Raw genomic sequence first — 60,948 nt, 5'->3', positions numbered from 1 at the left:
CACAGGTGCACACCTATGCTAGAAATAGCAATCCTGTCCTGCAGCATTCAACATCAACAAAAAAGTGTTCGGACTCAAAAGCAATGAAGAAAAATAGCAAAGGCCATGCCGCCCTCTATCACCCCCCTGTGCTAGATCTCAGAGGCATAGAACAGCTAGTGTTGGAAGGTGCCACTGGAGATCATCCAGTCCAAGCTCCCTGCCAAGGCAAGGTAACCCAGCGCAGGTGAACCAGGAACACGTGCAGGTGGGCTTTGAATGTCTCCAGAGACTCCATGACCTCCTTCGGTAGCCTCTTCCAGTGCTCTGCCTGTGTAAAGATGTTCCGTCTCACGTTGAGGGGAACTTGTTGTGATTTAGTTTATGGCCACTGCTCTCTGTCCTGTCGCTGGGCATCGCTGAAAAGAGTCTGGCACCTTGGTCTTGGCACCCGCCTTGGAGATATTTGTAAGCATTAATGAGATCCTCCCAGTCTCCTCCAGACTGAACAGGTCAGGCTCCCGCAGTCTCTCCTTCAGAGATGCCCGGCAACACCGGCAGCATCCGCCCGCCCCGCTCCCTACCTCTGTGGACAGGGGGCTGCGGTCTCCTCAGCGGCCAACAGCAAAGTTGGACTCCTCGGAGCCAGCGCCCCCGCCGCGCCCGCACCCCTCCCCGGCGGCCGGGCCGGGCGGGGAGCACCCGTACCCGCCTGCCGCCAGCACCGCGGCCCCGCGCCTCCCCGGGCGGCCCGAGGGGGACGGACCCAAGGTCAGGCGGCGGCGGCGGCGGCGGCGGGCGGGGGGCCGGGCCGGTAACGGATGTGCCCGCCCGCCCCGCCTCCTGCGCTGACAGAAAGGCGGCGGCGGCGGCTCTCGGTGCGCCAGCGGCTGCCGCGCGCAGGCCGGTGCGGAGCAGCAGCGGCGCCCCCAGAGCCGCTCCACAGCCCGCCCGCGGCAACCGCCGCCCCACCGCCCTCGGGCCGCCCGACACCCCGCCTCGCTCCGCTTCGCTCCGCCGCCGGCTCCTGCACGGGCCGCCGCGCCCCCCGGGGATGGCGGTGCTGGCCCTGGCTTCGGAGGGACTCGCCATCTTCGGGCTCATCCTCTTCGTCGTGCTCTGGCTCATGCACTTCATGTCCATCATCTACACGTAAGCGCCGGGGTGCGGGGGGATGGCGCCGGCGTTGTTCCGTCACCCACCCGCCATCGCGCCCGGAGCGCCCGGGCAGCGGGCCCCGTCCGCCGCACCGCCTCCGCCCCGGGCTGGCGGCTGCTCTGCCCTCGGGTGCCAGCCGGGGACCCGCCTGCCGCCCTCCGCCGTGCTTCCCGCGGACCCTCCGGGACACCCGGGCGTCGGGCTGGCCGTGCTTAGAGCACAGCTGGGTCCCTGCCGTCGGTCTTCGGCTAAAAACCGTCCTCTGGGTTTCTGCCTCCTCCTCTGTGCCGTGATCTTTGCTCGTTTGCCTTTAGTGCTGCTGGGCAAGGCTTGGGGCTCGTGTGCCGGTACACCTGTAAAGTGTAGCTTTCCCGGTGATAGTGGGAGACCAGCGTGCACAGGACTTAGCGATGTGCTGTGTGATGTTTGACTGTGCAACGGCTCTACGGCTGAGCAACTGAAGAGCACAGTACTCTGGCTGCCATAAGCACACTTATTTTTCGTACTGAGAAATAATGATAGTACTCGTGAAAACAAGTGTATATAGTGAGTCAGATCCTTCTAGGATAAGTCCGAGTAAGAATGCCTTCAGAGTTTGTGAGCAATGTTTGCATTTTAGTGACTGACAAAGCAGATAGAACCTGGTAGAGGAATTTTTTGTGGGTATGTGGAGAAAGGATTAAGAATGCGTCTCTGTAGATAGTTGTTTTGATCTCTAAAGTAAAAGGCCGTTCTTGCATCACTGCTAGGATTAGAAAATACCTGATTTTCTGTTTGCTTTCCTTGTGCTTATCTATTCTCCTTTCTTGCTGCTTTACTGCATCTGATAGGTACCTGTGATAAACCTCAGCCCTCGCTGAAAGCAAAGCTCACAGGTTGGAAAGGACCACAGTGGATCACCTGGTCCATCCATCCCTGTTCAACCAGGGTCATCCTAAAGGACATGGCACAGGACTGTGTCCAGACAGTTCTTGAATATCTCCAGACTTCACAACTTCTCTGGGCAGTCTGTTCCAATGCTCAGTCACCTGCACAGTAAAGAAATCTTTCCTCATGTTCAGGTGGAACTTCCTGTGCATCAGTTTCTGCCCATTGCCTCTTGTTCTATTGCTGGGCACCACTGAGAATGGCCTGGATCCATCCTCTTGACACCCTCCCTTCAGATACTCATAGACATTGGTGGGCACCCCTCTCAGTTTTCTCAAGGCTTAGCAGGCCCAGCCCAGCCTTTCCTCATACGAGAGATGCAGTCCCTTAAACCTCTTTGTCACCCTCTGCTGGACCTGCACCAGGAGCTCCATGTCTCTCTTGTGCTGAGGAGCCCAGAACTGGACACAGCATTCCAGGTGAGACCTCACTGGGGTGACTAGAGGGGCAGGATCACCTCCCTTGACCTGCTGGCAATGCTCTTCTGAATGCACTTGAGGATGTCACTGGCGTTCTTGGCCACCAGGGCACACTGCTGGTTCAGGGAGAGGTTGTTGTCCACCAGGATTACCAGGTCCTTTTCTGCAGAGCTGCTTTCCAGCAGGTTAACCCTTGGCCTGTGCTGGTGCCTGGGGTTGTTCCTTCTCAGGTGCAGGACCTGCATTTGCCTCTGCTGAATTTCAGGAGGTTCCTCCCAGCTTTGTGTTGTCAGTGGAATTGCTGAGGAGGCATCTGCCCCTTCATCCAAGTTGTTGACGGATAAGTTAAAGAAGATCAGGCACAGTATTGAACCTTGGGGGATACCACTAGGAACCACCACCAACTAGACCCTGTGCCACTGATTATGGTCCTCTGGGCACTGCTGTGCCCAGTTCTCAATCCACCTCACTCTTCACTCATGCAGTCCATACTTTCTGAATTGAATTCATGGATACCAAAGATTTGCTTCTACTTCCCTTGGTCTTAGTTGGCTTGTGGTTTTTTCTGTTTTGTTTTATTTTGTTTTGGTTTTTTCTTTTTAAATTTGAAATAATTTATAAACTCTAATAGCTTTATTTTTTTCTACTGTAGTTCAGTTACCCTTTGATCTTATACTCACCTGAATAATTAACTTCCTTCTTGAAAACTGCCTGTATGGGTTATCTTGGACACAGATGGTAGAATTTCAGTACTGGGGAGCAGGAAGGGTGCGTAGTGGGGGAAGAAACTACTTTGGGCATGGCTGATTTTGGTCAGCTTTAAAGCTGTTTAAGACAGTCCGTTTCATGCTTAAATCTCAACGTATCAGGTGAGCATGTGTGGTCCTGCTACTCATAAATCTTTAAGAATCAGTGACCACTGTAATGGGCAGGAGACCCAAATGGGGAAGATGTGTGAGAGGATGAACCAGTGGGGGAAGGATGAGGTATGGTAAGAGATGAGAGAAGAAAGAATAGGGAAGAGCTGGATGGAAGAGTACACTTTTGAGGAGTTGATGCCACAGGAGCTACCCCCTCAAAGGGACTGCCTCCTGTGGAGGTGACACACTGGAGCAGGGACACTCCTGAGTGCACTCTGGGCTGCAGGTGAGGTGCTCTGGAAGGGGCTGTAACCTGTGGGCAGCCCATGCTGGGGTAGAGATGCCCTGAGGGGCTGCAGCCCCATGGTTGACTCTCCCCTGAGGAGACTGCAGCCCATGGCAGGCCTGTACTGGGGCAGAGACTCTGCCAAAGGGATTGCAACCTGTACGTAAGTCACTCCTGAGCAGTTACACCATCTGCTAGAGCAGAGTAACAGTTTAAGACGCAGCCGCCAGTGGAGGAAAATGAGTAAGAAGTAAGGCGTGGCAGAAGAACCATTACGTGCTGACCCTTGCCTCCTGTGTTATCTTGCTGATGGCAATAATGGAGGGACTGAGTGTAAGGAGCCATGCAAATGAGCAGTTCAGATTGAAGGGTGAAGGTGAAAATGTCTGTGACCGAAGCAGAGCCTGGGGAAGGAGGACAAAAGGTACTTCCGTGAAAGTTAGTTTTTTTTGTCTTTTTTTCCTCAATACCCAAATTGATAATTAGTTGCCTTATATTGCCAGTAACGTAAATAGAATTGACTGAGTTCAGGCAGTTTTGCCTGTGGCGGGAATTGGTGGGGAGTGCAGGCAGCAGCTGGACCTGGTATGGCCTGGGTCTGGAGTATTTGCAGTAGTGCGAAATCTGGATGGAGCTGTATTTTTTGGCAATGGGAATTTGTGTTAACAGGTTGAAAACTTGCCCATTGTGAAGGGATGAGTAAGAACTGGGGTGACCCGGTCTCAGCCTATGAGGTGCCTGAAGAAAAGTCTGCTTCCAGCAGGGCACTGGAGTTACCATCTCAGCAGGGACAGAGCCAGGAGCTGTCTTTGACAGAGTAATAGGCTGATGGCAACAGGGGTATTTAGTGTTCGGTGCACAATGGTGGCCCATGGTTGGAGGAGAGCAGGCTGGTAGCACTGAGGCAACCAAACAGCAGACTGTTCTGGGTTCACAGGCTGTCATGGAGGAGCTGCCTTGGTTACTGTGATGTGGCAGATCTGAGGAAAAAGGACTGCAGTTCCCTATAGTATGACCACACAGCTGCCCTTCGAAGTGAAAACAAAGAAATGGTGGATACTAAAGCAGCCATCCCAGGGAACTGTCCTTGCAATGACTCTGGTGGTGCTGGGAAACTGTGGCTGATGGGATATAGCTGATGGCTGGAGAAGGCATTGTGCTGGTGAGTTTGGAGCCTGTGCCGCTTGTTAGCATTGCCCTATGCAAGAGAGGAGGGCTGGGGGTTGTCTAATGGAGTTGTATGTGGAGGAATGGCATGGTTCTGCAAGCAAGATACTCCTGTGAAGGGAAGGTGGAGTTGATCAACTGTATTTGCTTTGATTGCTGGAGCATATTTAGGGGGAAAGGGCCCCAGACTCAAGATGATGGTTAGTGCTATGCCTGAAAACTCTGGTGTCTGGACAGTGTTACTGGTGCCCTTCATCTCATAGAGGCTAGTTTTATCCTGGATGGCAGACACCGGTGGTACACTGCACCCTTTCCTAGACTCCTGAGATATGAAAGGGTCTTCACTTACGGACAGAAACTGCTTTTTATGTCAGTGGGAAGATCCAGTATTAGAATAGAATTAGGTGATACTTGGCATCCACTGAATAAGACATTTTACCTGTTACAGGAAGTAAAGAAGAAAGGTGAAACTAATTAGTCATCCTGTTTTCTCTTTTAAGACAGTATTGTTGGTTTAATTTTTTTAAGGTTATTGAGGTACTGCTTGTACTCAATCTGCACTGTATCTAGGTGTGGTGAGGTGGGAGGTCTCATCTGTGCCACTGGGGTACTAAGATAATGTTGTAACATCAGTAAAGCTGTTGTGGACTAGACAGTCATCGTTCTGTGGCTTCCCATTGGTATGTAAGAAGTTCGGTTTAGCAAAACACCTAGAACATGTGTGAATTAAGTAGGTAAATGGAGTTATTCAAGGAAGTACTTTTTTTTGTCTTGAAATGCTGTCAGTGGTTGTCGAGATTAAGGTCAAGACAATACTTTTTTGCATTGATTTATGCTGTAATTGCTTTCAAAATTGTAGGGTTTGGCTATCTAAGATGTGGTACAAATGTTCGGTTGAGGAAGAGTGTCTGTTCCATACTGCATTTGCAAAATCTGGTTCTTGCCACCTCTTTCCTCTACTTTGAATGGGTCTGAAACATAGAAACATGTAGTTTGGAAAAGACCTTCAAGATCATTGCTTCCAACCTTTGATCACTGTCTCATCAATTAAGCCTTAGCACTGAGTGCTCTGTCTAGTCATTTCTTGAACATCCCTGGGAATGGTCACTCCGCAACCTTCCTGGGCAGTCCGTTGCAATGCTTGACAGCCCTTTCTGTGAAGCAATTCTTCCTGATAGCCAACCTGAACTTCCCCTGGCACAGCTTGAAGCCATGTCCACTTGTCCTCTTAGTAGCTGCCTAGAAGAAGACTCTGACCCCCACCTGGCTAGACCTTCCTTTCAGAGAGTTGTAGACCTTACTATTCTCCTCTGAGCCTCCTTTTCTCCAGGCTGAACAACCCCAGCTCCCTCAGCTGCTTCTCACAGGACTTAATCTCTAGACCCTTCTTCATGCTCTGTTGCCCTTCTCTGGACACACTCTAGCACCTCAGTGTCTTCCTTGTGAGGGGCCCAAAATGGAGCACAGGATTCGAGGTGTGGCCTCACCAGTGCTGAGTACAGAGGGACAATCACTGCCCTGCTCCTGCTGACCACACTATTGCTGACACAAGCCAGGATCCCAGTTCGCCTTCTTGGCCTCGTGGACACATGGCTGGCTCGTGTTCAGGCAGGTGTTGATCAGGACCTCCAGATGCTTTTCCACTGTGCAGCTTTCCAGCTACTCTGCCCCCAGCCTGTAGCACTGTTTGGGGTTGTTTTGAACATAAGAACACAACCCAGCAGTTCATGACTTAAACCCAGATGGAAGTTAAGCAGCCACAGCAGCTCACTCACTTTCCCTCCACCACCTCACAATTGGTCCTGGCCTATCCATCCAGATCCCTCCCCAGAGCCTTCCTACCCTCCAGCAAATCAACACTCCTGGCCAGTGTCATGTTATTGTGAATGTACTGTGCACTTAATCCCACTGTCTGGGTTGCCAGAAAAGATATGAAAGGCGTTAGATAATGTTTAGTAACTCTCTTATGCTGTTCATTTGTCTTTTCCTGCTTTATTTATCTGGTCAAAAAATCTGAACTCATGTGAAGTCATGTTCTGGCTTTGAGTCTTCGTTGTTGTTGTCCCAGTTGTCAGTGGCAATTCTAATTATAGCACTTAATGGAAATCACTTTAAGGCAGCCACAATTTGTTGATGTTGAGGTTGCTCACTGTCTTGGTTCCCAGGTGTAAGTGGGAAGGGTAGCGTGTGTCGCTTAATTGATGAACATACTGCTGGTTTTACACAAATTATTTTTAAAATATTTTACGTGCAGTAGTCAATGAAGAAATAATGAATTCTGCATTTATATGGCATTCAGGTGTAACTTGGGCCTTGTCTGCTGAGTGAAAATCAAGACTTTTCAAAAACATATATGTGCAATAAAAAGCCCCAATGTAACTAAAAATAATTAATAGCCTTATTGTAGTGTGTATGGATACAAGGAGGAAATTCAGTTTGCGCAGATGCGTAAAGCTCAAGTTTCCTGAGTTACTTCTGCAACACTGGAGAACTTTCCAAACATGTCTTTCAAACCTAAACAAAACCACTACATGGCTGATGTTTAATTTCTGCTTTTTTTTTTTTTAATGTGAAGTCATTTTGATATTTTGGTTAATAATCTATTATTGCATACTAAACACTTCATTCTTAAGAAAATAGCAATTTTATTTCTCTTGGACCTGTTTGTCTTGTCAACCTTTTTTCTTTTTTTTTTTTTTTTTTCTGTTTGACCCTCTCTTGCTGTTGAGTCTGTAGTTTATGTCTGGGTTTATTCTGCTCTAATCTGTCTGCTTCTCTTTGTCATCTCATTTTTACCTTTTTGCTTGTTGGTGGGAGTGTCTCCTCTTTTTAAGACACTTCCTTATATTTTCCAGTGTCTGGCAGTAGGTTGGGTAAGGTAGCTGTTAAGAGCAGCAGTAGTTACTTAGCTTGCCATCATGAAGTTGCATTTTCTTTGGTTTTTGGAACGGCTTCAGACACATCTTGTTGCAGATGGGAGCCAGGCAGGTTGTAGTGTAAATCTAATTTCAAAAGCAATGTTTAGAGAGCTCTCCAGTTACTATCAAGTATTACCAGGCATAAGTGAACAAACATTTTGATAGACTCTGATGGAGATAATGCAAATACTCCTTTATGAGATGAGAGGTACCTTTGTCTCCTGTTTATGACCAAACTCAGAACTGCAAGGTGTGATTGTACTGGAGCTTCTCCAGGAAGTGGCTGGAAGACCTCTAGCACATGCAGAATGCCCTGTCTTCTTAGGTCTCTGACTGAAGTGAACCTTTATTCAGCTTGAGCAACTTACACTGAAATGTTTCATGCAGATTGTCTACCTCAAGGTGTATAGTGATGACAGGGGTGATGTAAAGTGTTGGTGACTTACAACAGATTGTCTGTGATCTTGTATGTATGGAGCAGGGAATGGAGCAAATTCATCATCTGATTAGCAGTGTCTTTTTGCAAAAATTCTTACAGAGTTAAGAGCAAGTAAAAAACATACTTAGGTGTTGAACCATAAACTGGGACAGTGGAGACACATGAAAAGTTGTGAAGTTGTCTGAGGCTTCTGTTTGATCTGAGGTGACATTTTATCTTTCTGCTTTTTCACTCAGTAACCCTATCTCCTATAATCTGTGCATTTATGATGGACCCTACTTTATGCAGAAACCCCAGGGTGTTTGCTGCAAGTGTTGCATTCATAGAACTTGATGGTTTTTTAGCGAGTGTATGACAATATTGCAGCAGAGGCAAATCTGAAAGAAAACTATGCAAAGATTAGAAGTTAACTACAGTTACTGGGGAGGAACACAGACAAAATGTTAGGGTATGGGAATGCAGAAGTCAGAATAAACAGAATATCTGGAGTTGGAAGGGACCCACAAGGATCATAGAAGTCTAGCTCCTCTCCCTGCAGAGGACAGCCCCAGGAGTCACACCATGTGCCTGAGAGGTTTGTCCAAAAACTTGTGGCAGACTTGATGCTTTGACCACTTCCTTGGGGAACCTGTTTCTAATATCCAGCCTAAACATTCCATGACCTTTAGGTCATTCCTTTGAGTCTTGTCACTGATCACCACAGAGAAGAGTGTCTGCCCCTTGTCTTCCCCTCACGAGGAAGTGGTAACTGCAGTGAGGTCTCTGCTCAGTCTACCTTCCTCCAGGCTGAACAAACCAAGTCACCTCAGCTGCTCCTTGTACAGCTTCTCCTTAAGGCCCTCCATGATCTTGGTTGCCCTCCTTTGGATATAAACCTCTAATAGCTTTATATCTTTCCATTTTTTTTTTTCAATATTGTGGTGCCCAAAACTGCACACAGGACTTGAGGGCACCAGTGACGAGCAGAGTGGGACAATCACCTCTAATAACTTAGAGGCGAAAGTCATATTTTTTCAGCACAGTGAAGGAAATTGGGTTGCTTCAGGCTGCAAATGCCAGTCGAAGGTTAAGTTCCATCCCTTACCTGAAGCTGAAACAAATTTTCACAGTTTGCTGTATGCACTGTGCATTGATATGATAATGATAGCTTGTGATAGAAGATGGAAGATATTTGAAGGAATGCTAAATTTGAGATGCACAAAATCAATAAGTGTCAATGATTGCTGGGGCCAGTAGCGTTTGACATCTTCATTAATGACATGGATTATGTGACATCATCAGCAAGTTTGCTGATGGTACAGAACTGGAAGGAGTGGCTAATAAACTAGATGAGTTTGCTGATGTTCAGAGAGACCCAGACAGGATGAAGAAATGGTCTGACAGGAAGCTAATGAAGCTTAACCAAGGAAAATGCCATGTCCTGCACCTGGCAGCAGTAACTCCATGTATCAGCCCAGGCTGGGGACTAACAAGCTTGAAAGCAGCTTGTCAGAAAAGGACCTGTGTGCTGAATGGTCCCAGTTTGATTATTAACAGCAAGGTGCTTTCGGCAGAGAAAGCCAGCAGTATCCCTGCTTCATTGTTACTAGGTTGAGGAAGGTAATCCTTCTGTTCCACGCAGCACCAGATAGGCTATGTCTGGAGTGCTGAGCACAGTTTTGGTCTCTCCAGTATGAGTCATGGGTATGCTGGAGCCCTCTGGTTTAGGGCTACAGAGATGATGGTGGGACTACAGCATCTGACACACAAGGAGGGGCTGAGAGCTGGAACTCTGCCTGGAGAAGTTTCAGGGGGATCCCATTAATGTGTGTGAATATGTGATTGTTTGGGGACTGAAGGATGTGAGGTCCACAGTTCATCTCAGTGGTGCCTAGTGACGAGATGAAAACCAACAAGGACAAACTCAAATGAAAGTCTGTAATTTTAAGGCAAAGAAGACACCCATAGCTGAACATTGAAACAGGCTTTCTAAAGAGCTTATGGAGGCTCCATCCTTGGAGACAGGAAAAACTGGCTGGTCCTTAGCAACCTAATCGAGTTACCCCTCCTTAGAGCCAAGCATTGGGAGTAGCTGATCTCCAGAGATGCCTTCCAACCTCCGCTGTACTGTGATTTTTCTGTGAAAGATGACACTGAGGCAGCTTTCTGGACCATTACAGAGCAGTAGACTAAGGAGGAGGTTGTGTGGAGGCTGTAAGTTTTTATTTTAAACAAGTTGAAGTTCACCTGACACCATGTACTCAGTAAGGCTTAAATTTAGGTAATCTTTATGGAAAGACATACCTGAAAAAAACAGGAGTTAATTTTTTATATATTAAAATTGTGGTTGAATGAGTTTCTGTATTACAAGCTTGATAAATGGGGAAAGCAAAACAGTGGAGGACCAGAAATCTGAGAGGGGTAACAATGTGGAAGAAAGCCCATGATGTTGAAGGCAGTTAGACCCAGGCTATTTTTTAATAGTGAGTCAGGAGGATAAGACACAGACTGTAAATGTTATGATGTTAGTGGCCCTGGATGATTTACCAGAATGCATAAAACCTAAGCCTAGATTAAAGACTTTCTAGTGTACATTTAAAGGACAGGAATCATGGCAGTCTGGGTGGTGTACTTATATTGAAAAGAAGGAAGATAGATGTGTTTTGATTTTAAAGCCCACTTGTCACATCTCTTGGAATGGTTTGTGTGGAAGGGAGGGATAGAAAGCTTTAACATTTGGAGTATGTAATATGGAAATGAAACGGGTTAGCTTAGTGGAGCTCATATAGGGCAAAAAAAGCATCCAGCTTTGTATGTCAACTGGAGTAGAAGAGGCTGAAAAGGGGGATGAGGAAAAACCATAATATTTCTGTCAGCTTTTGTCAGGATATGAAGATTTCAAAGAAGTTTAAAGAAGTTAAGGCTTTATCTGAACTGTTTCCATAAAAGCATGATTTTTGATTAAAGTTCGTGAGTAGAGTGGTAGATGATAAATGTCTCCAAAAATTGAAATCTAAAATGTCTGTCCTAGCTGCTCCATGACATGCTGAGCATATAACTGGTTTTACTGGTTTACCAGAGCACCCTTCAGTATTTGTGTTCATCACTCCCTGAGAATTGCATAATGCCAAATAGTGGTGTCAGCATTCACTAGGATTTTTACATTGTTTTTTAACTAGGAGTCTGTGGTTTTGACACACTTAATATTGGTTTTACATTTTACTGAAGACTGTGGTTTAAAAGAAATTATTGGTTACTTTATTGTGAGAGATGTTTTCCCATAGACCAAAAAAACAATTTTCATTTTGCTAATTGCAAGGTGAATAGTCTTGCATTTTCTAAAATCCATTATTTTTAATAGCAGTTGCTGAGGACCTAGGTAAGACTGTATCTTCTCATAATTGGCCTGGGTGAATTCATTCCTTGAATAAATTTCAGTTTCAGTATGTATAAAGGAAGTCTTACACTGTCCTTTGGTCAACTTTGATTAAAAAATACTCTTACAAGTGTAAATAAACATAGAAGGCTGAAGTGATGCGTTGTACTAAATGAAAGATTAGGAGATTAGGACTTTCTTGCCAGTGCTGCTTGCAACACTTTGCTTAGGAATGGTTTTATTCTTTAAAGCAGTTTTTTTTACACCCGGTGGGTGCTTCTAGTGGACCAATCTGTTTCCATTAAAGCATCAGGATAATGAACATGGTATCTTTGCCAGTTTGTGCTGGTAATTAGTTTGTTCTGGTTTAGACCACTTGAGTTCCACTCTTCAGAAATACTGCTTGGATTTGTCAACAATACAGTCCATGAGGAGGAATCTGTAAATGAAATCAACCATTCACTTTTCTGTTGTTCGCAACTGTCCTATTCTTACTTAGCACTCAGCTTTATCTTAATACAATTTGCTCGTGTTGTAATGATTTCCCAGGTGACTGCTGCTTTGGTTCGATATTGAGTAGTATGCTACACCTTATTTTATGAAGCAGAAAAATCATTTGTCTGGTCATACACACATACATATTATGAAAATATTCAGGCTGATGAAGATCAGGTATTGGTCAATGTACTGAGCTGTTGTGGAGCAGATATCCCAAGTGCTTTATACTGAAATACTTTGAGTTAAAAATTGACTTAAAATTGGGTTCAGAATTTTTACCACACTTCCTTTTAAGCATTTTTAAAGAGGTGATACGTGTTTTATAGTACCCTTTTCAAGAAGACTCTTTTGTGCAGATTATATGGTGGTGAGGGCGGTACAGTTTTTTGACAGTATGAACCAGATATTGTGGGTTTTTGGAGACATAAGGCAGGTAAAATTTGCTGAGTTAACTTTTCTGGTTCGTATCTGTTGGAAATAAAAAAAATTAAAAATTGCTCTTCTGAAATGCAGTCAAACATGAATGTAGAAGAAGTGTTATTTCAACATCTTCTTTCAAACCTTTTTTTTGGTAGTTTTTATATAATTTGCTTTCTTCAGTTTCTGATGTTTCTTATAGGAGACTTATTCAAGCTTTCCCAAGGCATTTGCAGCATGAGGGCACTTACACTCTCACTGACAGTTGTGTAGACCAGACAAAGCTTAGTGCTTTTTTTATTACCCCAGCTGTGGGTGGTATGGCCCTGGACTGTGTGTTCAGACTTCTGTGAATTGATGTTTGAGTGTCTTTTTCAGCAGTGTGCTGTTTTGTACTCTGGAAACACTTGTTGCTGAGTTAATGAAATAAAAATCAGCCTGTCATACACTGTCACAAAGAAAAATGTTGGCATGGTACCTGCCTTATGGTTTGTTAATATAGTTTCTGGTTAGCCATTAATATGATTCTGTTGCTGCCAGTTAACTGTTTTGAAATTTTAAGGGAAAAGAAACTCGGAAAAGCTGCACAAAAGAAGCAGCCTGGTGTCTGTAGGAAGCACATTATGTAATGTTTGGTGAATTATGTTATCATTTAAGCTTGTGCCTTATGAAATAATTGGGGCTGAGCTAGTTCAGTCTTAACAGATTTTCAAAATAAAAGTCAGAAAACCAAATTGAATAGAGTCTCACAATAAAATTGTTCTAATGCTTTGTGTTTTAGGAGCTCACACACTTAACATTGATGGGCTGATCCTGTGCTAAAAGCTGTGTGCTGTGGTTGGTTTATCTGGCCCAGAGTTACGGCCATCCCCTGGAGATGGTTTCATAAAAAAAACACAAATTGTGTTGGATGCAGCAGTTCTCTGAACTTGCGTGATGTTTGTTGTAAGGAGAATCGATCAAAAGCATTTCTGTTTCAATGCCTTAGTGAATCTTGATTTGATGCCCAAGGGGATAATCCAAATCTCCTCCAACTGCTACACCTTTCTACACATTTCTGCTGTTCTAATCTATCTTTACTGAGCATGTGCCTACGTGGTGACTCAGATCAGCAAGCGAGTTTTTTCTGTGGGGTAGTTCCCTGTTTGATCAGCAGGCTGATCCAATTTATCTTGTGGTGCTGACTGTTTTATAGCCACAAGTGGGCTGAGGGTGTGGGAAAGCAGAAACAGGGAATAAATTGCTATTTTGATGGCAGACTGCAGATAGACTACAAGGAAAAACTGTGTGTTCATTTTAATACTTTGCATGATCCAGTAATGGACGTGTTGTAGGCAGCTTGCCGTGTCTTTAAGCCTTCTTCATTTCAGCTTGCTAACTTGTAAACTAGCTAAGATTTGGCCAGTAAAAGGGTTCCCATTGCTTCAGGTTTAGCCACAGGCTGTTGTACGGGAGCCTGTTTGTTTCTCCTTTCATGCTGTGGAACTGGGAGGGGAGTAGGAGAGGAAGTGTTTGCTCGCTTTAGGTTGAGGTCTCTAGTGTTTGCTCTTTCTTAGTCCTGAAAGATAAGCTCAGGGTTTTTTCTACTTAAAACTGTAAAGTGTATTTGAAAGCATTTTTAATTCCCACTGTTTCCCACCATTGCCCCCACCCCATTTTAGAAAGGACTATCTAGTTGTAGATTGCATCTACTGAATGTCAGATTGTGGTAATACTTGGAAAATGCTGGTTAAATTTTAAATGTGAAATGACAAATAGCACTAAATAGGACTTTTACTTTTCTGCATTGTAAGATTTTTTTTGTCCTTATTCATAGCCACTAATTGAACTCCTACTTTCCAGAACTGAAAAAGCAAGTTGATGTTGGTTTTTTAGAACACTCACATTCTGAAGAGCAGTGATCACAATCTAGGTTCTTTCTTGATCAGTTCCAGTTCAACACCTTTAATTTGACCCTTTATTTTTTTTTGAGGAAAAATTTTGACTCTTGGTGGTTTTGGGCTTGTTTTAAAGTTTTAAGTTATCTCCTTTTTTTTTTTATCCTTTCCCTTTCTCACCACTACCCATTGTGATTCCAATGCATTACACTGTAAGATCCTTTTAATTTTGTCTGTGGAGGTATATGTAGTACAGGAGAAAATATGCATTGAAAGAGATTGAAATGTTTTATTTGCCATGTATGTTCAGTTGACATGTGACAAAGCACAATTGCAGCATGCTTTTCAACATAAACTCCTAGTATGCAAAATGCAGGGTCATAATTTTTTTTTTGTTTTCAGTGGTTTTACAGGCATGCAGAAACCTGTGACTGTTTCTCTGCTGGCAGACAGCCACAAGAAGGCTCTACTACAAAGTACACACCTGAATTGTACCTACCATGTTCTTCTTTCAGACTCATCTACTTGCCTCCATCTCTGGACATTTTATCAAGGCCAAGTGACATTTAAATGTTTTTCATTACATTAGGGTTTCCCCTTGGGTACTTTCCTGTTGTCCTCAATCGTATATTTCTGCTCCTCTCTTTTGTTGTATCTGACAGTTGTGTAACTATTAGGTTGGTGAGGGCTAGATTGACTTGCCATGTGTCCATAAGACTGTTGAATCGGATGTGAGCAGGTGACAAAAGTGGAGAATGGGAAGGACAGCCAGAGAGCAGTGACTGACCGGTGCAATGGTTTGACCCAGTGCTAGTAGCCAAGCATATTTCTACAGGCTGTTGTCTTCCTTTCAGTCAAAAGAGGCAGAAGAGTTGTATGCCTTAAGTATTTACTTCAAGAATCACTTGTGAACACTGGCAGTGTTTTCTATTACTAATTAACTTGAGTTAGCTGTTTCTGGCAGATAAGGAGCAACTTACAAGGGAGTGAATGCTGTGAAGGAAAATCGGTGTTGAGTTGGTTGTGGAATAGTTGTTAGGGGCTTGACCCAAATCTATGGTCAGCTCAGCTCTTCTGGAAGCCCACTGAAGCATGAGAGGGAAGGAGACCCTATTCCTGCACTTCTCCTGTGATCTTGGCAGTGCATTCAGAGCCTTGTTGAACATGCTCTGGAGCTCTGTGTAGCTTTCCGTAAGGTGACTGAACTTTAATTTGGCAGAATACAGTTTGAAGTGGAAGAAAACAAAAGCCAGATTTGGCTTCCAGTGGAGTGAGTGACTTGAAGCAGGATTGTATGGGCATCAGTATTGGCACAGTGTCTTGTTTGGCTGGTATTGATGGCAGCACAGGAGAAGGATTACTGGGGGACCTTTGCTGTCTGTGAAGCTGCATGATCATCTTGCTGCATCCTTTCAAGCTTGCTAGGTTAAACTGATGAAATTCTAATATTACATGTTGAGTAATAGTTGTGTGGTGGTTTGTGTATCTCAGCTGGTCCGCTGTGGGATCAGACAAATGTCAGCACAGGACATCCCAAAAAAAGAGGAGAAAGGAGGAAGGAGGGAGTGCCTCTGAGCAGTAGCCTGCAGTTAAACTGGTTCAGCTACATTATAAAGCTCCTCTCAAGGGGAAGAAGGGTTCAAAACAAGATCAAGGTGTTTAATTCTTGCTTTAAGATTAATTCTCTCAGTTTACTAAGAGACCACAGGTGATACTGGGGTTTTTGTTTGACCTGTCTTTCAGTTTTTAAATATTTCTGACATCTAGGAGGTCCCTAAAAAGGAGTAATAGTGTAGTAGGCCTCCCCAGTAATGGAACAGTAGTATGTCTGTGTGCTTATATCTGGGTAGAGAAGTTATTATCAAGTACTTATATTAAATAAGTACTTGATAATAATGTGTTATTCAGCCTTACTTATATCATTACAGAGTCGTTTAGTGTTTCTCTGCCTCCATGTTTTGCTTCCTGATGGGATTTGCTACAGCTATGACAATGGCTGCTTTTACAGACCCCTTCCTTCCCACCTTCATATGCAAACAAAAACCTGCACATATATTTTTAATATACAAAATGTAATTATATTTATTTACATATTATCTAATATTATCTATAGAAAAGTCTTATTCACATAGGAAACATAGCAAAATATAGAATCACAGAATACTTTAGGTTGGAAAAGCTCTCCAAGATCATCAAGTCCAACTGTTAACTGAACACTGCCATGTCCACCACTAAACCATGGCCTTAAGTACCTTATCTGCGCCTCTTTAAGTGCCTTATCTACACATCTTTTAATTATCTCCAGGTTTGGTGACACCTCCACTTCCTTGGACAGCCCATTCCAATGCTTCCTAAGACTTTTGAGGAAGACATTTTTCCTAATGGTCAACCTAAACCTCCCCTGGTGTTGCAACTTGAGCCCATTCCCTGTCTTGTCACTTGTTACTTGGGACCAGAGACTGACCTTCACCTGCCTACAGCCTCCTTTGAGGGAGTTGTACAGTGTGGTAAGGTCACCCCGAGCTTTCTTTTCTCCAGGATGAGCACCCTCAGCTGCCTCAGTCTCTTCTCATCAGACTTGTGCTCCAGCTCCTTCCCCAGCTCCTTGCTCTTCTCTGGACACACTGCAGCACCTTTGTTCTTCTTGCAGTGAGGGGCCCAAAACTGAGCACAACATTCGAGGCACAGCCTCACCAGTGCTGAGTACGGAGAGACAGTCACTGTCCTGGTCCTGCTGCACACGCTATTGATGATATATGCCAGCATGCCATTGTCCTTCTGGGCCATCTTGGCACACTCTTAGCTTATGCTCAGCTGCTTTCGATCAGCACTCCCAGGTCCTTTACCTCTGGGCTGATTTCCAGCCACTGCTTCCCCAGCCTGCAGCTCTGCACAGGGTTGTTGTGACCCAAGTGCAGGACCAGGCACTTGGGCTTGTTTAACCTCACACAATTGGCCTCAGCCCACCAATCCATCCTGTGCAGATGCTTCTGCAGAGCCTTTCTGCCCTCCAACAGATCAGCTTGATGTCATCTGCAAACTGACTGAGAGTGCACTCGATCCCCTCATCCCAATTACTGATAAAGATATTAAACAGGACTGGACACAATACTGACCCCTGGGGAGCACCACTGCTGACTGGACACTAATTGGATTGAACTCCATTCCCACCATTCTCTGGGCCTGGCCATCCAGCCAGTTCTTAACCCAGCAAGGAGTGCACCTGTCTGAGACATGGGAAGCTAGTTTCTCCAGGACAGTGCTGTGGGAAATGTTGTTAAAGGCTTTACTGAAGTCCAGGTAGACAGCAGCCATAGCTCTTTCCTCATCTACCAAGTGGGTCACCTTGTTGTAGAAGGTGATCAGGTTGGTCAAGCAGGACCTCCCTTTCCCAGACCCATGCTGATGCTCTGGTTGTCCTGTACATGCCATATGATGACATTCAAGATGATCTGCATCATGACCTTCCCCAGCACTGAGGTCAGGCTGACAGGCATGTAATTCCTGAGATCATCTTTCCAAGGAGGAGTTGTTAGCTAGCCTCCAGTAAAGTGGGACTTCAGTCATTAGCCAGGACTGCTGGTAAGTGATGGAAAGAGGCTTGGTGAGCACTTCCATGACCTCACTCAGTAGCCTTGCGTCCATCCCATCCAGCCCCAGACACTTGTGTGTCTTAAGTGGTATAGCAGGTCACAAATTTTGTACCAGATTATGGAACATTCTTCTCCCTTCATTCTGCTCCCTGTTCCTTTCTTCCCACTCAGGGGCCTTGTTACCTGGCGAACAACTGGTCTTATTATTAGAAACTGAAACAAAGAATACAGTATCTCAGCCTTTCCATGTAATTTTTCACTATGCTTCTGCATCCAATAAAGGATGTAGGTTCTCCTTAGCTCTTCTCTTGTTGCTGATGTGTTTATATATACATTTTTGTTGTCTTCTACAGCAGTAGGGACATCAAGTTCTACTTTTGTTTTGGCCCATCTAGTTTTCTCCTGGAGTAACTTAATGACACCAGAGCTGCCTGCCCCTTCTTTCAAGGGTCATAAACTCTCCTTTTCTTCCTTTGTTCCAGCCAAAGCTCTTTCTTCAGCCAGGTTGCTCATCTTTTCTGCCTTGTCTTTGTCACATGGTGATGGCCTGCTGACTGTGCCTTTAGGTTGTCCTTCTTGGAGAATGTCAGGATGTCCTCCCAAGGTACTGTGTCGAACAGTGTCCTAAACAGGCCAAAGTCTGTCCTCTGGAAGTCCTAGGTGCCAGTTCTGCTGACCGTTCTTACTTTTCCAAGAATTGGAGACTGTCATTTTGTGATAACTGAGCCCCAGGCAGCCTTCAACCATCCCATCACTCACCAGTCCTCAGTCCTCAAATCACAAACAAAAGGTCCAGTGAGTGTCCCCCGTAAGCTCACTCAGCTTCCTGACATGTTTGGTATGTTCCATACGCTGCAGGAACCTCCTAAACAGTTTCCTCTCTGCTGTATTGTATTTCCAGCTGACTTCTGTTAAATTTATGTGCCCCATGAGAACAAGGGCTAATGATTATGGGACTTCTCCCAGCTCCTTGCAGAATATTTCACTTGTCTCTTCATCCTGGTTGGGTGGTCCATAAGCAGCTCCCACCAGGCTTTCTGTCTGGTAGGTCTCTTACCCTGATTCCTGTCCATAAACACTTAACCCTATCATAACCATCATTAAACCTTGGACAGCCAAAACAGTACCTGACATAATGGCTACATCATCTCTTTCCTTCCTTATCAACCTTTTGAAGAGTTTATAGCAATCTGTTGTAGCATTTGAGTTGTGCTAGTCATCCCTCCATTCTTTCATAGCTGTGTCATGGTTTTCCAGCTGCATGATGGCTTTCAGCTCCTCCTGTGTGTGCCCTATGCTTCATGTGTCAGTGTGGATGCACTTCAGCTGGACAATTAATCCTGCCACCTTTTTTTGGAGGAACGTTTTCCTGTCTGACAGTTTTCGGACACTTTTGTGGTTTCTAGGACATCAGTAACCCTTGTGTCTTTGCTGCCAGATGTATCTCAATCCCCTGCCTCCTCTGAGTTGGCAGACTGAAGGACCTCACTAGCACACTGTCCCTCAAATACTGACATGTTCCCAGCCTTATCTGTACCGTGCCTGATTTTTATCCCTTCCCCCTTAAATCTAGTTTAAAGCTCTTACAATGAACCCTGCTAACACCTATGCAAAAATCCTTTTCTGCTCATTGGGACAGGTAATACCCTCTCTGCTGCCAGCAGGCCATGGCATCATGTAAACCAACCATGGATCAAGAAACACACAATTCTGCTGGTGACATCAGTTACACAGCCAGGTGTTATATCCTGCTTGGTCTTCTGTGCCGTTCTTTTTCACATCCTTCTTTGCAACTGGAAGGGTAGAGGAGAAACTATTTGTGTTCCTGATCCCTTAACCAGTTGTCCCAAGGGCATTATTATGCATACATTATTTTACATAAAGAAGTGTTATCTCTGTATACAAAGTGTTCATAGTTACTTAATTTTAAAATGATCAGATGACTGTATAAAAGGTTATTGCTGTGAGATACTGAAACTTATTTGTTAGTTATCTGTGCCTTCTTATGTGGAACTATGTTTATACCATTACATCAATGTGGTAAGATTTTTAATCTGATAATACTAGTTTTTGTGAAGCAATGATGCTGTTAATACTTTAATGAATTTAGGGATTGTCTGTAATACTTCTTGAAATCCTCCTGTCTTTATCTTTTTCAATTGTATTTAGTGCACTGACCAGTGTGGTATACCATTAGCACATTCTGGTTTTTTCCTTCTGTGGATAAGGGTACCAACTTTTGGAAGTGTTTATACATACACAGTTAAATATTTAGTTATATATATACCTATATAGGTAGGTATGTTTTGATATATGTATAATATGTAAAGTAAGGCGGATATGAGGAGCTCATCCTTTTTACCTTTCTGTTACCAAAAGGAGAGTAATTTTGCATTATTATGCCTTGTATTCCATAGCAGACCAACGCCACAAAGACCTGTGTAAGATGGTTCAGGCCACTGAAAATTCAAAAATAGAAGCAAGAAAACAAGTCCCCTTCACAAGTAATGACCTGCTACCTTTTCTTGATGGCCTGTGACACCACGGTCTTCAAAGAATGTCATCAGTGTTTTGTGCATTTTGTTTTGCTGTCTTGCAGTATTTAAGTGTCTGTTACAAATTTCTCATCAAGATTTACCTATCTCTCTCTAATAGGATAGTTCTTTAATTAAGTAGCTGCTGGGGGAAGGTTGAAATGAGTGAATAAGCACTGTTGAGGTTTTTTCAGCTGTGTTTTAAAGGTGTATGTCTGAGAGACCCAGCAGCCTGTCTAATGTAGCAAGGTTTTTGGTTTTGCTAGAAGAGAGATGGAGACTGACTTTTTTACAAGGTCATGTAGTGATAAGAGAAGGGGGAGTGGCTTCAGGCTGACGGAGTAGGTTTAGATTAGATATCGGGAAGAAATTGTTTACTGTGAGGGAGGTGAGGCGCTAGAACTGCTTGCTCAGAGAAGCTGTGGATTCCCCATCCCTGGAGATGTTCAAGGCCAGGTTGAACAGGGCTGTGGGTCTCCTTACCTTACCTAGTGGAAGGTGTCCCTGCCCATGACAAGGCAATGGAGCTAGATGATCTCTAAGGTCCCTTCCAACAAAAATTATTCTATGATAATATTCTTCTGCCCTTAATGAGCTGGGGAGAGGAGGAGCAGTCTTGGCCTTTTTTTGTTGCGTAATTTGATACAGATTAACTAGAATTCATCCTGAGCCCTGACAATTTGTCAGGATTTTTTCTCTGGAGACACTTTTTACCTCTGCTGAGAGGAAATGTAGGATATGTAGGTGATAAGCAATAAAGTTAAAGAAAATTATGCAAGTGCTTCTTCCATGAGACCAGATAGTTGAACTACAGCTCTTGACACCATAAACCATACGGCTGCTTTTTCAGTTTTCTTTTCCCATCTGTGTACACCAGTACCAGACAGTACAGTGGAAATTTCAGTTTCACTACATATGGACTGCAGGCTGATTAATTTAATAAATGTGGGTGCAAAAGTGCTTAAATATAACCTGGCTACTTATATTTTCACACACATTGTCTGAAAGTGCCTATAAACAGTGCTCTGCCAGCATCTATTTCAGAGTTCAAAGGTAGTTAGTGGTTCTGACTACTTTGGATTAATTTCAATGCAAAATAATGTGTATTTCACTGTGCATGATACAAACCTTGAGAAAGGATTGCTTAGCTTTATCATTTTGAACTGTACGTTTTATACATGCAGAGAAATGTAGAAATTAAGACCTTTGTTATCACAACATGTGTCTGAGAGAGCTGAAGCAGCATAAGCACAAGGTAGTGCTCAAAAACACCAGCTTCATCTTATCTCTGCTTTGAAGACTTTGGTATATGTACTGTAGCAGATTAACTTAGAGTGTATTTGCATCAACAGTGTCAATGTTGCTTAAATTTAGTCTGTTATTTTGACTTCCATGTTGAATGTTAGCCTTAATTTCAATATTGAAACTTCTTTAGTGGTTGGCCTGTTTCCGTGATAGGTTTTCAATTGCAACTTCAATTCTTTGTCAGAATATGCCACGAATAGTCCTCGGAGTAAAATGATCTGGTTTACTGTTAATTTGCCCTTTGGTACATAGAATCTAACAGAGCACTACAATTACTTTGGTGTCACAATACCTCAGTGCTTTCAGAAGGGCAGGCTGCCACTTGTGTGCAGCGTTATGAATAGCACATGAACTGGAGTCTTACTTAAGATAGAATGTTAGGGACAGTCTTGCTGTTTGCTATCAAAATCTTCGGTGCTTCATAGCTGAATAGATTGTGATAATGCTGCATGCCTTATTTGTGTGTTTTGCAAGGTTTCTCTTGCACAGTCTGTAGACTTCTCTTACTGTAATTCAATCACCTGTGTAATGCTGTGTTGGCATGGTTTGTAATATGATTGCAAGAGTTTGCAGTTTTACCACTTAATGCTTATTAATGTCAGTCCTGCCTTGGACCTGTCTTCACAACTTATTACTGTGACACTTCCTTGTAGTATTTCCTGTTTATAATGGCTTTTGCTGCTGTACAAAGCTCTGTGCATTGCTACACTTCGTTTTTCTTTTTTTTCCCCCTCCCTTGCATTATCTACTTTTTGACCCTCCTGGTCAAAGTTGCATTCTTGAGGCTCTCCCTTTTTATTGTCTTTAAAGGCTTTATTTCCTGTTACATTTGTGAACATTTCTAAGAAGATTTCTCTCTATGGTAGCTATCTGAATTATTCCTTTTCTTTCTTTGGTCTGACAATTTCTTGGCAATTAGATGCTCAGCAAGTCTATTTCAATTTACCTTTGCAGAGCCAAGGCCTGGATTCAAAAATGGCATGAGGACATAATCTGCTTTGTTCTTCTGTCTTTTTTAGTCAACCTCATTGTTTCTTCTCTGTAACATTACGCCCATGGTGTCCAGCTGCTAACCTGCCCAAAAGGAACTGCTGAGAGGGGCTGATTAGGTATCAAATGTCACTGTCCCACTTCAGGGGAGAAAACAATTCTAAAGATCCACTGGATTATCTTCTCTTACTGGAGCTCCTTCATAGTTCAGTAATTTTACTTGGTGAAAATTAAAGTTGAGAATTGATATCATAAGGTACACATTGCGAGAAAATAGTCTTTCAACCTGACTACTCTTCATGGCTGAGAACTGTAGTATGGTATATACACTAAATTGCATATTTTATGTTTCAGCAGATACTTGTCCTTCACTTACTTGTGTATTTGTATTACTTGATTCAAATTTGATTGTATACTGGCCCATCAAGCTTTTGGAATTTAATTTTGTGTTCATTCACACAGGAATGTAGGATTAAACATTCATTTTAGTGAGTTGTGACATTATTCCCAATACATTTTATATATTCAGTGTGGCAGTTAGGGACATGGTTTAGTTGTGGATCTGTTAGTGTGGGGTTAACAGTATGGCTCGATGATCTTAAATGTCTTTCTCAAAACCTAAACAATTCTGGTTTATTGCTGAAATACCAGTAACTGGGATTGTGTGTAGAAGTGTATGGTTCTGACCCAGCCGGCTGTCCAGTTTCTAGGATTTTTATACTACAATTAATTGATCCTGAATCTTTTCTTGGAGTTGTTTGTTAACAAATTGATCAGTAGGATCTACTGTTTCCCCTGCACTTTCAGTTTGCTCCAAATGTTGCATAACTTGATGCGGGGAAAAGCACCTGAGCCTTTTGCTTTTTTGTCTTGTTTACAGTAAATTGTTTTTTATGGTTATCTTGTTATAATGCTATGAATTTTAATCCTGTGGAGGAAGGCCGAAAAATCTTGTCTCTGCTGCAGTTTGAAAAAGGGTCATATTCCTATTGCTCAAAATGCATAGTGAAAAATGCATTAACCTGAAATATCTAATAGGTTAAATAAAGCTGAATGTAACATACATGTCATACTAAGTTTTTTTTAGGCATTGCTTTTAACATCAACTTTGACATCAACTATTAGATTGAAAAACAGCTGTTTTTTCAAGAACTAGAATGATTTCTTTTTGCAGCAGTTTTAACTCCCAAGCTTTCTTAGTTCTGACTGTATTTTGAATGGCTTTCTCTAGCAGAGTTTTAAGTGATGTTTTATGCTATTTCTCATTACAGGCGCCTCCACCTTAATAAGAAAGCCACAGACAAACAGCCATATAGCAAACTTCCTGGTGTTTCACTTCTAAAGCCATTAAAGGGCGTGGATCCTAACCTGATCAACAACCTAGAGACCTTCTTTGAGCTGGATTATCCAAAAGTATGTATATTATTCAGTGTCTTTTTTCTTCCTATGCTTCCTATTTTCTTCCTATGCAAAAAGTCCTGTGAGAAGCTTGGATGAGAATTACGCTACTTGATCGTCTTGGATTGTTCTTACTGCAGAAAATGTACAATTACATATTTTACATGTTGCAAACAAAACTTGTTCGTTTTTCAAAAGCTGTCTATTAAGGAACACATCCAAGGCTTAGGGATGAAACATACTCTACTCTCCACTAAGATTTGCTTAATCCTTATTCCTGGATTGTGGTGTTTATAGATTGAAGGATTTCATACTGCTATAAAAGATCACTTGAGAGGCAAGACATCCTCCTTAGTTGACTACTTCTCTGCAGTAGATCCTCCAAAAGAGACCTGATAGCCTGACACTTAGTGATAGTTCTTACTGATGGCTCATCTAATGAAGAATTGCTCAGTGATGGAGTAATGTACCTCACCAGTTGTTGGTAGATAGGATAGCCTCTAATCCATGTACTGGTGTTGGGAAGCAAATAGTTAATGAAAGCTTACATTTGCTGTTAAACACTGTTTGAATTTGTAATTTAAGTGATAAGCAATATAATTGATAAGTGTGTCAGATGCTGTCCTTGCTCTAAAGAGCTTTAAAAAGTCTGCGTACGTTTGCTGTATCATTCAGTATTTGAAGTATGCTCCTGTAGATAGGAAAAGGAATACATTTTCTACTGTATTTTTATCTACTGAATTTTGAAACTTCAAATTTAGCTTTAATAAAAAAACTGCTCTTTTCTCAATTCTTCTCAAAACCATGTCTGATATTGCGGTTTCAATTGTAAGAGGTCAGAGGCTTGTGTAAGCTTTACAGCAAGTTTCCTTTTTGTATTCTGAGAGCTTTAAACTTATGCCTAAGTAGGCAGGGTAAAAAAAACAAAAGTCCCCAGCATTTGGAGCTAATCAGAAGTTGGAAATCTTTTCTGTAATGAAGCTTTGGACCTTTTGAAAAACTTGAGACATGAACGTATGAATCCTTTCAACTCAACAAAGTGTGATTAAGTGTGGCCAAGCACATCTTATAGACGTGGTGTGTATGCCAGTATTGCAAACAGTGAACCTTCAGCAACATCATAAGCTATTACATGACCTATAATGAACATGAAAACATTATGCAGCTGAAACATTTCTCTACAAATAAAACTTGTTTAAGAATTAAAAAAACATTTGTGCTAGATCTTGTTTTATAAGAGGTAGTCTTGATTCTTAGTTCTGAAAACACATGGGTAACAATCTTAAAATGTTGCTATTCCACACAAATCTGAGTTTCACGTAATAGTAATGGCAACCATATTTTTCCCAAGGAGAATGAAAATGCATATGTGAATGCTGCAGTTTAATGTGGCACAGATTTGTCAGTACCAGCTAGGTCCCCAAACTCTCTGAAAACACTTTTTCTAATTACCGTACAGAAGTACTTTGTTTAAGAGATTGACCACAAAAATTAGAACAACAGTATAGCCTGGTATTCAAAGTTCAGCTGTCCAGTAAAAAATTATAATGAAATATTAGTCTGAAACTTTTTACAGCAAAGCTGAGTTCAACCTGCAGTGATAATGATTCTCTTCTGTGATACCCCATGAGTGAAATATTCTTCTTTTGAATGGAATCAAGTTATGCTGTCTCAAAACTGCAGGAATTAAATATAATATTTTTATCAGTGAACAGTTCTTATCTACTGTGCATGTAATTTTGCAAAAGTTTTTCTATTCATGTTAAGTTCAAGTGAACTTGATGGTAATGTTTGTGTAGATAAGCATCTTTGTATTTGTTCTGCTTTTATACATTTTCTAAATTTTTACTTTGCCTACTGCATACAAAGGCCATTTATTTTGAATTTTTATGTTTTTTAAATATTGAAGTCTGAAACATCTGTTTTACTTCTGGTTGAATTTCTTGGAGAATAGGAATATAGAAGTGTCATTGCTACTGTGGATTGAAGATCAATCATTTAATTACTAGGAACACTAGTTTTATTTTACAAATTTAATTTAATGTGCAGTAAAGAAGTAATTTCTTCAGTTGTTTATTTCTAGGGTGTTCATGCTGTCAAGATTCTATTGTGATGAGAGGAGCTGTCTGCTTAATGAGCTCTTTTACCTTTTAAAATCCATTTTCCATGCTGTAAGATGGTAGAAATCAAACACTGCTTGCTTATTAGCCAAATTTGCTTTGAGTTTGCATTCTGAGAGGTAGAGATATTTGTCTGATGGTTTTTAGTGCTAGAACAAATCTTAAGTCCCATTTAGTGGTTAATGATTTTAAATTTTCACAACATTCTGAATGCAGTTAAAAGTAATTTGGGCTTTTGTGCATGACAGTACCATTTTTTAATTGGAATTATGTATATATTTAACTTAATGTTTTCTGTTGTATGAAATGCTCCTGACTGAACAAGAGCATTAGAAATTGTCATCATAGAGCCAATAGGCAGCTTCCGAAGTTCTGATTATTTTCACTAAACTACTTAAGCAATGAGTAAGTTCAGTGAGGTGATAGAATACTATAAGAGAGAATAAAAACCATTTTGATTGCTAGATGTGACTTATCTACTGCAAACGTGGTCCAAGAAAATTGTTTCTTACTGTGATTGAATTTTTTGTTCTTGGACTGTAAAAATGGCTTCTGGATATCTTGATCGGAAATCTGCATTTTCTGTATTTTAGTCTTTGTACTGGAGCTTTAATAGCTCTAATTTTAACAGGGCATAAAAAGGTTATATCAAGTAAGACATATTTAAGGAGTTTGCTGTTATTGCAGAAATCGAAATACTTTTTTCAAAGCTTGCAAATCTGCCTCAGTGTTGAGTGATTCTTAACGGTGTTTCTTCACCCACTATGACTAGCTTGTGTAAGCATGTAGCAGCTAGAGTTTTCCCTTACCACATTGTTGTGGTAAGGGAACCATTACTCTGTTAATGAGGAAAGTACAGATATGTTACATACCCTGAGCTTCATTGTACAATTAAGTGTACATATCTACATGTACTGGTCTCTGAGGGTTGTCTTCCAATTCTGTTCTGTATATGTATCTACAAAGTAAAGGAATGGAAGATGTAGTTCAGAGGTATGCAGTCGTAGTGTATCATAACCTCATTCTTTAATATTTCAGGTGCTGTCATTTAATCGAATATAATACTGGATTTAAGATTTTTGTGTTTACAAAAATGGAAGTGGAAACAAAAGTTTTACCTTGTACACCGGAACATCTTATTTCATGACTGACAGAAACCCTTCAATAACAGCAGAAGCAATGTTCATCAGTACAAGAGTTTATTGAGATACAGCCTTAGTTCTTTTTTCACAAGTACTTGGCTGTGCATTAGAAAACTAAACTCATTTAGCTGTTCAACAACCCCTTTGTTTTTAATTCTATAATAGCACTCTTTATTTGTGTAGCTAACTACACTATTAAGCTTTATTTCATAGACCGTATGGATATTAGCTGTGTGTATGTAAATATATATGTGAGTGTATACATTTTTGTTTTTACTAGTATGAAGTACTACTCTGTGTACAAGATCATGATGATCCAGCTATTGATGTGTGCAAAAAGCTCCTTGGCAAATACCCAAATGTTGATGCTAGACTGTTTATAGGTAAGCAGTGCAACTTGAAGGTGGGACTCTTGCTTGTAAAATGATAGATCTTCAGCTACATACAGAATACTGTATATGGAGCTGAAGACTCCATATGTATATGAACGTGAAGAAATAAATAGTTGTTTTGTTCAGCCCATGTTGGTTCTGTAGCTTAATCACCAGTTTGTGGTAAAAAGTAAGTTTGTAGTCACAGTCTGTGACACCGGTCCAAGAAAACTTTAGGAAGAATGATTTGGGTTAACCCCTGCAATTTTTCCTCCTAATTTTAAAACAACAGTTTAAATCCTGTCTTTGCACTGAACTAAGTGTGCATGAAGCGACTCAAGAGTTGTGGCTGTATTTGAGCTTGAGGTCCTGCAACAGTCCTTTTTTCATCTGCTTAGACTGTAGGGTTCTTTCTTCACTTTATGTTTGAATTAGTGGAGGAAAGGGGTATTAGAATAAAGTAGTAAGATTTTGATAGTTTTTCTTCTCTGGTATGAAAGAAACTCAACCATGTCTGTCAGCTGGATGTAAAGGATTGTCTCACTTTATTCTGCTCCTTTTTTATTTTTCTGCTGAAATTACTGTAGAGTATAATCTTCATAATCATAGTCTTAAGAAATAAGAGATGAATATTTACCATACAAGAATGTAGTAATAAGCTTTATATTTCTACCACTTCTTTAATTACATTAATCTTGTTACCCTGCCATTTTAAGGAATCATTTGAATATATTTTCCTTTTATTTTTCCAATTACAAATTATAGAATTTAAGGTATACTTAAAATGTAAATCTTTGCATAAAAGTGGACTTTAAGAATTGGTGGGTAAACATTTTCTCTTCTTCAGTTTGTGCATTTAAATACTTTGGGTATTGAAACTGAGTTCCAAAAAAACCCCATACATTAATTGTGTATGATGTTTGTATTTTTTAGGTGGCAAGAAGGTTGGCATCAACCCCAAGATTAACAACTTAATGCCTGGCTATGAAGTTGCCAAATATGATCTCATATGGATTTGTGATAGTGGAATCAGAGGTAGGTGTGTATGTGCTGACTGTTAAACTGTGCTTTCATTGTAAGCCAGCAGATTTTGGAGACTTTTATTTTAACTGAGAATATAAGCAGAAATTAAAATTAACAGTCTGAAAAAAATGTTTTTCTAGTATAAAAATTTAATTAGAAGGAGAAAATACCTTTACAAATACTGTTCAAACTGTTTCCATTTTATTTGTTGTTGATCATAGTAATTGTTAACCACTAGTATTATTTTCCTGGAACTGTTCTTATAAGATACTAGGCCTCAAAGTATATGTACTCTTGATACTGGTAATAAAGTGAGAATTAGTGTCTCTTTGCAGTAGTCTGCTAATGACAGAATTGCTCCATGAAGTGTCTGTTTTTCATTTGTCACTTAGTAACACCAGACACACTGACAGATATGGCAAATCAAATGACTGAAAAAGTGGGATTGGTCCATGGGCTTCCCTATGTTGCAGACAGACAGGGTTTTGCTGCTACCCTTGAACAGGTGAGTGCTGTGTTGTGGGGGGATTTTGTTTCCTTTTTTCCTTGCAAAACCTTGCTGTATGAAAGCTGTGTTGTGCCTCTTGTACTTTGTGAGTGAGGAAATGTTTATTTTCAGCTGCAGTCACACTCCAAACTAAGGGTAACTACAATAACTTCTAAATGCTCCAAAATTCCTCTGTGGTGCTCTTACTGTTGATTCAATATTTAGGTTTATAATACAAATAATAAAGATTACAGGATCAACATCTTGGATTTTGTATTTAAAATTATTAAAAAACTGAAGGACTGAACTGAAAAATGCTTTCTCATGCTTAGTCAGAAAGGACTAATTAATTCTATTTTGTGGTCTGAAAAGGCACACAAAAATGACTTGACAAGTCAAAACTAAGTCCAGCTCACACAGTATATGATTTCCAGCAGGATTTACAAGCAGAGCCTTTGAGGAAAATGGAAAAAAAGCAAGGCCTATATCCTGTTTGGCTGTAATACTGCCTCAACGTTTTGTAATTTTCAGCTGAGAGATTTCCTGAGCAGGAAGCTGACCTGTATATTTATTAATCCTCACTGTAATAGTATTTTAGTAAGAACAGATTTCTAACATGAACTTTTTCATTCCATTTTTCTTAGCCCATCTAAATTTTTCACAGCTGTAACTTTCATTGCCAGGAAGTTCATAGATCTATCTGTTACAGGATCCATATCTGGTTTACTCTGACCTTTGTTCTTCTGTAGTGCTGTTTCATGTCTCCTAATAATTGTAGTGGAAGAGAAAGTGAAAAGTTGATTCCTATCCACCATCTTCATATCACTCATTCTGTCCTGTTCTTACCTCTCATCTTTCTCCGTAAGTTCTCTGTGGTAGAATGAGGAGGTTGAGTTTTCTTTTTTGCTCCTAGTGTCTCAAGGCATGTAATTTAATAAATTTTTATTTGTAACTGGCATGTACAAGGCATTTTGGCCCCAGGGCTAGCTGATAGGGATCAAAGACCGAAATGTGAGAGGTGAAAATGTGGTGAAATTCAGTACTCCATTGTTGCTCTGAGTGAGGGATGCTTTTGTGATGTTTTTTTCTTTTTTTTTTTCTTTTTTTACAATACAAAGTCTGAATTTCCTCTTACAAGAGAAAAGCAGAGAGCTATAGCATGGATTTCCTAGTACTGGTCTTTGTTGAGGAAGAATTTCAGCTCCTGCTTGTGTATTCCTAGAAGAGCTTTTTGCCTGCAGATCCAATACACTGCAAGATGAGCTTACCTTTTCTTGAATGACTTACTTGTACCAGTGTGAAGGCAGAAATAATAGTGAGAGGCACTGGTACTCATTCCATTCCCTCTGCTGTTTTGTAGGACATTCCTAATTTTAAGTCACTCAGTCTTATAGAAAGGCATGCTCACAATCTGAATTCTTTTTCTTTTTTTCTTTTTTTTTTTTTGCAAGGGTGCTAACTAAACAAATTTCCCCTGTAGAAGTATCTAAGTATAGTAAGTATCAAAGAATATGTATGCAGGAATGCAGTTAATTTTCACAAGAGGAGGGAGAGAACATGTTTTTCAGCTATCATCACATAATGTATTAATTCTAGTGATTAGTCTGTTACTTATTAGATTTTTAATACATACATTCCCTGAGAAAAACCTCAGTAAATTAGAAATTAAATACAAAATGAAGTGGAGTACTTCAATATGTGGATTTGAAACCTGCTTATAGATTTGCAGAAATACAGCCAATATCACCAATAGATACCTCATTAGAATGGTGATAAAGATCTTTCCAAATACACCATCATAATTGACCACATCTATTGTTTTTTACCCTCCAAATTTTTTCAGAGGAAAAATTTGTCAGTGTAGTGCTTACATACAGAGCTTTAAATGCCTTTTGTTCTTCTGGCAGGTCTATTTTGGAACTTCACATCCAAGATCTTATATTTCAGCCAACTTAACTGGCTTCAAGTGTGTAACAGGAATGTCATGCTTGATGAGGAAGGATGTCTTGGACCAAGCTGGAGGACTGATAGCTTTTGCACAATATATTGCTGAAGATTACTTCATGGCCAAAGCTATAGCTGACAGGTAAGATGTCTCTGAAGTAAGCTTATTGCTTTGAGTGTAGTCTAAAATTTTCTATTTGTTTGCTTTTGGGTTTTTTTTAAACACATGGCGCATACTGTAAATATAGGTGTTCATGTCAGTTTCACATATATATAGCAAACATTAATGACATGTGCTTTGTCCTATCTGTATAGTCTTTTAGAAATAATTAAGCCATATCATTGTCAATTCCTTTAGAGAAAAGTTTCAGAACTTGGTTTAAGTAATTGGTTTTTTCCAATGAAGAATCATGATAAAATACTTTTTTTTTGTCTATACCCATTGTAATAATATGGCACGTATACCAAAGAAATTTCTCAGGACTAATAAAATTCTTGTGTGTTTGCTATCCAGTTGTTTTTTGCATCTCTTATTTGCACACTTTTATCATGACAAACTCCTTTTTTCAGGGGCTGGAAATTTGCTATGGCCACTCAAGTTGCAATGCAAAACTCTGGTTCATATTCTATTTCTCAGTTTCAGTCCAGAATGATCAGGTAAGATTTTGATCTTTACTTGCTCTCCCACCCATTTCTGCCCCCTTCTTATGGAGATGACCTGATAGTGAGATGGAGTACATTTTCTGAGCTAATTTGATCTAATGCCCAATGTGCTGAAGTTCAGTGCACAGCTTGATGCATGCTTCTTTGTTAGTGCTGGGAGAGAGGCACTGGCTTTCCACAGAAGTATAAGTGGTAGAAGTATTAAAAAAAAAAAAATTAACCTCCCCAGCCCTTAGTATCTTTTAAATGCTATCCTTAGCATCTTTGAAAGGGATTTTTTTTGCAGTATTTTATTTGGAGGTGTAAACTAAATGAGATTAACATTTTCAGAAAATACAGTAATGGCTCATTTGATGAGGTGAGGGAGGAGGATCTAATGAATAATGCAAAGTCAAAACTGATTTGTTTGTCTTTTCTAGGTGGGCCAAACTACGAATTAATATGTTGCCTGCCACAATAATTTGTGAGCCAATCTCAGAGTGCTTTGTTGCCAGTCTAGTTATTGGATGGGCAGCTCATCATGTGTTTAGATGGGATATAATGGTATTTTTCATGTGTCACTGCTTGGCGTGGTTTATATTTGACTACATTCAACTAAAAGGTGTTCAGGTATGTAACTTTGTTTTCCTGGAGGTTATTAATATTACTGTTGCCATGAACTTCAGCAAAAAGCTAAGCTTAATTACAACCATAAAGTAACTCTCTTAGACGTGCAGTAAATTACAGGTCAAATCCTGTTATTTCTCAGTCGTCCAGCTTCAGTTATAGTAGCATGGAAAGGAGTAAGTGCTTTTGGTGGGAATTTTGTATTTTGTATCCCTCTTGCCTCTGACTAGCCTCTGGAAGTTTATCTGTCCCCTTAATTAAAATTTATGTTCCCAATCTGCTCTACATGGGCATATACACAAATTTTAAGCTCTTTTAACAGTACAAGAACAGAAGCTTTGTGGGATTTTATTTTGTGGAAGGTTTTTTTATTATTTAATTATATTTTGTTGTAGTTGTCATTTTGTCTTACATTAATTGAGGTACACGTGTACTCATACGTACATTTTTCACTTCATTTTGTTAATAATGGACAAGGAGAACAGATGTAACCTACTTCTAAGGCTTCAAAAAACTTTTAATATAGAAAGCTGTCATAAATGAGAACAGCATTTGTTCTCCTAATGCTGTAGAAAATATTTGATATGGGTATTTGTATCTTGAACAAGAAAATATTCTTGGCTTTTAAGGACGAATGTTATTGATATGTAAATCTGCATAGTAAGCTTTAGAATACTTTTATCTGTAAGAAAGGTTTTAAATTACTTTAAAATTTCTCTTGAATTATCAGTATGTTTAAATACTTTGTTTTTTAATATTTCTAGGGTGGTGCTCTGTGTTTTTCAAAACTTGATTATGCAGTGGCTTGGTTCATCAGAGAATCCATGACAATTTATATTTTCCTATCTGCTTTGTGGGATCCCACTATTAGCTGGAGGACAGGACGCTACAGATTACGTTGTGGAGGCACTGCAGAAGAAATTATTGACGTATAGCCACACATTTGTAACTGTGAATGTCAAAAATAGAAGGGGGAAAGAAAAGTATTATAAGTTGTTTATATCCTTTTAAGAAAATCTACCTTCAGTAGTTTATTACTTGTATGTTTGGTATCTGTTCTTTAATTTATTTTTGCATGGCACTTGCATCTGTGAAAATACATCTGTAGTCTTGGCCAAATGGTACCTTCCTCCTATGTACAAATAAAAATAGGGAGAATTGGTCCTGACATCTACTTTCTATTTAAATGCTCTGCAGTAGACTTTTTTTTGTAAAAAATATCCTCTGGGATATGAACAGCTTCTTACTCCTTGGTGTGCTAGTCTAGCAAATCTAGGGTTCACATAGCTATTTTCCAGCTGGATTGCACAAGGCTGTACCTAGTAAAATCACAGAGGTACAGCTGATTTTTGTTTTATCCCACTAAATTGAGCTAGTAATGGGACCTTGGGAAAGAAGCTCTGAAATGTTTTATGCCTACCTCTTGTAGTTGCTGCAGAACAATATGAATAGAAAGAGTAACCGCTTTGCAAAAACAAACTAAAGCAAACCTGGAGTCTTGTGTTTATATGTGTATAGGGAATATTTTAATCATTGCAGTAACCAAAAGTGGACTGAGTTTGATAAGAATGAGTTGGAAGGATTTACTGGTCAGGTATGTATTGTGGGCATCTTTTGGCCAAGTCTGATCTGGTTCTGTCTTGAACCTTGTTAAGCACTGTGCTGTAACTAGCCAAGGTGATCTCCTCAGTACTTCCATCCTTTTTTAAGGGGTGTTTGTTCCTGTGAGTGAATGCTTTCATGCTGGGGGGGGTGGGTTGGGTGGGTAGTGTGTGTGTGTGTGGGACATAGTAGGGGATAGAAGGGAGCAGAAACACATTTCAGAAACATTTCACACATGAGCTATTTTCTTACACAATGTCTTAAGAATGTAATTTCATGATGCAGGTATTTAATATCTTTTTAAGTGAGCATACATACCTATACTAGTCATAATTAAGTATTCAATTTCAGTAGATATTGTGAATATATTAAAGGGCCGAGTGAGTTTGCTGTTACTGATTAAAACTGTAGTCTTAATTTAGATATCAAACTAAGTTTACTCTTGGCTGTTTGCCTGTTAGTCTAGCCTTTAAATTGGACTTCTGTATTCCAGTGGTATGACTAAAAGGACTAGATTATAATGCATGCCATGTTCTTCCTTTCTCTGTTCCCTGTAGCTTGGTTTTCAACCTCATTGTGAAACTTCCTAATTTGTGGTGAACTGGACTTGTTTTCTTTGAACACTTTTTAATTGAAAAAAAGAAATCACAGCAAAGCTAGAGAAGACTGTTGCATAAGCCTTTTGTTTTCATAATTGTATTTATGCTGCTTTACTTTTCTTCATATGGAATAGCGTGTTGTCACCATGAACTTGAGCTTCTAATTACAAGGGTATGTCAACAAAGCAGCTTTAAAAGTTGGATGATGATGTGTAGCATATTAGCAATAATGACATGTATTTATAAAAATGGACTTTTTACCTTACTGAGCCAATTCCTTACCCATCATATGCTACACAAGTGTAATGTGTATGTATTTGCTGTAAAACATACTCTGGGCCAAGATGCTTCCTCCACCTTAATATCTCTTTTGCCTTATGGTAACATGGAACTTTTTTAATGGGCATTTCTGTATGAACAAAGGCTTGTGATGCATGCTTCATTCTTTTCATATGAATCAGGAAGAAGCACTTTTCCTGAGGAAAGTTTTACACTGAAACCTAGTCTAGTTGTGACCCACAAAATCATTCTTTTTTTAGTATTGTTTTTGACATGGTTGAATTTTACTGACAATGTTTGTATCTTCATTTGTTTCATGAAGTTTGATGCCATTCATTGCACTGCTAAAGTGAAGCTTAGCTTGCTACTTAGCTTTATGCTGATTTCTATGCAGGCAATGGAACAGAACCAAAAAAAAAAAAGGCTGAACTGACTTCATTTAAAAAAACTAGGTGGGGATATTTGTTTAACAGGTGCTTTGGTATTAGTAGAGGCATCTTTGGCTATGAAAAATAAAGCTTCACTTAAGCAAATAGTTTCATTTGGGTATTGTTTGGTTGATGATAAAATGGAAACCAACAGTGTCAAATGTTGTAGACAATGCTGCAACAGAACTTCAAAAAGTTATAAGCAGCTAATGTAAAGTTGTGTTGATCTACAGCTTTGTAGAATACACCATGTTTATTTAAATAATTGTCTTGTTTTTCCTTTATTTAAAAATAAATTTTGAATACAATCTGTTTGGAGTACTTTCCTCCTTTGTTCCATGCTGTTGCAATGTGACAGCTTTAAGTGTTTATGGCAGTTTTTTTAGGTTATATTTCTAATTAATCTTCACAGCACAGAAATGTGCCTTTCTTTCAAGTCTTTTTACAACTGCACCATCTCTTGGATTTTATATTTGACTGAAATTAACTCACATGTGCTAAATTGATTTTGAATTATCCTTAATTATTTAGAGTAACTTTAGTGTACAAAAATTTCACAAGTGAACAGCATAGTTCCCTATCTATTGTAACTAACCTAGATTCAGATTTTATAGATGATACCTTTGCCACAAAACATGCTGACATTGAGAAGTACTGTTGATCCTTTGCTTTCAGGTACAGTAACTAAAAGCACTCTGATCTTGCTCTGCCATCAAACTTGGCTTTTTTTGTCTCTTCCCTACCATTTATAAAGATCATGTGAATCTCAGTAAGAGACTGTGTTTATGAAAGTGTTTTTGGAATCCTGCATGCATGGCATAAACAAACACCGCTGGAATCACTTGAAAACTATTTGTAGAAACTTAAATGTTCCTGATTGTATTTTGTGCTCAGTATGTTTACAGCCACACACCACAATACTTAAATTCTCTTTCTTCAGTCTTTTTATTACTTTGCTGCCTACTGTTAAATAAGTTGTCATTTTATTCTGAACTCAGTTGGAATCTTTCTGACTTGAATTCCCTTTGCCACTCTTCTGTTTCCTCCTGAGTGCTGACTACCTGCATTTCCTATCAAGTCTGTTTTGACAGCTGGAAAAGCTTGTCTCTAACCACCTGTTTTCACAAATCACTTCTGCATGCTGTTTTCATTCATCTTAAAAGCTTTTAATCCTCACACCTAATTTCTGGCCATCTAGTTTTAAGGTGGGTTTGAGCTCCAGCTCTTCTTGGGTTGAACTGGTTCCGCAACAGCTGTAATACTGATGGTGGTTATTGAGGCTGAGGAAGACTAACATTTTATATGGTAGTAGATACACTTTCTGTAGTTATACAGAATGATTCCAGCTTATATAGTGCCTATACTTGTATGAATGGCACTGTATAGAATGGCAATAATTTCAAACTTAATCCATCTTTTGGATCTGAGAATGTGTTAGTTTTGAACTAATGGTCAGATTATATGGAATGGTTTACTATTTGGTTATTCAGAGTGAACACACAGGTTTACAATAGGTTTTTTCTTATGTCTTAAACTAAAATCTGTGGCATAGGCAGTACTTAATGTTATATTGCAATTATCTGGGTAGATGAGAACTTCCTCTGCAAAGTCAGCTCCGCTTTCATGTTGGCTTTGGAGAATATATGCAGGATTCCTATGTTAGTGTTGCAGAACTGCACTGTAATTGTAATCAGGGTCCTGGGATGTGCTTTTAACAAAAGCACAAATAAAATTTAACCATAAAACCATAAATAAAATTTAACCCATAAAAATTAACCAACCTAAAACACAACAAACAAGTAAAAAACCCCCCACCAAACCAACAAAACCAAACCAAGAAACCACTCACCACAGAACCAAAACTGTGCTGCATTTGTCTGTCCTGTAGATCCTGAGCTTTAGAGTTGGACTGCTTGAAAGGTTGTTACCTCTTCTGCACTGCACAAACCAATTTCTGTTCATAGCTATCACACAATTGAGAATAAGTAATAATTCTAACTGTTAGATTGACCACATTCTGCTTTTGCTTATTTGGCAAGTCCCTAAAGCTTGAAGTTTTCAATCAGCAGTTTAATGAAGTGCTTCAAGCCAGTTTAGCCACTGCTACTGATGCCTGAAAACAGGCTCCCTGAAACAGAGGCCAGGACAAAAATAGGAATATAAAAGCAGACAAATTTATTCAAGGTACATTCGGGCAAGCAAAGTCCCCCTTGGGGATTACACCCAAAATGGACACTGGGTCACAAACTCTTCACCTTTTATAAGTTCTGTGCTATTAGTGTATTGGTCCCTAATTCTCCAGTCACACCTTCAGGTGATGATACTGACTGCCCCAGGCCCTGCTCCCCCCATTTCACAGTTGTTTTCATATTTTGGGCCCTAGGGTAAGGAATATGTCCTTGAACCTCTATTCTGAGGGATTTGTTTTGGCTAAAGGAGCTGGGAAGAGAGGTTTTTAACACTTTATAAGAAGCACAGAACTACACCAAGTTACAGATACATGAAGAGTAAAATACTAGAAATTATTACGGCACACTATGATTGTGTTGAAGACTGTTTCATGTGGAAATTTGCTGTTGACTGTGATGCAGACCTTTGCTGAAAGTGTTTCTTCGCAGCAGTTTCTAATGACAGTTGGCTCTGTTTTTAAGTTGTACCTGGAATCAGTGTCCAATTCTCCCTTCAAATCCATCATTAAGCATAAGCATACCAGCCAGGGTTGTGGATCCTAAGGCTTTGCTAATGTTCAGCTATAACCTTGCAAGTTTGTGTCCAGTGAGTTTCCTTTTCAAAGGCAGTTCTAGGTTAGTGTCCTGCAAATGTTCTAGCTATGCTGAAGCCTTGCAGAATGTATCTGAAAGGAAAAGTGTCTAACAACTCTTAAGTGGAAGATGTTTGTGATGCATATCTTCACACTTAGATGAGGTTAAAATGACTAGCCATCTTAATCCTGTAACCTAAGAGACTGTAAAAAGTAAAGTATTTTCAATGTTTTCAACACAGTTTTTGGAATGCTTTATTTCTTGAATTCTTACCAGATCAAAAGTGGACTGGTGCTAATGTGCGGTTTGTGCTTCGGTGTGAATGTGCCTCTTCCTTTTGATCTGAATGAGATCTGATTTTTGCCTAATTGTTGGTGTGACTGCAGATGCTCAACTAAGAAGTGCAGACCAGGCAGCTCTGCACTGGACGTTTGTAGATTGCTGGTTCTTTCTGTCTCATCCCTCCACACTCTGCCCCAACATTTTTTCCCTGTTTCAGACAGGAAGGAAGTGCCTCAGCCAAGCCCATGTGCCAGCTGGAATTAATGGCCATTTTATATGCAGGCAATTTGTGGGTAAATAGGAGAGGTCAGGCTCATGTGACTGTGCAGGAAGCCAGTAAGCTCACTGGGAGCACAAAGCAGGACCTGTCAAAAGAAATTCCTTCACTGGGCTTTGACATGAAGCGAGTTATTATTCTTGACTTTGTCTTTGCATCCTCTGGGTGTGTGTAAACTTAGATCTACTCACAGGGTGCATGTGAGCTCAAGCCAATATGAAGCTCTGCTAGCCCTCCCCCCTGCCTTTACTGTATGAGTAGCTTTTCTTCTTTTAAGGCTTGCCTGTTGCCTGGGAGAGTGTATTTTTACGTGCTCAACAGTAGCTTATTTGTTGGTGGCAATAACTTTGCCCTTTCTCTGATACCAAAACGCTGGGAGAGGTGCTGAGACAAGAAAAGACCTGTAGAGTACACATGTAAAATGCAGTAACACATTCAAAAGTGACTTCCTAACCCCAATAGAAATGAGAAAATAGAAAGAATGAAGCCTTTGGGAGAATCTGTTGGTACATATAATTTTTATTTTTCTATTTCATATACATACACTGTGTATATAAAGGTATATGTGCATACATTTTTATGTATGAACTTTATATATACGTGTGTGTATATATATATACATATATATATATATATATACACACATACTAATGCCAAAATTAAACCTTTTAAGAAGCCTTGAATTTGACAAGCCTGTTCTTTCAGTGGGTGGACCATGCAGGTAAAATAATGATTTTCTAGTATAAAAAGCCAGCAGATCAAAGTTAAATAAATCATGAGCCACTGGGTCTAGTATCCAGTTCCATTTCATGTCTCAGTAAGCAGACAGAGGAAAGCTCAAAACCTGTAATTTTTCTTCTAGACTCTTTACTTATAAGCTTGAACAATGTTTTATTCATCTAGGCTTTTGCATCTTCCACTGAGAGAGAGTTCAGGGACTCTGCTTCCTTAGCTGGCAGCCCCCCAAATCTGAGCAAGGCAAGGCACATACTTCTGTCACTTGCCTCCTTTCTGTTCAGTTTCATTGTCTTCTGCCCTTCCCTTTTGGGACAACTGTTTTGCTCCTGAGGGTCTTAATAAAGGAGTTTTCCCAAGGAGAGAAACATGTGGGAAGGAGAAATAACAGCAGTGAGAGGTAGAACTGTAGTGAACGCAGTGTTAAATGTCCCTGTCACTAATGCTGCAGAACGAAGTATGGGCAAATCTGGCCAGTTTTGCAACATATTGGGTAAGAAGGGAGAGTGAAAGAGGTGAAACTTCGAGAGATACTTTGAGAGTTTTTTAAGAGTCCTTGCTTAGAGAGAGGCTGGAGACCACTGAGATATTGCTCAAGGCTAGATATCTGGGATAAGCTTGTTTCTGTGAATTTTATGGGGCTTTCAGCATGATCTGTTTAAGGGTTACTTTGTATGGCTGGAAAAGGAGGAAAGCATGCCAGCCAGGATTGCAGCTCACTCTGCAAGACATGGCGACTTGCACCTGTTTTCTCTGGATTACAGACACTCAGAGGTCTTCTTATTTTGGCTTCCCATGTCTTGAGGCATTCAGCTTGCACTCCTGCAGATGACTTGTAGGACCAGGACAGCTTGTCACTGTTGGGCCATTAGCTGAGCAGGGAGGGAGCTCCAGCAGGAGCAGGCAGGTTTGGATTTTCCCCACGTTTGGGAATGTCTGCAGCCATGGAATTTATTTGAGGTGATAATGTTAACTCTCAGATGGTATGGTGTGGTATGGTGATGACTGTAAGTGAAAGGTCTCTGCTGATGCTGTGGGACTGGGGAATCCAACAGCAGACAGCATGTCAGGCAGCAAGAAGGCAGATGTCAGAAGGAGGGTTGGTCTGTAAGAACTATGCTGGTGGTATGAACTAGGAGCCCTCTTACTAGAATAGCTCAGGCTTAAAATGTTGGTGTGTTTCAGGCATCCTCCTGCAGTGAGGAGTGCACATGGGTGTGCAGTGTGTCTTGTCTGTGTGCTGACTGACTCAAACGATCTCATCACAATGCGTCAGCAATATGCAAACTCTGCTAGGAGTCAGCAGTCATATTTGACATTCATATCTGTATGTGTGTACATAAAAACAATCTTTCTGCAGCCAGAATACAACTACATAATATTTTCATGCTTTGCCTGACGAACAGATTGCTTTTGTATGCAACAGGTGATGACTAAAGAGATTATTTAATTTAGTTTAAAGACATAGCTAAAATGAACATCAGAAGTGAAATGTGTCATTTCCAGCCCTCTGTCCAGTGATTAACAGAGAAGCTGGTGCATTACTGCCTCAGGCACTCTGTTGCTGTTGAACAGTGGATCTCTTCTTTATGAACATATAAAGTAATAAACCAAGTCTGTACAGCAGGAAGGGCTGCTGTGCATATAGTCCGTCTCAAGACTGGATTTTTTGGGTCACAGCGAAGTAGCTTATGGCCAGAGGCAGAATTATGCCAAGAAGCCATGTGCCCACTGTGTTCGCAATGTCAAAATGCTACAGGTATCATGGGGAAATTGCCTTTCAAGTCCTTCAAATGGCTTGGCATGGGGGGTAATGGCTGTTTTGTAGGATCACATAAGCCAGTTTTCTGGCCACAAAATTATGCTATTTTGCGCTGCATGAGTAGGTAGCATTTCCTGCTGTTGTTTCAAGTCTAAACACAATTTATATCCCAAAGGAAAGTATCTCAGAGACTAAAGGAGACCTTTTTTTGTAAAGTTTCTTTTCCTCCTCCGAAATCCAGTAGCTTTCTCCTCTAAAAAAGCATTGTGGAGTCTGTCTAGTTTATAAATCCCAACATCATGGGGTATTTTTCCCCTTCTAGGCTGTGAAATGTTTTGAGCTTCACAGTCCCCAAAAAGTTGATGTTGTCATAAATAGGCTGGACACAGTTTTCTTCCTTATTCCAGGTGGCAGATAGGAAGTGTCTGAAGGGACTGAAGCTCTACCATTTCAATGCTCCACACCATGCTGCCTTCATCTGGTTTGTACTGCAGCCACTTCTGATGTCTGCTGCACCTGTGAGAGCCATTTGCTCCCATTGCAACACTGCAATCAGTGGATAAATGCATTTCCTCCCCTCAAGGGAAATTTACCATCTCCTCCCTGCTGTAAGCAACTGATGAAAATCAGAGGGCACTAAAGGGCACATTCAGTTCCAGGCTGGAGAACTTTATCTCCATGTACCACAGTGTGCAGATGGTGCAAGTCTGATACACTGATGCTTGGCAGTCCCTTTTTGGGGACTGGCTCCTTCCAAGGTGGTAATAAAAGGGACTGGGGGGGAGGGGAAAGTATTTGCTTAACATTTATTCAGAGATAAATATGTTGTTTGGAAAGTCTTGCTATAGTATTCCTGTGAAAAAACAGTCCTGGCTGCACATGTCCAAAACAATGTTTCCAGTTTCTGGGCTCTTCTCCATATTTAGCTGAAACCTATTGTTTTGAGGGGAGACAGGTGTGTCACTACCCACTTCAGTTTGATCAGATTGACTAAATCACACATGTCCATTTTCCTTTGTGTGCCCAGTTGATAGATACTAAAGTTCTTTTTCTCCTGGATGGTCTATTTAAGTCCTTTTGTGACAAGCTCACTTTGCTTAATTACTGTCTTGGTATCCTTTAGGACTACTCTACAAGTATCCAAAAATCCATAGGTAACAAATCACTGTGTGACAAAGAAATTTCTACTTTGCACCAGAGAGGGTCTGTGCCACCACAAGGATCTCCTCAGTAAAAATGAGTACTGGATTTTTCAGTGGAAGATAGGTAATCTCTGCCGCTGCAAACAGCACCAAACAGCCTACTATAAGCATTCTTGCAGCCCAAGAATGTCTTGCTCCCTGGTCCATTTCAGAGTGGGTGTGTGAGCAGCTGTTGGGAGCCATGCTACTCTGCTCCCCACAAAGAATTAAGGGTTAATCTTTTACTCCCAGAGTACCTGAGGTTGGAAGGGGCCTCTGGAGACCTAGCCCAGGCCCCCTGCTCAAAGCAGGGTCAGCTAGAGAAGGTTGCTCAGGACTGGGTCCAGCTGGATTTTGAACATGAAGAGATAAAACTCTCTGGCCACCCTGTGCAGCCACTCTCCTAGTGAGAGTATTCCAGAAAGTTCAAAAGCAATCTCCTGTCTTTCAGTTTGTGCCCACTGGCTCTGATCCTGGCACTGTGACCACTGAGAAAAGTCTGCTTCCATTTCCTTTACCCTCATCAGGTATTTGTACATGCAGATAAGATGCCCTTGAGCTTTCTCTTCTCCACACTAAGCAGTTCCCAGCTCTCTCAGCTTCTCCTCAAGTGTCACATTTTTCAGTTCCTTCATTGTGCTTGTGACATTCCCATGGACTTGCTTGAGGAGTTGTGACCTCACCAGTGCTGAGTAGTGGGGAAGGATCACGTTTCTCGACCAGCTGTCATCACTCCTTTCTTGGCAGCCTGACACCTTTTGCCTTCTCTGTGACGAGGGCACACTGCTGGCTCAAGTGCAACTTGGTGTCCATCAGGACCTTCAAATCCTTTTCTATCAAGCTGCTTCTCAGACCATCAGCACCCAACCCAGCTGTTCCCCTCTGGGTTCAGGATATGAAACTCCTCCTTGCTGAGCACCATGAAGTGCCTATTAGCTCATTTCTCCAGCCAGACCAGGCCCTTCTGGGTGACAGCATGACCTCTTGGCTACCATAGGTATATCAGCATGGTGTAAAAACAGAGCATGAATCTGAAGTAATTTTACTTCAGTACAAATAGGGAAAAAAAATCTATTAATCTGAAACAAAAGCAAAATGTCCCCTCCTTGGTCTGAAATGGACACAATGCAAATAGATTGCTGATTGTAACTATTGGCTATTACAATTGGCTTCATCACTAATTCCTAAAATAATTGGGTAAAAAAATAAAATAACTTAGTTTTGCTAATCTTGATACAGGCATCTGGGCACAGATTCTGGGTGTCTTCATTGCATATTGGATGTGAGTCATCTTGTCTGGCTGAGGGAATCAACATGTGCTTCTCAACAAGCATTCCTCTTTGCCCAGCGCCTCCAGTCTCTCTGCCAGGTTTCCCTCTTTACCTGCCCAACCTTCCCCATGCCAATATCTTATTTCTAGGTTTCCCAATGCTGTTGTCTGACCCCCAGGTTTGCTCTCTCTGTTCTCGCTTCCCATTTCTTCCCTCCCAGCCAAGTACAGATGCAGGCTGCTGCTCCCTGCCCAACAACACATCCATGGGAGTGAGCTGCATTTCATCATCCCTGGGCCTGGGGCAGACTGGCATGGCTCTCTCCACCTTTGCTCTTCTCCATTTCTAGAAGGCATCACTTTGCACAGAAGCCAACCATGGATGTGCTGCTGGTGGGGACCCTCCAGGAGGATTTGCATGTGCAAAGAACCTGATCTGTACCAGAGGACAAATTTAGAGGCAGCTGTGGTGCCTTGATGGCCACCATCCTGCTGACCACCAGTCCATCCCACTGCTTCCATGCCTGGGGGGATGGTGACCAGGGAAATGGGCAGCACATGTGGTGTAGCACAGCTTTCAGCTGAGCTCAGGGTGCATCCAGCCTCTGTGCCAGAACTCACTGCTTAAAACCTAGTAAGTGTAGTCAGGGACTGCTGGGATGTGGTCCTGGATGCTCTGAGGATGCTTAGAAGCAGGAAGGAAGGCAAGTTGGAGAATAAAACAAAGGATTCAGCTGCTGTCTTCTGTGTTGTGTTTTTGTCTGGCTATCCTGGCACTCAGAAAGACGTGCAAGGAGATGCTAGGTGTCCAGCATCTAACACATGCCCCTGGGAACTGCAACTCTCTTTGTTTAGGCAAACAAGCATTCCTGCTGGTCCTCCAAGAGCTGAGGTGCTGGACATGGGCTCCTGAGCTTGACAAGGCACTGCAGATTCTAGGCCTTGAAATCCTTCACAGCAGAAATCTGAGCATCTGCCACAATCCAGGCACAAGCACAGCTGGGCACTGGCCACGGAAACCAGACGGTCACTGAATGTCCCCCAACTGTGCTGGCAGCAGGGATTGGTAAACCCTTTGTAAAGCTGTTTCAACAAACTAAATCTAATCACAAAGCAGGGGAAGTAGTCAGGTTTGGGTCTGGGCAGCTTTGGGGTGGATTTTTTGTTTGTGTATTTGTTGCTTTAAAGTTGGAAGAGCTCAGTGAAGGGTCTGATGGCTGTTGGAGGGAAGCAGCTGCAGCAGCCAACACCAGTATAAGATGCAGTAGGCTCACACCCCCAGACAGCAATGCCTTTAATGGCTTAGCACAGATTTCAGTGCACATGCTGGGTTTTGCATGTTGGGTTAAGTGATTTACGTTTTATGACTGGCCATTAAAGCAGCAGCTTAGTCATAAAATGTATTAAGCTGTGGGAATTTGAGTTGCGTATTGGATTAGTTTTAGCTTTAAGCCAAAACCTTGTGCATATTGTGTCCATATGCATTATACACACTTTCAAATGAAATATATTGACTTCATATTAATGACTAATTTGTGTTCTTTAGCAAGATACACTTGAAATAAATTAAAATAACCATGATGTGGGATTTCTTGATCATAGTTTGTGCATGTAAATAGAAAAAAAAGAGAAGAAAATATGCTTTTAATAAACTTCCTCCCCTTCATTTTGTATTAAATATATGACATTTTTTTTTAGTAAACGAAAAATTTGTAGATTTCTATGCTTACCTGTGTGCTGTCTGGGTGTGTTTGCATTCCTACTCGCTAGAAAGACCTTTTGTTCAAACACAGTATTCTTTCAGGAAGGTACCATATATTACAGAAATATAAAACCCCCATGTTCTTAGCTTTGAATTTCTCCACAAGGTGGTACATCCTATTCCTGAGAAGTGTTATTTTTTATCTGGCAGCTCCAGGGTTGGATTCCTCATTGTCTTAATTTGTTCCAACGTGAAAGAGAGGGAAAGAGTATAAAACGCTGCCATTTTGAATCTAGTACCCTCCACTCTCATTATTCTGGTTTGACTGACCAGAATGACTAATGGTGCATAAGGCAGTGGATGTGTCCTCTCTGTGTCTTGTTTGAATGGTTATAGTGGTATTTGCCAGCTGTGTTATTTGGAATTAGTCTTTTCTAGCTATAATTGCTGTTTCCTAACCAATGTCTTTATTGAGACTAGCCTTTCTTAGGTCTCCTTGTTTGCAAATGTCTCCTCTAGATTTACATCACTCTGTGTGTGTACCTTGGACTTGCTCTTGTTCCCTGCTCAGGGAGGAGCACAAAGTTTTGTGTCTGTTCTGACAAAGTGATGCATAGAAAATGACATATGCTGATGAAGTTGGACAAAGCCCATGGACATTGCCACAGGAGGAGATGAACATTTTTTTTATTGTAAACACATGTGGCAAAATCCTACAAACTTACCACAGCACTACATTAATGCCTGGGACAACAAGCAGTGAGAAAACCATGCTGTGGTATTTGCTGTGTACCCATGGAGGTGGCTGCACCCTGCAAGAGCAGGGACCAGGCTCAGGACCTTGAGGCTTCATTGACATGTAAGTGAATGCTGTGAAGACCCAAAGCCTCCGCTGTGCATCATCACAACCCATGAGGTGTAACTTCCTCCCAACAATCTCAGAACCATAATCTGAGCCAACACAAACTGAAACTAAGGGCTTTGAACTCATACCATGTACTATGCTGTTTTTTTCCTAGGCTGTTTTTGGTATTATTTTTATTCTGGGTATTTACTCTTGATCCCCATGAAAGGATTTTGAATTAGCTTTTGGACTTAGATGTACTTTGCAGATATCACTGTTCCCTTGCCTATTTCCTGCATTGTTTCTTTGGTGGCTGAACAGCTACGTGATGTGGTAAGGTTTTCCGAAAGCCTGCTCTAGTACCACTGCACACTGTTGTTTTTCTCGTTAGCAGCCCTTTCCCCGTTCATCCAAGAGCACAGCTCTGATGCTGTGTATGTGCTTTTGCCAAGAGCCAAGCTTGGGAAGTGGAGCCTGTGGGACATGTGGTGCCATGGCCACTGTGGAGCTGGGGACATGGGAGTTGCTGAGCAGGTGGTGCAGTGTGTATTTTGGGAAGCCCAGGGCAAACAGCCATTCCTCAGGTGTGCTGCTTCCACGTTTAACTAACTGTATGTAAACTTTGAGCAATCTCAAAATGAGAAATCATGGCCAGTTTGTGCAAACCTGTAAACAGTGCCAATTACACTGAGCCAGAGGCAGGTTAGAGGATGCTTTCTGCTGGTTTTAAGTTATTCATGCTTCCCAACTTCCTTCCCTAGGAGGTGGCTGTCCCAGAGTGCAGCTCCTTCTGCTGCCAACAGAGAGACTTGACTCTGCACGAGCATCAGGACTTGGCTGGGTAAATAACTCCTTCACCTAGAGGTGGTGCAACTATCTGGACCACCTCTGACTGAGCCAGGATGGATGCAACTACATTATACACACAGTTAGCCGCAAAACTTCCTACTGTGCCAGCCAGGAGGCTTCTGTGGGCAGAAGCTGGGCAAACTGTCTTTAAGGCAAATTCAGAGAAAGACAAGGAGGGTGAATGGAGACAGGAGGGCCATTTTTTCACTCCTGAAAGTATGTGTTCCTCTTCCCCCTCCCAGGGCTGGGAGGAAGTAATTTGGAAGTCTATTCTTACGAGGAGTCATTCAACTCTACTGGAGATATCACTGCACAAGGAAGCAGAGGTGAGTGGCTCCCTGCAGCATCACTCTCCATCACCAATGCCACTGTAAACAAGCAGTCAGCATAACCCATTTTCCCTTGTGGCACTGCACAGGTCAAGCCCCTGCTGTGGCCCATGGATTGGATTTTGCTGTTGTGCTCTCATGCTGGAGGAGAGAGTACAAGGAGGTAGAAGTAACAGAGTTGACACAGTCATGTGCAGCTGGTCTGCTGTGAGGTCAGGTGAGGGAAACCAGCAACCTTTCCTCACAGCAAATGGTGCTGTGGCACAGCAGTGCTAGTTAGTCAACTGGCACTTGCTGAATACCACAAAGGTCTGTTTTGCTTGTTCTTGGTTGGTTTTTTTCTCCCACAAAGGAAGAAGGTAATGCAGTTTCCAGAACATGGGTCTTTCTGAAGCATACTGAAGAGAGTGAGACTTGTGGCAGTAATACCAGATCTGTCAGGGCTGCCACTTAGGAGAAGCACATGAACAACATCCTCTGCCCAGCTGCTCTTGTTGTGTACACATTACTCATCCCCTCCTTGCAGTCTGGATAAGAAATAGCAATACTTAGCAGATTAATCCAACCCACTGCCAGATAATGCATCTGTTTTGTGTGAGTCCGGCTCCTCTAAAGCTCAGTATGTCTCCAGAGAAGTGACAAGAACTTGTAATCCCTGAAGCTGGAGAGAAAGTTCACACCTCTCTGGAGCTGCTGATCAGCTTGCAGGTTTTCTCAGATACTGTTGACCTGCATTTTGGAGCATGAAAGCTGTTTGCAAATGCCATAGGGAATAGCAAGTTATCAGCACTGGGAGAGACAGTGTTTGACCAGACTGGATCTCAGTGGCAGCTGTGTGAAGCAAATATTTTCCACGTGTTCTCCCAGGATATCAATTGGCCTGGCACATGGACGGCAACACCTCACATCCCAGGAAGCTGCTGATTATCAGAAGAGGGTTAAAGACCAAAAAACTCGTGTGCACATGAGCAGGTCCCACAGCCATCTGTGCTCATGGGTAGCAATGCTGTGAGACAGATCTTCTGTCACTGGGCAGATGTGTTGCTGGCCCATCTCTGATTTACCTTCTGAACACCAGCCAAGGGGTCTAAGAACACTGTAACAAGTTTTCCAATCCCCACAGCAGTCAGCCAGGACAAACAGGCCAATATTTGCTCAGTATCGGAGCTTTCTACCTTCAATTTAGGGTCACAGACTCCTGTTCAGCTGCACAGCAAGGCAAAATGGCTAAGCTCAGGTCCACACCATTGTAAAGGCCTGAGAGAGGAGCAGGAGGTCAATCTGAGTCTCCAGCATAAGGTAAAATATCTCTCTAGAAAGTGAGCCTGTCTTAGGTAAATTGGTGTGAATCTGTGGCTGGTCATCACTATTGCCTGCTGGATTTATGTTTCACCAGCAGCACTGATTGATTTCACACTGCAGAATAGAGCAGAAAGGAAAAGAAGAGAGAAAATCAACTACATAGACTTCCTGAGAAAGGAAGCAGCCTGCACAGGCATATATTCAGTGCCATTTGTCTTGAAAATTCCTTGGCCTCTTTCTACCACAGTTTTACAGTGTGGTGAGTCATTAATGGAAGCTTTGTGCAAGGAATGAAAGTAATAAGTGTGTGGTATATGCAGGCATGGAAGCTACCTGCAGTGTGATTCCTCAAGCTGACATAATATTAAAAGGAAATTGTTCCAAAGAAATGTTTCTACTTTTGCACTGAAGAAAAGAAAAAAGGGAGGGAAAAAAGCTGCTAAATCCTGGAACTTCTGCATGAAATCAGATCTGCATGAAATCACACAAAAACTTGGGATTGCAGCCCAAAAGGAAACTCTTGCATACTGATGCATAGCAATGACCTAAAGCAGGGCTGTGGAACAACACTTAACAATTCTATGTGCTAAAGGGGCCTTTAGTTAAAAAACATCCTGAGAGAAGTCATGTGCAAAGCCAAAGTATCTCTGGCTGTGGTTGCACTGCGGATTTTGTTCAGCATTTACTCTCAGAAAACCTGGGCATGTTGCAAGCAGACCTTGTGAATTCTTGCTCCTATCTCTCCCGCACTGTAAGCAGTCACACTGTAGACAGTTTTAGCTGCCACTATGCAGAAACTGGCTCTTTAGTTTGTGCTGAAAATGGTGATGGAGGGTTGTTTTCTCTTGATGCTCCCTCCTGGACAAGACCACTTCAGGCAGACAGAGATGGGCTCCATCAAACAGCCTAGTTTTTCTTTTCAGGAAGGCCTCTGTGGCACCAAATGGGCTGCATGGGGACAGCCAGGCAGCCTGCCTTCTACTGCATCAGCACAACTTTGCAAACTGCTCTCAAATATTCATATGTCATAGCTTGCTTGTGGGCAATGGCTACAGAAAAAATTGTAGGTAGTACCATATTCTAATGGTGCAACCACCATAACATTGGTGACCTGAGATGCCTTATAGATGCCTAATATTCCACTATAGAAGTGGAATATTAGTGTTTTTTCTGCCTGTCAAATCACAGTTGTGTTTTTGCTGGTTTGTAGAGAGGAAATACTTCAGCCTCCTTGTTATTTTTCTTCCCAAGATTTCTTCCTGTGAAGTAATGACCACACATAAAAATCACCGCAGTAAGTAATTTAACAAATGGTTTCACTTTAAAAGAAAAACAAAAGCATACCTATTTTGGAGAGGAGTTGGTAAAGATGCTATTTTCTAGAAGTCCTGAAATTTCATATTTCCCTCATCTCCCTCCAAAGGTCCAAGTAAAGACAAAGCACCAAAGGAAAGCTTTCTGGCCCTGAGGCGTAAAAAAGTATTTGAAAAGATCTAGATAGGATTTTGACTTAACAAAGTGCAGAAAGTTGCAGCTCTGGAAACACCATGGAGATCTGTGGCTGGTGGCTGAGGCTGACCAACATGAGGAGTAGGAGTAATGTGCAGAGAGCGGACCTGGCAGAGTGCAGCCAGCACTGTGCTTTCCCAAGAAGAAGGGGAAGTGGGCCGCAGCCCTCAAACCCAGGGTGCAAATACCATTGAGCCATTTGACTACCAGCTTCCAGACCTCCTGCTTTGCGTCATTGTTTTTTCTGGTAAATGCTGAAAAAACACTTTTTTTTTTTTTTTTTTTTTCCCCCTGTACAAGGCTCTCTGGGGGTGTTCAGAGGCCTCTGTGCTGTGGGGCTGGGTGGCCAGGGTGGCTAGAAGTCACTGTTTGGTGGGACCAGGGTCCAGTCTCTGCCCCAAGGCACTAGGGGCACTGTGCACAGCAGGTACTGACCCTCCTACATAGGGAGATTAAGGGCTGACAGCTTTGGCAGGTTTGGCTCATTGCCCATCTCATACAGAGGTCCAGAGCGTGTGACACATCACGTTGTCATGTGTCTGCTTGAGGCATGTGCTAGAGGAAGGCAACTAGACCATGCACATTTGTCTTCTTAAAGTCCTTAACATTTTGGATCTACTGGGAATTTATGCTGGTTTCACAGTTTTAATTGAGTGAAAATACCAGGTAAATTGCAAATTATGTGGCATTTGGTAATTGCAAATGGCATGAGATAGTTGTCCCTGGGTTTGGCCTTCAGCAGGTGGTCCTTGCGTGTGTCCAGCATGCTCTCAAAGTTACTGATTCATCTGCAGAGAGGTGCTAGAAATGCTTGGAAATGCAATGGGACTTCAGAGCACTCACTGCAGGAACCTGTAACTGAAAGCTTGACCCTGGTGTGACAGTCTGAGACACATGTTCCGGTTTCTGCAAAGACCTGCCTACCCTTTTGCTGGATTTAATATTTTTCTCTGACTTTTAGATTGTTTTGCTGTTTCTTCTTCCTGTGTTATAGTATTTATTCTGAATTTTAAGACTATTTCAGATCTTCTAGCAGTTTAGCATCCTAAAATTCTGGAGGCAATATACTGTCTAACTTTATATAAAGCCAAATACATATGGGTATCCATATTTAGGCATTAAATTTTGGGTATTTTAAGCACAGATAAAGCACTATTAATGTAAAATATGTCTTCAAAAAGAGTTTCACCTCTTCTTAGTGGTCCAAAGTATGTGAAAAGAAAGTCTCTATGATTAGTCTATAGTAAACATTTTCCTGTCCAAAGGTTAGCATCAGGCTCAAGCAGAGGTTCAGTAGCTGTGGGTGGTGTTTCTGACAGTGGACAGTGGGAAGGTGTGAATTCATTCATGCCATTATGCATGTGTGTGCAGGACCCCGATGACTGCAAATGGAAATACCTCTGCTCTTCCTCTTTCTGTTTTCCTTGACCTTCACAGATGTCCTTCTTCTTCCACAGGTATGGGAACAGTTCAGAGGTGGTTTATTCCTCATGAAGCACTGCACAACACCAGAAGAGAGATAGAATTCATTTATTTTTGTTTATTTTGGTGGGGATTTTTAATTTTTATTTTCTCATTGTCCAAGAAGCATTTGGACAATGGTTTCAGGTAATTCTTGAGGATAGCCCAGTACAGGGCTGGGAGCTGGACTTGATGCCAAAGACCATGTTCAGATAGCTTTTGAATATCTCCAAGGACAGAGACTCCCCCACCTATCTGGGTAACCTGCACTAGCATTCAGCCACTCTCACAGTAAAAAGGCCTTTTTGATGTTTAGGCTGAATGTCCTGTGTTTGACTCAGTGCTCATTGCCTCCAGTCCTGTCATTGGGCACTGATGGAATGAGCCAAGCTCCATTGTCTGGGCACCCCTCTGTAGGTATTTGTACACATTGCTGAAATTCTCCCTGGGCCTGCTCTTCTCCATAATGCAGTCTCTGCTCTCTCAGCCTTACCTTACAGAGGTGATGCTTCAGGCCCTTCATACTCTTTCTGGACTTACTCCAGTACATCCATGTGTCTTACACAGGAAGCCCAGAAAGAAAAGGCAAATGAACCTACATGGGAAACCATCAAAACTGTGAACAAACTGAGAGAGCAGCTGGGACTTTGTCTTTTCTCCTGTCAATACATTGAGAGGGATTCCGCTATGTGAGTTTTTCATTGTGATTTCAACCTGCCTCTCTGCTGAACTCGCTTAAAAATTGCATGTTTGAAGAGTTTCACTCTCAGTGCATTTTTACCATTCCATTTGCCAATAAATTTCAGGTCATGGTTTCTGTGCCACTCTGCACTGCACTAGTGGTTTTCTGCCTACCAAGCCAGCAGAAAATAAATCAGTGGAAGAAACCTATTGCTCAAGGGCTTCACTTCCTGGACATAGGTCTCTGTATCTGTCAGAAAACCTGGAAGCTTTGGAAATAAAAGGCAAATTGAAAACCACTACTGTAATGTTGCTCCTTTAATTCCAAACCAATGAATGCTGCCACATCCAAGCATCAGCACTTATCATCAAAATGCAAAACAAAAGGTCCCTTTGCTTGACTTCATCCTGAGCAGAGCACTACTGGGGGTGTGGAGGGGCACCAGCAGCATTCCACAGCTGGGACAGGGGCTGTGCCTTGGTCTTTCTTCACTAGCAGTGGGAATAAGACTGAAGAAAAGTTGTAGGTACATGTTTGGTGGTCTGAGGTTCTGACACACATCTGAAATACAGAAGATTTTTGGGCTGAAGGAAGTAGCTTAGTTTGTGAAAGGAGTAGTTTGACTTACCTTTTGTTGTATTCTCTCACTCACAGTGAATAGCCCTATCCATGGATCAGGCCTTCCAAGTGCCTGGCACAGAGCAAACTCAGAGTAAGGCAGTGTCTGAGGCAAACCCAGGAGATTTCCTTTGCCTGAACACCCAGCTCAAACGCAGACTCTCACCTCTGAGGAACACCTGTAAAATGTGCAGGTGAAATAGATACTGTTTTTGCAATTAGCTGTTGCAGCTGCATTGACACAGCTAACAGCCTGGCAGCAGGTGTAAGCCTCTTGTGAAGGCTAGCACAGCACACCTAACAGGGGACACACCTGAGCAGGTGTAGTCTATTTTATACTTCAAGGGATCAGTTTCAATTCACTTTGGTGAACCCATTTATTCCCTTTGTTAGTGTCACCCATCTTGCAGAGCAGGGCTGCCCAGAGCAGCAAGGCTGCCTACCACTTCAGCAGCTGACCCACCTTACTGAGATGCACACTAAATTTATTCCTGTTGAAAGCTGAGTCCGATGCTTACAGGCTTGGACCTGGGCTGCTCGGGCTAGTTCTAATGTATATGACAGTGTTTGAGAATGGGAATGTTCTGAATTCTGTGAAACAAGGTTTCAGCTAATTTTGATTTTGTGGTTTTAAGGATGTTTTACAATGCCAGTGTGTGAGTTTTGTACTGATTTGATTTTGTGATTTTTTAAAATCACACATTTTTTTAATCTGTAGTGACTTGGAATAGAAGAAGGGCTTAGATCTTCCGAGAAGAGAAGCCAAAGGGGGAATTGAAAATGCCACATCTGATCTCTGAAAACATGGAACTCACATGGCTGTAGATATAATCTCCTTGGTGGGAAAAGAAAAACCTCAGGAAAAATCTATCTTTTGCAGCTGATGTCTCAATTTGCAGTTCTGTCCATGGGCATAATGTCTAACACGTGCCTCACTAAATTGATTGCGTGGTAGCTAATTTGCTAATTTTTTGGCCACAGATGTAATTTGTTTCCTTTCAGGAAAGTGCTTGCCCTCAGTGCTGCACATTTTGCCTTTACATGGTCAGGAATGCATTTGCAGGCAGTTGTAACAATGGTTTAAATGACAGCCCTTTGTCTAATTCAAGAGCAACTGTTTTTGTTTAAGTAGAATTTACACATATTCATTATTTTCTTTTAGAAAACACCACAGATGTGCTGGATTAGATCTCACACACACACACATACAAACTCACAAACACAAAACCCCCTGCCCCACCCCAAACAAACAAACAAAAAAAAAAAAAAAAAAAAAAAGGCAACCCAAAAACCAGAGGCTGACAATGAAGCCAGCTTGGGCTGCATGCTGAATGCCTTTTCTTGTCTGAATGTACTTGCTGAAGGTGGATGGTCTGCTTTGTGTGCTCTGGAGTGGAAATGCTTCAGTGCCATTTACAACAGGACAATCCAGCATAGCTGTTTTTAGAACATATAATCACATGTTTAAAGCACAGTGTTAAACTTTGCATATAGAACAATGTCATTTGACATTTCAAAAACAATCTTCAGGTCTTGGACTTGCACCAGCATAGAGATGCATACATAACACTTATGTGCAACACTTATGCGTGTGGTTTTTAGTTCAGTGAGCACAGTCATTCCCTGAATTCCATCTCTCAGCTAAGGGCTCTCATCTGAAGGGTTTACTTGAGTCTTGGCCAGAGAAAGACAACAGCATTCAGGATTTGCTTTCTTCAGTGAGTGTTGTGGGAGACAGCTCAAAGGAGGAGAAAACAAGAGCTTTTATGTTTCATATGAGCATAAAGGGAGGTTTGATTTTCCTTTTTTTTTCTCTCAGCTTCTCTGATATTTTCACAGTACTGGGTTTAGCCTTGATGTACACGGCACCAGTAATACAGCCCACTGATGTTCTGGAAGACTGTGTTGTGTTCCTGTTGAGTTTATGACTCAGCATACTGTTTTCTTTAATTTGTTTTCTATATGTTAGAGTTTAAAGACGGTTTACCCTGAAGTTGCAAGAAAATGTGATAGCTGTGTCCGATACTGCTTGGAAGGAATTAATTGAAGAATAAGCTAAAGTGGGTTGCTAAGTAGGTCAGAACGTGGGAAGTGGAGGGAGGTTGGTATGTAAGGGGGGAACTGGAAAAAGAGTTTAAAATAGATAGTCTGGGATGTAAGGTTCAGTAAAAATGTGCAGCATCCTGAAGCTGTGATGCTGTGATGTGACTTGCTGTGGTGGTCAGTGTAGCTGAACTTCACTGGCTGAGTAGCCAGAGAATGGGGGTGGATGGGGTGGGATGGAGCTGTATATGTGTGTTTGGTACAAGAAGAACTTACACTAGGGATGACTGCTGAAGATGTGTTGGCCCACTGACCTTAAGACTCAAATTGCATGTTGTACTCATAATGTGCTGGGGACAGAAACGTCACAGCATGTTTGCACAGGCTGCAGTTTTCCTTATTACCACAGTTAGAGTGCGTGACTATTCAGATTCATTCACTTTGCAGTTTCATTAAATCTTATCTTCACCTTTAAGGCTGTGATTGAATAATGACTGCTGTTGCTCTAAAGTAATAATTCCCAGAGTTGCCTCCTCTAACATTTGATAGGATCCAGACAGTGATTGCCACCAGAGCCTTTTGCAGGTGGATGTTCATACCACTGCAGTCTTTCTTCTGTGATGGCACAGACTTTGGTCTTCTCTGTGCTGGTGTCTCGCTGCCATTCATGTCTTCCCTCATTCTCTGCTGGTTTTACTTTGTATCCCTCCAAATTATCATCTGTTGGTGCTTATGTTTTCCTGTTGCTCCTCTGAGGACTCAACTGCAGAACAGAGGCTTTGTCTTGGTGACAAGACTCAAATTGTGTGTTCTACTAATTACGATAGAAATCTAGTATCTTCTGTTGAAAACCATTTTTATCTCAACAAGATACTTTCAGTATAAGTCAGTCTGTTCCTTTTTTTCCTGTAAGCGTTGTTAACATTGTCACTTATTTCTGTCATGTGTGCAGTTCTTTCCATACAGCTAGGGTTAATACAGTTCATGTACAGCTGGCAAAGGTTAATGTTGTTCACATTAGGTTGCAAGGTTTAGGCCTTATCTGCCTTTACTGCTATTTAGGTATTGCCACAGTTCAGAGGAGAACCACAGGGGGTTTTTAGCTGGCTATTGATGGAAAGTTTGGGTCTAATTTCCACCAACTAATCTTGGTCTTTCCCAGATGAGTCGCCACTGAAGCCAGGTACTTTTGAACCTTCATTACAGTCCCATATAGATTTTCCTGCAATGACTGATGAGTCACTATATGTTAATGGAAATCTAGGCATGCTGGCCAGGCTTACAAGAGTAATTAGACCCTGAGTTTTCAGGGCAAAAGATTCTTCAGCATCTTGTGGCGGTCACAGGAGGCAAGTGTGTGCTGAAAAAGAAGCAGGAGAGGCTGAATGAGGCACAGAACAATCTTCAGGGTATGTCCATAGCTGGAGAGCAGTCTACCAGACAGACCAGTTGATGGTGGAGATGCTTTACAGTTTAACAGCATGTGCAAAGGAGGTGGGACTCTGTCATGTTTTAAACTCAGACAGCAACTAAGGACCATACAGCTGATCACTCACTGTCCCCTACCCACTAGTTGGGGAAGAGAATTGGAAAGAAAAGTAAAACTCAAATCTAAACCTTACCTCACACAATTTCATGCCATTCCCTTGTGTCCTGTCCCTGTCACTGTCACCGTCACTGCAGAGAAAAGATCAGTGCCTGTCCCTCCTCTTCTTCTCCTGAGGAAGTTGTAACTGCAATGAGGTCTCCCCTCAGTCTTCTCCAGGCTGAACAGACCAAGTGACCTCAGCCACTCCTCACAAGGCTTTCCCGCAAGGCCCTTCACCATCCCCATGCCCTCCTTTGGACACTCTCTAACAGCTCAATGTCTTTTCTGTGTTGTGGCACCCAAAACTGCCCCCAGCACTGGAGGTGAGGCTGCCCCAGAGCAGAGCAGAGCAGGACAATCCCCTCCCTTGCCCTGCTGGCCATGCTGTGCCTGATGCACCCCAGGACACGAGTGACCCTCCTGGCTGCCAGGGCACTGCTGGGTCATGTTCACCTTGTCATCAACCAGGACCCCCAGGGCCTTTTCTGTGGGGTTACCCTCAAGCTTTCTCATTCCCCAGTCTGTCTGTACATCCAGGGTTGTCCCATCCCAGATGCAGAATCCAGTGCTTTCCCTTGTTGAATTTCATATAGTTGGTGATTGCCCAGTCCTCTCACTTGTTGAGGTCTCTCTGCAGGGCCTCCCTGACCTCGAGGGAGTCAACAACTCTGCCCAGTTTTGTATCATCTGTGAACTTGCTTAGGAACTGTTCCAGTCCTGTGCCCAAGCATTTCTGAAGATGAAGAGCACAGGGCTGAGGATGGAGCCCTGTGGAACCCCACTAGTGACAGTCACCAGTCTGATGTCACCCCATTCCCTGTAACCCTTTGTGCCTGACCTGTGAGCCAGCTGCTCACCCTGCACGTGATGAGTTTATCCATCTGTGTGCTGGACAGTTTGTGCAGAAGGATCCTGTGAGAGACAGCATCAAAAGCTTTACTGAAATCTAGAAAGATTACATCATTGATCAGCTGGGTGGGTTACCTTGTCATGAAAGGGAATCAGGTTTGCTAAGCAGGACTTCACCCTCATGAAGCTGCTCTGGCTGTGACCAGTGACTGCGTTGTTCTTCAGTTTTTCACTACCTCCCAGAATAATCTTTTCAATAATTTTACTAAACACTGAAGTGACACTGACAGTCCTGTAGTTTCCAGGGTCATCCTTCTAGCCCTTCTTGAAAATTTGGACAATGTTCACCAGATTCCAGTTATCTGGGATCTCTCTGGATTTCTAAAGCTGCTCAAAAATCACTTAGAGAGGCTTTGTGGTGACATCAGCCAGTTCTTTCAATACTATTGAATGAATCCCATCAGGCACCATTAGACTTGTAGATATTCAGCTGGAGCAGCAGATCCCACACTAGTTCAAAGTTGGCTGGGTTTCATTCTCTCAGCTGTGGTCCTCCAGCTTAGGACACTGCAGTTCCCAGAGTCTGCCACTGGTGTTGAAGACAAAAGTAATGAAATCATTAAATAGCCTTGTCTGTGTCCAGGTTTATGAGGTGACCATCCTCATCCTATAGTGGGCCTATGTAATTTCTGCACTGCCTTTTCCCACTAATATACTTTTAAAAATACTTTTTGTTGTTCCCCCCAGTACTGGCTAGTTTTAACTTCAACTGAGCTTTGGTTTCATGAATTTTCTCCTTGCAGTAGCAAAACTCATCTCTGTATTCCTTCCATGTCACCTGGCCTTGCTTCCACTGGCCATATACCCGCTGGTTTGGCCATAGCTCCACAAGAAGATCCCTATTCAGGCACGCTGACCTTCTGCCTTGTCTGCTTGAGTTATGGCATTTTGGAATTTCCTGCTCCTGCACCTGTTGGTGGTGATACTTGAAACGTGACCAGAACTGATGGACTCCAGCACCTACAAAAGCAGTTTCCCAGAGGACTGGACTCACTAGAGCCCTGAGCAGCCTGAACTCTGCTCTCCTCATGCCCAGAGCTGAGGTTTTGCTGGCACTCTTCCCTCTGACAACAACTTGATCACCCCGTGATCACTATGGCCACGATGGCCACTCATCTCCACTTTGTTCACAAGAGCTTCTCTGTAAGTAAGCAACAAATATGGTATCTGTATAATGACATTATAATCTGGGTGTTTTAGGAATCTTCTTGTCCTGGTCATGCCAGCTATGTGGTATTTCCAGTTAACATCTGGCAAGTTGAAGTCCCCCATAGGGACAAGGGCAGATGATTAGGAGGTGTCCCTTTAGTTTCTTAAAGAATAGTTCATCAGTATCATTGTCCTGGCTGGCTGGCTTTTAACAGGGTCCCATGGTGACATCTGCATTAATTATTTGTCTCTTAATCCCTACCCAGAGGCTCTTAACTGTGCCACTGCCAGCTGCAAGCTCCACACACATCGCAACCCCTCCATTACATACAGTGCCACCCCACCTCACCTGCCCAGCCTGTCCCTGCTGAAGAGTCTATAACTATCCACCCTGGCACAGCAGTCACAGGACTTGTCCCACCAGATTTTGCTTATCCCAGTGATGGCATATCTCTGGGACTGGGCCAAAGCTTCCACTTCCTCTTCCTTGTTCCTCATGCAGTGTGTGTTGGTAGAGAAATATTTTAGGTGTGGTTCATTGCAGCCGTCACCTTGTGAAACCAAGTGAAGCACCTCACTACCACTCTGTCCCTCAAATTTTAGTGCTGGCATAGATTTTAGACACTGCATATCACTGGTAAGACTAACTTTTTCCTATTCTCCCTTCCAACCTTGTTTAAAGGTCTAACAATCAGCCTTGCTAACTTGTGTGCAAAAAAGACTTTTTGCCTTCCGAGAAAGGTGTGTCCCATCAGCTGTTGGTAGATCCACTGTTGTAGATCACTGCATGATCAAAAAGCTTATCCTACTTCATTTAAGATAAGCTTGGCAACAGACAAGACATCAGTGTGTTATCAACATTATTTTCACCCTGAATCCAAAACAGACCACTGCACCAGCTATTGAGAAGAAAATTAACTCTATCCCAGCTGAAACCAGGACAGACTCTCAGGGAGGAATCTTTGGCTTTGCAAGTTACCTTATTACACACCTTTGTTTCTCCCAGAAGCTTCTGCCCCACAGCATGGTGCCTACCTTGAGAAACTAAGCTTGCTGTATGTCACAGCACTGACTGCATCCTCCTCTGCAGTAGGGGAGGGCTACTCACATGCAAACAGCAGTGAGAGGAGTCCTGCAGGAGGACTTGCCATGGACAGGCAGCTGTTAGGGTGCACTCTTCTCATAGTGGCTGTGGACTTTGCTACCATTACTGAACTGTATAGCCAACCCTGCCATTATATCCTTGCAAATATCCCATTCAGCACCTGCCCTTCTGCACTGTGGGGCTTGCCACTGTGGGGCTTGCATCACTTGCTCTAGTGATGACAAAAGACCAACACCTGTTGTGTTAACCCTGTGCTCTGCAGTACTTTTTCAAGGCAAGTTAGTGTTAGCTACAGGTACCTTTACCCTCCTCCATTTATGGTGAGCCAAGACAGCCTTTATCCTCCCCCACCTCTCCAGCTGCTAACATCTGCTGTCTGCAAGGCTGCTTTCTGCTCCCACTGCTCACCTGCGTAGGGAACAGAAAAGCAGGGTGATGCTTGCGTGAAGATGCTTCCACAGACTCGAGAAGAATCCTCAGCCCTTGCACAAAGGGACACCTGCATTTATTATTTATTATTTACCTAACACTGGCCTTGGCAATGAAGTGGTCCCAGCAGGTCAGGTGGTACAGTGTTTCTCTGTGTGTTTCTTCCAGCAGGCAGGGTTTACAGTCTCATCTGAACACCAAGGGACAGAAGTGTCTGGTTACAGTTAACAGGTAAACCATTAGAACACACCAGAAGCAATGCAGGTGTGATGAATTTTGCATGAGCATATTTGCCCATGACCCTCTGCAGTTTCACCAGGGAGGAATTTTCAATTGAGGATGAAATGCAAAGCAAGAAAATCCTTATGGATCCAAGGCACATAAGGATCATGAATCCAATCTACATAAAGCTGAAGAAATATCTTCTGAAGTGAGACTAAAATAGTTAATATTTATAAAGCTTGCTGGAATTAATTGTTGATGAAATTATAAGAGACCATTTTCAGCCCAAACAACACAGAATTTTACCTCACCTGTTGTGATGTCAAACCATCACAAAGTGAAATTATTGTCACATCAGACCAACACCATGTTGGTCTGAGCATTTTCTGCACCAAGGAACACATAACCCCTCTTTTGGACTATTGGAAGTCTTCCTCCAAAACCCATATTTGTTCAACTATTCTTCCACTTCTCAACTTCCAACCACACCTGATCCAAGGCAGTCCCTGAGATGAACTTTACCCATCCATGGGCTGTTTTTACAAAATCTCAAA

At 41.9% G+C, this 60,948-nt stretch overlaps 1 protein-coding gene across 1 annotated transcript; it reads left to right on the top strand.

The window, feature by feature from the left end:
- The first annotated feature begins 225 nt into the window (after nt 1-225).
- Nucleotides 226-35,692, top strand: UGCG (UDP-glucose ceramide glucosyltransferase). The gene is made up of 9 exons (XM_085043594.1): nt 226-1,131; nt 23,994-24,135; nt 27,663-27,765; nt 28,687-28,788; nt 29,169-29,281; nt 31,171-31,349; nt 31,778-31,864; nt 32,290-32,479; nt 33,241-35,692. Exons 1-9 carry the CDS (start codon nt 521-523, stop codon nt 33,409-33,411), a joined length of 1,698 nt encoding a protein of 565 aa, XP_084899720.1. The 5' UTR covers nt 226-520; the 3' UTR covers nt 33,412-35,692.
- The last annotated feature ends 25,256 nt before the right edge of the window (nt 35,693-60,948 follow it).

Source organism: Lichenostomus cassidix, chromosome Z (genome assembly GCF_008360975.1).
Source record: "Lichenostomus cassidix isolate B80296 chromosome Z, HeHo_3.0, whole genome shotgun sequence".
NCBI lineage: Eukaryota > Metazoa > Chordata > Aves > Passeriformes > Meliphagidae > Lichenostomus > Lichenostomus cassidix.
The sequence above is the reverse complement of the archived record's forward strand: the minus strand, read 5'-3'. Positions and strand labels throughout refer to the sequence as shown.

What these genes read in the sequence shown, in the direction of transcription:
- UGCG (XM_085043594.1), top strand. Translation starts at nt 521, where the DNA reads ATGCCCGGCAACACCGGCAGCATCCGCCCGCCCCGCTCCCTACCTCTG. An exon ending in TTCATGTCCATCATCTACAC is followed by an intron (nt 1,132 to 23,993) that starts GTAAGCGCCGGG and finishes TTCTCATTACAG; the next exon opens with GCGCCTCCACCTTAATAAGA. An exon ending in TTCAACTAAAAGGTGTTCAG is followed by an intron (nt 32,480 to 33,240) that starts GTATGTAACTTT and finishes TAATATTTCTAG; the next exon opens with GGTGGTGCTCTGTGTTTTTC.